This window comes from Lepidochelys kempii, chromosome 2 (assembly GCF_965140265.1).
Source record: "Lepidochelys kempii isolate rLepKem1 chromosome 2, rLepKem1.hap2, whole genome shotgun sequence".
NCBI classification, from domain to species: Eukaryota; Metazoa; Chordata; order Testudines; family Cheloniidae; genus Lepidochelys; species Lepidochelys kempii.
Window position 1 is genome coordinate 100,346,629 of NC_133257.1, and position 72,089 is coordinate 100,418,717.

Below are 72,089 nucleotides of genomic sequence, written 5' to 3' on the forward strand. Positions count from 1 at the left end.
GGGGGAGCGGGGGGGGGGGACTGTGTCTTATCTGCAGCTTGTGGTGGTGGCCACCTTTTGGGCCGTGCTTCTCTTCGTATTTGGTATTTATACGGATTATGTGGCCACCTGCAGTTATATTAGGGTACTTTTTTTTTTTAACTGTAATCCAACCACTAGCTGACAGGGGATTGGAAAAAAACATCTCTATTGGCAAGATATACCATAATTGTCTGGTATGGGGTTACTTGTACCTCTCTTTTTTAAGTATTTGATACCAAGAGAGACTGGTTACAGGACTAGCTGGGCCACTGGTCTGATCCAGTAGGGTAAGTTCTATATGCATTGTGACAGGGTCGGGCCAGATGGCTACAGGACAATAATCCTATTGGGATCCAGGAGCTACAGGAGAGTAATTTTTTTTTTTGGAAGCAGAAAAGAATTTTATTTTTGTAACACTTACAAAGAATCACCAAAAAGGATCAAGCAAAAACTATGCAACAAAACAAAAGCAAACGCAGGGTATAACCCAGCAGCCTTCAGGAGGGCGAAGTTTTCAGGTTAGCCTGGGCCCAGAGCAGGGGGGCTTCGTCGACACTCGTGGTCTTGCACCCCCTTGAGTTACCTAGTGCCACACCCAGTGTCACCGATTACTCCTCTCCTGAGAGTGCCCGACAACATGGGCATGGCTGCGGGGTGGGCGGTTTGGGAGTGGAGGGGACGTCCACCCACGTGTGATAGGACCCCTCCTAGGTGACAGTGATGATGGTATCCACAGCAGCAATGGCTGGGGCTGGGTCTCTCACTCTTCCCCTCAATCAAAGGGTCAGACAGAGGGAACCAGATGGGGTCACCGAGCAGAGAACCTCGGACAGCGCCCAGCGCTCCTCGAAGGCATCAAGGGAGTCGGTGGACGCCGCCCAGAGGAACTCCGCCCGGATATGTGAATGTACTGAGGATTGGAAAACGGCCCTACAGTCGCAGGACGCTTCATTAGCCAGCCTCCCCTTTCTGGTTTTATAGATGGCTGTTTTAGCTAGGACTAGGAGGAGGTTAACCAGGAGATCCCGCGACTTTGTGGGGCCACAGATGGGGAGTGTGTAGATAAAAATGTGAGGAGAAAAGTGTAGCCAAAAGCATAATAAAATATTCATGAGGAGCCGGAAAAGGGGCTGCAGCCTGGCACACTCTAAATATATGTGTGCCAGGGTTTCCCTCACGTTGCTAAAAGGGCAAGTATCCAGGATGGGGGTGAACCGCGTCAAAAACACGCCTGTGCTCACAGATCCGTGAAGGAGCCACCAACTAATGTCCCCGACGGGCCTCGGGACCAAGGTGGAATACAGGCTGGCCCACCGGGGCTGCTTACCCTCCAAAGATGGCAGGAGATCCTGCCACTTTGTATTGGGGCGGGACACCAGGGTGTGGGCGTGAAGGGTGTAAAGCATGAGTGTATATAGATGTTTCCTTGGCGCGGTTTGGAAGCTGACCAGCTGCAGTTCATGCAGCTGGCTCGCAGTGAAAGGGTGAGGGGTTTGTTGGGATCTACGGGGTAGGGGCCCAATTGAAAGGTCCGGCGGGCCTGGGGTAGAGGGTGGGCGGGGTGCGCCCTCGCACAGGGCTCGGTTGAGATAAGCCCGAGCAGCGGGCCTCAAGGCGGCCTTCACCTCCTGAAGTATGCACCGGGGGGTACGAGGTCTGGAGAGCCCCATGCGCCGAGCGAGGGTCAGGGGATCCAGCCAGTCTCCCCGGTCGTAGTCCAGGCGGTCTCCGACTCTCATGACTTCCACCAGGACCAAACTCTGGCATACTGAGCGGGACTCCGCCACCTGCACACGGAGCTGGGGGTTGTGTAGCAGGGGCTCCGCGAGGAGATCTGCTCCCATGGTGGCCGCCCTGCCCTCCTTCCTTCAGGGGTAGATGAAGAACCCCAACAGGGGCCCAGTGCATTCCTGACTAAAAGAACTCTAGAATCGATGTCCGGAGGTTGGTCAGGAAGCCCGGGGCCGGGACCAGGGTGTTGAGCCGGTACCAGAGCGTGGACAGGACTAGTTGGTTAAGCACCAGTGCTCTCCCTCAGAGGGAGAGACATCGGAGTAGCCTCGTCCATTTCCGGAGCCGCTCTATCACCCCGCCTTCTAAATTTTGCCAGTTCTCTGACGGAGAAGGGTGCGTGGCAGAAAGGTAAATGCCTAGGTAGAGCAGTGGACCCGCGTTCCACCGGATGGTCTGAAGCGCAGGTGGGAGGGAGCTCACCCGCTGCCAGTCCCCCACCGCCAAGCTAGAGCTCTTGACCCAGTTGACTCGGGCGGAGGAGGTTGCCGAATAGATGGTCTGGCAAGCCTCCACTCGCGCCAAGTCGCCCGGGTCCTGGACCACGAGGAGCACGTCATCGGCGTACGCCGACAGGACCAGCTGCAGCTCCGGCTCCCGTAGCACCAACCCTGTCAACCTCCTGTGGAGGAGACAGAGGAAGGGCTCGATCGCCAGAGCGTACAGCTGGCCCGAGAGGGGGCACCCCTGCCGTACTCCTTGCCCGAAGCTGACCGGTTCGGTCAGGGTCCAGTTGAGCCTAACCAGACACTCCACGGAAGCGTGCAGCACCCGGAGAAAACTCACAAACTGAGGTCCAAATCCAAACGCCTGCAGAGTGCCCAGGAGGTACCCATGGTCCACTCTATCGAATGCCTTCTCCTGATCAAGAGACAGGAGGGCGAACGACAGACCGTCTGTACGCCCGAGTTCCAAAAGGTCTCGGACTAGAAATAGGTTGTCAAAAATGCTGCGGCCCGGGACAGTGTAGGTCTGGTCTGGCTGGATCACGTCCGCCATCACGGACCCTAGCCGCAGCGAGATTGCTTTCGCTACGATTTTGTAGTCCGTGCTAAGGAGCGAGACGGGACACCAGATTCGTAAATCGCGGAGGTCCCCTTCTTCGGCAACAAGGCGAGCACCGCTCGCCTGCAGGAAAGAGGGAGGTCCCCGCCCTGCAAAGACTCGGCCCAGACAGTGGCTAGGTCTGGGCCAAGGATGTCCCAGAATGCGCGGTAGAACTCCATGGTCAGCCCATCCATGCCCGGAGATTTATTGGTGGGCATGTGACGGAGGGCTTCCGAGAACTCAGCCAGGGTGAGAGGCAGCTCTAGTCGGTCTCGGTCGCCCACGCTGACCGTGGGGAGTTCCTCCCAGAGCACCCTGCAAGTGCCAGGATCGGTCGGATCTGGGGAGAAAAGGCTTGTGTAGAAGTCACGGGCCCTCCCACACATCTCCACCAGATCCGTGAGGGGGTGCCGTCTTCTGCTAGAAGGCAGGTGACGTGTTTCTTGGCCCCCCTCATTTTCTCCAGGGCGTAGAAGAAATGGGAGCCGTGATCCACCTCCCGAAGGAGGCAGATGCGGGATCGAACGAAGGCACCTCGGGCCTGATGGTCCTCGAGGGCCCGGAGCGCCTCCCGCTTCTCCCGGCACGCTCTGCAGAGGAACAGGTCCTCGAGACTGGCGGCCAGACGCCTCTCCTTCTCTAAGACCTCCCATTCCAACTGCTCTATCGCTGCATTTCTCCATCGGCTGGTGCCCCGGGTGTAGTCACGGCAGAAGAGCTTGGTGCGCACCTTCCCTAGATCCCACCATTGCCGCGCCGAGGGAAAGGCACGCCGCTGCTCTCGCCAGGCCAGCTAGAATTCCTGGAAGGACGTCAGGAAGCCCTCATCCTCCCAACAGGCTGTTGTTAAAGTGCCAATAGGCTGGCCCCGGCCTCTCTGCACAGAGGGAGGCTGTTATGGTGGCTAGATGGTGGTCGGAGAAAGGGGCCGGCCGAATGTTGGAGGGTGGGCTCGTGAAAGATGGAAACGGGATAAATAAATACGGTCCAACCGAGAGTGGTGTGACCGATGGGCCTCCACCCGGACAAAGGTGAAAGTGGAAGTGTCATCTGGGTGGTGGTCACGCCAGACGTCCACTAGGGAGTGATGTTCGACTATTCCTCGGAGAATGTTCGCAGCAGCCGGGCTCAGCTCGGCCCCTGAGCGGTCCTGTTCCTCAAGGGTGGTGTTAAAGTCCCCTCCCAGAACTAAGCACTCATGAGAATCTAGGGTGCTGAGGAAGTCGGACACTTTGGGCTCGTTGTCGGGGCATAGATGTTAACGAGGTTGACCACGAGCTCCTCCATACAGACTGAGAGATGCAGCAGGTGGCCTGGCATGGCCTCAGTGACCCCTAGCACCTTGGGCCGTAGGTTGGGGGAGAACAGGGTCGCCACTCCAGCTTGTCGAATTGTGAAGTGGCTAAAGTAGACCCCGTCCCCCCACTCCAGCCACCAGCTGTCCTCCGTGGTCGGATCCGTATGGGTCTCCTGCAGGAAAACCACAGAGTACCGCCCTTCCCGAAGGTAAGAGAGCACCTGAGACCTGCGGAGAGCCATCCTACAGCCCCTAGTGTTCAAAGTTGCGATAATGAGAGGCGTCATGCGGAGGGCTGGGGGGAGGGTGGGGATTCCTTGTTGGCGGGGGTGTTGCGGCCCCCGGAGGGTTGCGCAACAATCCGTGACCCATCCCGTAAGTGAATAAATCATCATGGAAGCTGCAGGCCCACCCTTAGGCCGCAGCACCGTGCCTTCTTTTCCCTCTACCCTCCTTTATAAGGGCCCTTGTGGCCTGGAGGATTTGATCAAAGTCCCCCCATAGCTGGAGAGCTAGCCATACCCTGTTGCGGGAGCCACGGATGTCTTCTAAAAATTCCCACAACGCTTTTCGCAGCTCATTTGGGGGCGGGGGGGTTGCGATTTCCCGGTTATTCCCTGTTGGGGCTCTTGATGCAGCCTCGTGGTCCGCTGAGGCGGGCAGACAGGGTGCGGACCACCGACGGGGCGTCTGACAGGCTAAAGTTATTACATCCGTCTCAGGCCTTGGGGTAGAAGGGGATGGGGGAGGGAAAATTGCAGCTCCTAATGGGTCATGGCAAGAAAATGCAAAGGCTGCTCCTTAGGGGGGATCCGCAAAAAAGGAAAAGAAATAACCCCAGGGGCAGCAATAGCATTGCAGGAGGAGGTGGATTGGGCAGGGACAGGGGTGGGGCGGGGGCAGACGCGAGGCTCTGGGCTTCGGGAGGCAAGCAGCTGAAAGGTGGCGCCTCCCGAGCAGAGTTGAGGGTTAAGTGGGGGGGCTCCCAGTGATACTAGGCGCAGGCTCGGGTAGTGGATTTGGCAGCCACGGCATCACGGTGGTGGACCACCTTCTGTGGGGTGCCCGCCCGGGAAGGTGGTTAGGGGGAGGGAGCATGGGGAAAGGGAGACTGGGGTGAGGTTGCCCAGATCGAGGCCAGCTGGCAGTAGGTCATCCTCTCCCTGGGTGACTGGGATCAAACCTAGGGCCTCGATCTCCTCATACATGGAGGAGAGGTTGCCTTCCGCCACCCCGGGGGTCTCCCCTGTGGTGCCCGCTTCGACGGTCGCTTCGGGGTTCGCAGTGGGTTCGGGTGATATTCGGGCAGAAGGGGCTTCCTCAGGGGTCTCGGAGGGGAGGGTCTCCCGTGGAGGGGAGATCCTACCTTCCAATGCTAGGAGAGGCGGTTTCAGGTACCGGGCGGCCAGGGGCGTCGGCAATGACGGAGCCGATATCCTGCCGGGTCTCGGGTGCCCCTCCCCGCCAAGCCAAGGGGCAGTCTCTTCGGACATGCCCCGCTGATCGGCAGAGGTAGCACCGGGCCTCTCCTGTGGAATAGTAGACCCGATAGCGGGCTCCCTGGTAGGGGATCAGGAAGGACCCCTCAAGCGCCTCTCCATCACGCGCCACCGACGGCGGTAGAAGCTGCACTTGCCGGCGGAACGAAAGGACGTGATGGAGGGTGGGGTCCTTGCAGCCCAACGGGAGAGGACTGATGACAGAAATGGGTTTCCCCAGGGTGGAGAGAGCGGGTAACAGGGTGGCGTTGGGTAGAAAAGGAGGGACGGAGGTCAGGACTAGGCAGACGCCCAGGTCCTCTAGCGGTTCCAGGGGAACGAAAACCCACACCCACCGCCCCGCCAGGCCCTTCTCCACCGCCTCCTGGGCGGCAGTCTCTGATGCTAAGAAAAAGATGATTTTCCCATACATTTTGGAGGCCGCCACAATAGCCGTGGGTCCTACCACCCTCGCCAACGACTGCACGTATGTCTCCACGTGGGGCAAGGTGGGCACCAGGAGGCAACGGACGCCATGCTTCCTGGTCATGGTTGGAAAGGGGCCCCGGCCGCTATTGATGGTAGCGGAGGCGGTGGGTGGGCGAGATGACGAGGCGGTGGGGAACGGGGGCTGCTACCACCCGGGCATACATCCTGGGGGCCGGGGGAGGAATGCTTGCAGAGCTGGTGGAGGGAACAGCGGGGAGGGACGCCATGGTCGATGACGAGGCCACAGCGGTGGGGGCAGCCCCTGCCATGGAGGGCCTGGTGGTTGTAGCGGGGCCCTTTCCCTTCTTCGCACCCTGGCCTTTCTGGCCAACTGGGGGGGGCTCTCCTAGAATCTGGGGGGGCAGTGGGCGTAACAGCGGCAGTAGTCACCTCGATGCCTCCTGCTGCCGATGCCCCAGTGGGGGCGGTGGCAGGTGTTTTGGCAGCGGGGGTGGGGCTTGGCGGTTAGGTAGGTGGGGGAGGGGCAGCTGAGGTTGTTAGAGGGGCCTCACCCCTCTCATTCCCTGCCATTGTGAGCAGGGAGAGACGGGGAGGCACCAGAATGGGGAGGGGGAAGCAGATTAACCACTTCTCCCTACTGGGCTGCAGGCGGGGGTGCGGGGGGCAAATGGGTCGGACTGGACGGGGAGGAAACAGGAGTTGGGGTCAGGTAATAGGGGCAAACTGTGGGGTGAACAGTCCGGGGGTGGGCGGGGGGCAGGACGCATGTTTGTCCAAAGAGTCTCATTTGGTTGGCTGTTGTTTCTGGTCCGGACAGTGGAATTGGGGAAAGCAGCTGAATCCAGAGGCAGATGGCAAGTTGCCAGCAGGGACGGATGGTGGGGGGGCCGTGACCGTTGTAGTAGTGTGGGGGGGGGCACCGATGGATCCGGGGGCAGCTCCGTGCCACACCTCCTGTGCCCCTTACAAACACAGTTAAGACACAGTCGAACTCCCCCCACATGAGAGTACAGTTCAAAAGTTACTCAGTCTTATGGTTCCCTCCATGATGATTTGTAGCTTCCCTGGGTGATTTCTCTGTCGGCTGTCTTCTCTCCCGGGCTTTGTGGAGCATTCCAAAACTGCCAAGCAGATAAGAAGAAAAAAATAACCTGTCGGTTAATTACCAGTCCACAAACGAACAGCAAACGGCTGGGTCTGGGGGCTTCCACTTCCCTCCTCTGGGGAGCGAGTCGGCAATCCCTCCCCCCCTCCCCGGGGGTTTCAGCTGGAGCAGTAGCAGCATCCGAGGGCAGGCGTGGGGGGGCTGGCAGCTAGCTGGCAGCCGACCAGCACTTGAACGGCAGCAGAAAAACAGCAAAAAAAAACAAAACGAAGAAAAAGCGTCTGGCCCGGTCGGGGAGGGGAAGCTGAGACAGGGGCAAAAAGTAAGAAAAGCCCAGGCCAGGGGGCTTTAGGAGAGCATAGAAGGCAGATATGTTAGCCCCAGGTTCAGTAGGTCCCTTTTCCCTGGGTAACAGGGAAGGTTTTAGAACAATCAGGAACCTTCTGGAGACAATTCTGACAGACAGGCTGATTAGAACACCTGCAGCCAATCAAGAAGCTGTTAGAATCAATTAAGGCAGGCTAATCAGGGCACCTGGGTTTAAAAAGGAGCTCACTTCAGTTTGTGGTGCGCGTGTGAGGGGCTGGGAGCAAAAGGTGCTAGGAGTTGAGAGTGAGAATGCGGACTGTTTGGAGGACTGAGGAGTACAAGCATTATCAGACATCAGGAAGAAGGTCCTATGGTGAGAATAAAGAAGGTGTTGGGAGGAGGCCATGGGGAAGTAGCCCTGGGAGTTGTAGCTGTCACACAGCTGTTCCAGGAGGCACCCTAGACAGCTGCATTCCACAGGGCCCTGGGCTGGAACCTGGAGTAGAGGGCGGGCCCGGGTTGCCCCCAAACCTCCCACCTCCTGGACTGTGGGTTCAGAAAAACGACCAAGCTGAGGGCTGCTCTGAAGCTCCAAGGTGAGCAAATCCGCCAATAAGCGCAAGACCCACCAAGGTAGAGGAGGAACTTTGTAACAGCATATATACCGATTAAAATGTGCAACCAACCACAGATCATCTTCTAAGACTTAAAGTGCAGTTTCACACTGACCTCACTTTTCATAAAACTGAAAACTGAGTATCAGGGTGACTGTGACCAAACTTGGTTTTTAAAATCTTTTTTCTTCTATTTGAAAGTGTTTTGGCTCTTTCATCCACTGATGGGGAAGTAGGGAAAAGGAGAAGGGACCTGTGAATGCCTCCACCAGCTCGGGATCCCTCTTCTCATGATTTTTGAACACTTGGGTTGGCATTACTGTTTACTTATTCAGCTTGCATGTGACTCTGCTGAGGTCCACAATATCCTAATAATAGTCTCCTCTTTTTGATAATGAAGCAATATTTTTCTTTTATTAAAGACTAAGCTGCTGAGTTGGGACAGTTAACAAAATAAGATGAATGACACAAGACACCAGTCGCTGTTCTTCGTCAGTTTGCCTGCATTACAAAAGCTCTGTGCCATTAAGGTTACACTGAGTTCTAAATTGGCAGAAAATGAGGTTAGGAATACACAGATGAAGATTTGCAGGTAAAGGCAAATAACGGTTGGCATTCTCAGAAGTAATTTTTTAAAGTATTTCAGTAGTAGTAGTAGTAAACTGTAACAGGATCCGTAAAGTTCCTGACAGTTATGACATTCATACATATTACAGAATACATTTTTTCCCTGTAGCTGTTCTAGTAAGGTACATCATGATTATTTTTTTTTAAAGTCAACAATATCCTTTATAGCTTGTAAAGTGTTCAATTTTAAGTCACTTGTCATGCGTGAACCACTGAATTAGTAAGGGAATAATAAAAGATTCAAAGTTAGTCCATAGACCTATGCGAAGTCCTGGAACTCTTTGAATGCATCACCTAAGATATTATAGTGTTTTACAGAGGTTGAGGTGAGGAATAAAGTGATAGTACTCTCCCAAAAAGCACACTCACCTTCCCAACATACTCCAGTTACCATGCCTACTCTTGTTTTTGTTTCACATTTACCTTCCCACTTTCTGGGAGAGCGTGAGTGCCAATTCTGAATGTGGATTTTGTTTCTTCTCACTAAGGTCTCCAAACAATGATCAGATAACTGTTTGTGACTGACCAGTCTGGGTGGGATGTGACTCAGTAACTTGAGCTATCCAGCATTTTCTGCTGAACTACTGGAAAATATAGTTAAGTTTTAGGAAAATATAACTAAAATAAAGGTAACCTAATGCTGAGATGTCAAGCCCAATTTAGAGGAAATTCACTTCAGAATTAATTTTGAAAAGTTTTGTCTTTGTAGGCAATTGTTATTTCTTCATCAAGATATCCTTTCCTCACCTGTCCCTGGAACACTGAATCAAATTTCAGTTGTAATGGCGGTCAGTAATAAAATTTCTGATACTTACAGTATTTCTATCTGCATATTCCAAGTTGTGTTGTTAGCAGAACTACTATAAGTAAATTGATACAATTTAAATATGAATTGTTAATGCAAAATATGTAAATTAACACCAATAATGAATGTGGCATATTATTTCTTCCATGGAAGAAATGTCACTTTGAAAGGACAGTGGTAAGTAATGTGTATCATCACTTCATATAGAGAAGTACAGTGAAATGTGCCTTAAGTGTTGAGGAGGAGTGAAATCCTGGCCCTACTGAAGTCAATGGCAAAACTGTTGACTTCAGTGGGTCCAGGATTTTACCCAAAATATTTGGCAGTGCTTTGGGAGTGTCTTTTTCATAATAAGGTCAATCTCTTAATTTTCACTGTAAACTAAATTACGCAATTATTTAATGTTAAATACTACTATATTTTATAAAAAGAAAAGGAGTACTTGTGGCACCATAGAGACTAACCAATTTATTTGAGCATAAGCTTTCGTGAGCTAGAGCTCACTTCATCGGATGCATTCAATGGAAAATACAGTGAGGAGATTTATATACACACACAACATGAAAAAATGGGTGTTATCATACACACTGTAAGGAGAGTGATCACTTAAGATGAGCTGTTACCAGCAGGAGAGCGGGGTGGTTGGGGGGGAGGGGGAAGAAAACTTTTTGTAGTGATAATCAAGGTGGGCCATTTCCAGCAGTTAACAAGAACATCTGAGGAACAGTGGGGGTGGGGGAATAAACATGGGGAAATAGTTTTACTTTGTGTAATGACCCATCCACTCCCAGTCTCTATTCAAGCCTAAGTTAATTGTATCCAGTTTGCAAATTAATTCCAATTCAGCAGTCTCTCTTTGGAGCCTGTTTTTGAAGTCTTTTTGTTGTAATATTGCAACTTTTAGGTCTGTAATCAAGTGATCAGAGAGATTGAAGTGTTCTCCGACTGGTTTATGAATGTTATAATTCTTGACATCTGATTTGTGTCCATTTATTCTATATTATGTATTTTTAAAATATTGTGCCTGGTGTTTTTAAACTATCATTCACTTCACATATTAATGAGCTAGTTCTTATAAAACAAAGATGCTATTGGGCCAGGCCTGACATCTAACACTGGAAAAAATGACTTTATTTAATTTATGTATTCACTTTTTAATGTGTTAAAAAGATCTCTCTCATATCAAGATGAATATACAAAATCGAATAAAACATACACATGTTGCTCCTAAACAGCAAAAATTGGACATTGCTGAAAACTTTTCCATGTAATTTAAATTGTATTTTTTTCCTATATAAATACCGGACAGTTTGTTTGTCACTTAAAAAAAAATCTGTCCTCCTTCCCCAGTGCCATGAGCAGAGCCTCAGAAACTGTGGTGGGAAAATATAATGGGACCCTGCATGTCATGAGTTGCACAGAGCTGTACAAAAACCTAGAGCCAGCCCTGTGGGAAGACATTTTCATCCAACTGCATTAATTAAATATTTTATTTTGGTCATTGGTTAAGGACAAAGGAAAATAGCTCTTCCCTGCTGACCTTGAGAATGCAGTTATCAGCCAGGGAAGAGACCCACAGCAGCCATCCTGGGTCCATTATGGATCTTTTCAGTCACCAGCCCCACTTCAGGATAGCTGAGGTAGTTTCAACGCAATTTTATTATAAATTTCTGCCATAGTGGGTACTGGTTCATGAGTAGGACTTGTAGACTCTACAATAATACAAAACCCCCACCAATAATAACAAAAAAATTAAGAAAAAACGAGGAGTCCTTGTGGCACCTTAGAGACTAACAAATTTATTTGGGCATAAGCTTTTGTGGGCTAGAACCCACTTCATCAGATGCATGGAGTGAAAATACAGGAGCAGGTATAAATATATAAGAGGATGGGGGGTTCCTTTACCAAGCGTGAGGTCAGTCTAACGAGTGAAATCAATTAACAGCAGGATACCAAGGGAGAGAAAATCTCTTTTGAAGTGGTAAGAGAGTGGCCCATTACAGACAGTTGACAAGAAGGGTGTAACAGTAGGGCGAAATTAGTATTGGGGAAATTAAGTTTAGGTTTTGTAATCTCTAAGGTGCCACAAGGATACCTCGTTGTTTTTGCTGATGCAGACTAACATGGCTACTACTCTGAAAAAAATTAAGACCAATAGATATCAAGGACTGGGCTCTGGAAGAATGGTTAGTACAGAATGTGGTAAGGCTGCACCAGTAATTGTTGAATACTCCTTTTAAGTTCAAAAGGTTCAGATAATTCTTTTGTTTTTCTTTAGATATCTTTTTACAAAACAGGAAAATGTCAGGCTTTTGTACAGAAACATGGAGCTACAGTAAGTGATTCTTCACACTGTTACTTATTCATTGTTGCCAGTACTTGTGATCCCAGTCGTAAAAACTGATATTTTTCATAGTGCTTGCAATTCCCATTCCAACAGAAAATCTCCCCCCTACTTAAATTTTGCACAAAATGTGTATGCCGTGTATTATAGGATTGGCTTACAGTACCAAATAATGCAAAGTACAGAAAACTTTGTGAAGCCCTGTCAATGATCTGTTTTTGTTTTGTTTGCAGTGTATATTGTTACACTGTTGTGCTACATTGCCTGTGATATAACGTTTGCGTTTGTATGGCTGAGTGTGGACTTTCAGAAACTGCTAAGTAGGAAGACAGTAGTTATAATCAAAACCAAGTTGTAATCATGCATGTGCATCTTCACTGTGGCCTACTTTTCTTTGTTCTTAGATGTATGACCTTGCATTTGACTGTATAAAAACACCTTTTGTTCAGATGAACCCACCTTACCAAATGATCTATGTCAAATTGTATAACTAATCTGACGCCATCATTATTTACCAGTCTAGCATTTTTTTTGTCATCTGAAAAATTTATTAATTATTTTATATGGTCTTCCAGCTCACTGATAAAGGTATTGAATAGCATTGGACTGAGAACAGATAGGACCTCACTAGAAACATCCTGTTTGAGAGATCAGCGAACCAGTTTTTAATGCATTTAGTATAGGCTACATTGATTTTTGTCTAGTGCTATTTTTTTAACATTGTCATGTGGGACCAAGTCACATGTCTAGGTATATTTTGTTAACACAATTATCTTTATCAACCAAACTTGTGATCTCATCAAAAAACATCCTTGATCTCGGGCTAGACAGGCAACTGGGCTTGATATATGTGCATGTTGGGAATCACTGGTCAGAGTTTGGAATGAGATATAAACAATATCCACTGAAAAGTACTATATATAACTCATTCAGTCATTCCTTTCCCCCCAACCTTCTGACCCTCCAAAAACCCATAATGCATTAGAATGCACCTTAATGTTGTCCAGTAAAATGCAAAAGGCCAAATCCCAATCTGTTGCAGTTCCCAGTTATAATAAAGGGTACAGGTGCTCAGCATCTCTCAGGATCTAGCCCAAAATAACAGTATGATTATCTTTTATAAAACCTTGATTTAATTACTTTAAAATCTACTTATTATATAATTATTTAAAACTTTTTTCCTTTGGTTATTATTACTAGATTGAGGCTCCAGAGAGAATTGGCCCAGCCATCCTTCAACTATGTCTCTGTTACACACTTATAACCAGACTTGCCCCCAGCTGGAATAAGGCTGGTCATCTGTTGGTACAAGGTATCTTACTCAACTGGGTCAGAGTCTGACCCTTTGACTTTCAGTACTTTATTATTTTTTAAATTATATTTGCCATGCATATGCTGCCTACTCTTTGATTATTAGTCTTACGTTTTTGTTTTTGTATTTCTATGATTGTTTCTTTATCCCAGTTCAATTTTTTAATGAATAATATAAAAGGACAAGGAATTCAAATTTTCTGTCTCCCCTCTCCTTTGTGTAACTGATTTAATAAGCATTTAAATTGACCATAGTATATTCAGTTAATTTCAAAACCAAATTTTGCAATACAGCAGATTTATGAAAATACTGTAAATAGGTTTCAAAATCAGCTGTTGTGTTTCACAGAAATTGCACACTTCACTTACATAGGATGAAAGTGACATGCTTTACGACCATGCCTTTCCACCAAGTTTCATGAGGCTAGGTGTTGTTGTTCTTACCACCTAACAATGTTTCCCCTACTAACTGAACAAGGTGAGAAGAGTGGCAAATCAGCAAATGTAGAAAACTGGACACCGGTGGATGTGGTTCTAACACAATCACATGCTATTCATCCATTAAAGAAATTGTATGGATTTATTCTACAGTATAAATTGGGATAAAAATGTGTTTTTCTGTTTTAGTTCCAGTCTTACTGTTATCAGACTTTTTTACGTTATTTTGAATCAGTTTTTCTTCATTGACTATCTTCAAAACAGATTTACATCCCTTTAAAACCAGTGTATTCAAGAAAAAGAATTAATAACAGAGGGCCAGATCCTCAGATGGTGTGAAATTGGCTTACTTTTATTGAAGTAAACCTTTAGCACCTACAGTGTTCATTCTGGGGTGTGTAGCCTATAGGAGGAGGATGCTACAGTAGTTTTATATTTCGAGGTTACACTGTATCTTGTTATGTATAGGTATGCTAATGAAGAGTATTCAGGTCGGCTCTTTCCTCCTTCCACCAAGTGCGCTGCATGTGACCTAGGCAGAATGTTTCCACAAGCTTTCCATGGCCAAGGGGCATGGGCAGCTGGTTGGTATGAGGTAGAGTGGAGACAAAGTACGCACTAGCCCTTCTTCAACCAGTGTGGGAAGCACTATCCAGCACCTTTATTCCCAACTCTTCTGGATACTTTCTGAGACATTCTACCCATCTGTTGTCAGTGGCCCCTCTTCATTGGAATCAAGGCCACTATTTGGTTCTTAATTTCATTGTATCACTTAGGGTATGTCTACACTACAAAATTAGGTCGAATTTATAGAAGTTGATTTTTTTAGAAAGCGATTTTATATAGTCGATTGTGTGTGTCTCCTCACTAATGCACTAAGCACATTAAGTCGGTGAAAGTCATCCACAGTACCAAGGCTACCATCTACTTTCGGAGCATTATACTGTGGGTAGCTATCCCACTGTTCCTGCAGTCTCCGCCGCCCATTGGAATTCTGGGTTAAGCTTGCAATGCCTCATGGGGCAAAAACATTGTCACGGGTGGTTTTGGGTACATGTCGTCAGTCGCCCTTCCCTCTGTGAAAGCAACGGCAGACAATCGTTTCGCACCTTTTTTCCGTGCAGGCGCCATACTGCTTTCAGCAGACGGTCCAGTAGCCCTGCAAACAGTCGCCGTCATCCACAGCTTCCACTGCTACTTTGCTCTCCTGATGCTATGAATCCATCTCGCAGGTCCTCTATATGACCATTGTCATCCACCACTTCCGCTGGCACTCTGCTCTCCTGGTGGTCTTGCAAGGCTGCTTCCGCTGCAACTCTGCTCAGCTGCTCTTGTCTCGCCATCCCACGGCAAGCGTGCAGCCCACTCAGCTGTTATGTCCTGACAGCAGGCAGTGGAGTAGGTCTGCAAAACTGGTCATACAACCACCGCTTCCCCTGGAACTCTGCTCTCCTGCAGACACCATACCATAGCAAGCATGGAGCCCACTCAGATCACCGCAGCAGTTATGAGCATTGTAAACACCTCATGCATTATCATGCAGAACCTGAAAAAGCAGGCGAAGTGGTGGCGATGGCAGCGCAGGGATGAGGACATGGACACAGACTTCTCTCAAAGCACGGGCCCTGGCAATTTGGCCATCCTGGTGGCAATGGGGCAGGCTCATGCCATGGAACTCCGATTCTGGGCCTGGGAAACAAGCACAGACTGGTGGGACCACATAGTGTTACAGATCTGGGATGATTCCGAGTGGCTGTGAAACTTTCGCATATGTAAGGGCACTTGCATGGAACTTTGTGACTTGCTTTCCCCTGCCCTGAAGCACAAGAATACCAAGATGAGAGCAGCCCTCAGAGTTCACAAGCGAGTGGCAATAGCCCTCTGGAAGCTTGCAATGCCAGACAGCTACCGGTCAGTCTGGAATCAATTTGGAGTGGGCAAATCTACTGTGGGGGCTGCTGTGATCCAAGTAGCCAACGCAATTACTGAACTGCTGCTATCAAGAGTAATGACTATGGGAAATGTGCAGGTCATAGTGGATGTCTTTGCTGCAATAAGATTCCCTAACTGGTGGGGCAATAGACAGAACACATATTCCTATCTTGGGACCAGACCACCAAGGCAGCCAGTACATAAACCGAAAGGGGTACTTCTCACTGGTGCTGCAAGCACTGGTGGATCACAAGGGACATTTCACCAACATCAGCGTGGGATGGCCGGGAAAGGTGCATGACGCTTGCATCTTTAGGAACTCAGGGTGTTGGATCATATTAAAGAAGTTCTGTATTAAAATCACAAATGAGTTTGATACCCTGAAATTTAAACTCTGGGGAATTACTAATTAAGAGGTCTCTTGGGTTTTGGTACTGTTTCTCTCCCTCTGTGTGAAAATTGCAAGTTGTTAATTGTGTTAGTACATTCTAAGGGTATGTCTACAGTACAAAATTAGGTCGAATTTATAGAAGTTGGTTTTGCAGAAATCATTTTTAAATAGTCGATTGTGTGTGTCCCCACACAAAATGCTTTAAGTGCATTAACTTGGCGGAGTGCTTCCACAGTACCGAGGCTAGTGTCAACTTCTGGAGTGTTGCACTGGCGGTATCCTACAGTTCCCGCAGTCTCTGCTGCCCATTGGAATTCTGGGTTGAGATCCCAATGCCTGATGAGGCAAAAAACATTGTCACGGGTGGTTCTGGGTACATGTCATCAGGCCCTCCTTCCCTCCCTCTCTCTGTGAAAGCAACGACAGACAATCGTTTCGCACCTTTTTTCCTGAGTTACCTGTGCAGATGCCATACCACGGCAAGCATGGAGCCCACTCAGCTCACTGTCACCGTATGTCTCCTGGGTTCTGGCAGACACGGTACTGCATTGCTACGCAGCAGCAGCAACCCATTGCCTTGTGGCAGCAGACAATACAATAGGACTGATAGCCGTCATCATCATGTCCGAGGTGCTCCTGGCCGCGTCGGTCAGGAGCGACTGGGCAGACATGGGCGCAGGGACTACATTAGGAGTGACTCGACCAGGTCACTCTCTTTAGTCCTGCAGGCAGTCCTATTGTACCATCTTCTGCCGAGCAGCCAAGAGATGTGGATGGCTTGCAGTCCTTCTGCACCGTCTGCTGCCAGCCAAAGATGTAAAAGATGGATGGAGTGGATCAAAACAAGAAATAGACCAGATTTTGTTTTGTATTAATTTGCTCCCCCCACCCTCCATCCCTCCGTGAAGTCCTGCCTGAAATACGAGAGGGAGGGATAGCTTAGTGGGTTGAGCATTGGCCTGCTAAACCCAGGGTTTTGAGTTCAATCCTTGAGGGGGCCATTCTGTGTGACAGTTGTTTGTTTCTCCTTGATGTAAAGCCACCCCCTTTGTTGATTTTAATTCCCTGTAAGACAACCCTGTAAGCCATGTCATCAGTCGCCCCTCCCTCCGTCAGGGCAACGGCAGACAATCGTTCCGCGCCTTTTTTCTGTGCAGATGCCATACCATGGCAAGCATGGAGCCCACTCAGATCACTTTGGCAATTAGAAGCACATTAAACACCATGCGCATTATCCAGCAGTATATGCAGCACCAGAACCTGGCAAAGCGATACCGGACGAGTAGGTGACGTCAGCGCGGTAACGAGAGTGGTGAGGACATGGACGCAGACTTCTCTCAAAGCACGGGCCCTGGCAATGTGGGCATCACGGTGCTAATGGGGCAGGTTCATGCTGTGGAACGCCGATTCTGGGCCCTGGAAACAAGCACAGAGTGGTGGGATGGCATAGTGTTGCAGGTCTGGGACGATTCCCAGTGGCTGCGAAACTTTCGTATGCGTAAGGGCATTTTCATGGAACTTTGTGACTTGCTTTCCCCTGCCCTGAAGCGCATGAATACCAAGATGAGAGCAGCCCTCACAGTTGAAAAGCGAGTGGCAATAGCCCTATGGAAGCTTGCAACGCCAGACAGCTACCGGTCAGTTGGGAATCAGTTTGGAGTGGGCAAATCTACTGTGGGGGCTGCTGTGATGCAAGTAGCCAATGCAATCAAAGATCTGCTGATATCAAAGGTAATGACCCTGGGAAATGTGCAGGTCATAGTGTATGGCTTTGCTGCAATGGGATTCCCTAACTGTGGTGGGGCCATAGACGGAACCCATATCCCTATCTTGGCACCGGAGCACCAAGCCGGCGAGTACATAAACTGCTAGGGGTACTTTTCAATAGTGCTGGAAGCACTGGTGGATCACAAGGGACGTTTAACCAACATCAACGTGGGATGGCCAGGAAAGGTACATGACGCTCGCATCTTCAGGAACTCTGGTCTGTTTCAAAAGCTGCAGGAAGAGACTTTATTCCCAGACCAGAAAATAACTGTTGGGGATGTTGAAATGCCCATAGTTATCCTTGGGGACCCAGCCTACCCCTTAATGCCATGGCTCATGAAGCCGTACACAGGCAACCTGGACAGTAGTCAAGAGCTGTTCAACTACAGGCTGAGCAAGTGCAGAATGGAGGTAGAATGTGCATTTGGATGTTTAAAAGTGCGCTGGCGCAGTTTACTGACTCGCTTAGACCTCAGCAAAACCAATATTCCCACTGTCATTACTGCTTGCTGTGCGCTCCACAATATCTGTGAGAGTAAGGGGGAGACATTTATGGCGGGGTGGGAGGTTGAGGCAAATCGCCTGGCTGCTGGTTATGCGCAGCCCGGCACCAGGGCAGTTAGAAGAGCACAGGAGTGCGCGGTGCACATCAGAAAAGCTTTGAAGACCAGTTTCATGACTAGCCAGGCTACGGTGTGACCGTTCTGTTTGTTTCTCCTTGATAAAACCCCCGCCCCTTGGTTCACTCCTCCAGCCGCCTCAGCATTGAATCCTGTCTCCTCTCATCACGCTGTGGCCACCTTTCAGCTTCAGCCCTCTCTTCAGCCTGCCACCTCTCCTCCCGGTCATTTTGTGCTTTCCTGCACTCTGACATTGTTTGCCTCCACACATTTGTCTGTGCTCAGTGTGGGTGGACAGCATGAGCTCAGAGAACATTTCATCTCGAGTGCGTTTTTTCCGCCTTCTAATATTCACTAGCTTCTGGGAAGGAGAAGATCCTGTGATCCTTGAAACACATGCAGCTGGTGGAGGGGGAAAAAAGGGACAGTAGTATTTAAAAAGACACATTTTATAGAACAATGGGTACACTCTTTCACGGGAAACCTTGCTGTTAACATTACATACACAGCACATGTGCTTTCGTTCCAAGGTTGTATTTTGCCTCCCCCCACCACATGGCTAGCCCCTCACCCCTCCCCGTGGCTAACAGCGGGGAACATTTCTGTTCAGCCACAGGCAAACAGCCCAGCAGGAACAGGCACCTCTGAATGTCCCCTTAAGAAAAGCACCCTATTTCAACCAGGTGACCATGAATGATATCACTCTCCTGAGGATAACACAGAGAGATAAAGAACGGATGTTGTTTGAATGCCAGCAAACATACACTGCAATGCTTTGTTCTACAATGATTCCTGAGTATGTGCTACTGGCCTGGTGTGGTAAAGTGTCCTACCATGGTGGACGGAATAAGGCTGCCCTCCCCAGAAACCTTTTGCAAAGGCTTTGGGAGTACATCCAGGAGAGCCACAAATGCCAGGGCAAATTAATCATTAAACATGCTTGCTTTTAAACCATGTGTCAAATATAAAGGGAAGGGTAAATCCCTTTAAAATCCCTCCTGGCCAGAGGAAAAATCCTGTAAACGGTTAAGAAGCTAAAGGTAACCTCGGTGGCACCTGACCAAAATGATCAATGAGGAGACAAGATATTTTCAAAAGCTGGGAGGAGGGAGAAAAACAAAGGGTCTGTGTCTTAGAATGGAGTCTTGGAACTTAGTAAGTAATCTAGCTAGGTATGTGTTAGATTACGATTTCTTTAAATAACTGAGAAAATAGCTGTGCTGAATAGAATGAATATTCCTGTCTGTGTGTCTTTTGTGTAACTTAAGGTTTTGCCTAGAGGGATTCTCTGTGTTTTGAATCTAATTACCCTGTAAGGTATCTACCATCCTGATTTCACAGAGGTGATTCCTTTACTTCTATTGAAAGTCTTCTTGTAAGAAAACTGAATGCTTTTTCATTGTTCTAAGATCCAAGGGTTTGGGTCTGTGGTGACCTATGCAAATTGGTGAGGATTTTTACCAAACCTTCCCCAGGAAGTGGGGTGCAAGGGTTGGGAGGATTTTGGGGGGAAAGACGTGTCCAAACTAAGTTTCCCAGTAAACTCAGATAGAGTTTGGTGGTGGAAATCCAAGGGTAAAATCATTTTGTACCTTGGGGAAGTTTTAACCTAAGCTGGTAAAAGTAAGCTTAGGAGGTTTTCTTGCAGGTCCCCACATCTGTACCCTACAGTTCAGAGTGGGGAAGGAACCTTGACACCATGTATAGTATTTTAAAAGGTACACTCACCAGAGGTCCCTTCTCCGCCTGGCAGGTCCGGGAGGCAGCCTTGGGTGGGTTCGGGGGGTACTGGCTCCAGGTCCAGGGTGAGAAACAGTTCCTGGCTGTCAGGAAAACCGATTGCTCTGCTTGCTTGCTGTGAGCTATCTACAACTTCATCATCATCATCATCTTCCTCCTCCCCAAAACCTGCTTCTGTGTTGCCTCCATCTCCATTGAAGGAGTCAAACAACATGGCTGGGGTAGTGGTGACTGAACCCCCTAAAATGGCATGCAGCTCATCATAGAAGCGGCATGTTTGGGGCTCTGACCCCGAGCGGCCGTTCGCCTCTCTGGTTTTCTGGTAGGCTTGCTTCAGCTCCTTAAGTTTCACGCAGCATTGCTTTGGGTTCCTGTTATGGCCTCTGTTCTTCAAGCCCTGGGAGATTTTAACAAATGTTTTGGCATTTCAAAAACTGAAACGGAGTTCTGATAGCACGGATTCCTCTCCCCATACAGCGATCAGATCCCGTACCTCCAGTTCAGTCCATGCTGGAGCTCTTTTGTGATTCTGGGACTCCATCATGGTCATCTCTGCTGATGAGCTCTGCATGGTCACCTCTGCTGATGAGGTCTGGCCAGAGTGGCAAGCTGCAGGTGACCACGCAAACAGGAAATTGAAATTCAAAAGTTTGCAGGCCTTTTCCTGTCTACCTGGCCAGTGCATCTGAGTTGAGAGTGCTGTCCAGAGCAGTCACAATAGAGCACTCAGGGATAGCTCCCAGAGGTCAATACCATCTAATTGCATCCACAGTGCCCCAAATTCGACCCGGCAAGGCTGATTTAGGCGCTAATCCCCTTATCCCCTTGTTGGGGGTGGAGTAAGGAAATCGATTTTAAGAGCCCTTTAAGTCCAAAAAAAAAAAAAAGGGCATCATCGTGTGGATGGGTGCAGGGTTAAATCGATTTAACGCTGCTAAATTCGACCTCAACTCGTCGTGTAGACCAGGGCTAAGACAGAGTCTGTTCTCAAAGCAATTCTTTGTAACAACAACTACTCACACAGAGAGAGACTCAAAGCAATACTCTGTAACAACAGAATCAGCACCCAGAGACTCCCCGCCCTTTTGTTGTATTCATCTTGCTTTGTTAACAATTGTGATTAAAATAGAGATAGAGGATGTATGTGGATTGATGCTTGGTGTGGATAATAACTGAATGATCAGGGAGGTGCCAGCCTAAGAATCCAGTGTCCATCGGCTGAGTAAGCGTCAAGTGGAAAGAACTAGAGGACCCCCGGAGGGCAGACTGGAATCCACCCAACAGCCTCAAGGATGGGAGAACCAAAGAACAAGATAACATCTGGCAGCACGGAGCCATCAGGAATGTGATATCTGCTGATTGATTCAGCAACAGCATGATGAAGCAATTCCCATAGACTGGAATAGGAAGAAATTCCTATAAAAATGGACTCTAGAAAGTGAGAACTTTGGGGTCTGATTCTGCAAACCAACTTCCAGGAGCATCAGATGTGCATCTGACAAGGCCCTGCTCCCTCCTCATGTCCAGGCCACCTGGCCAGTGGCTTGGCATGAGCAACTCTAAGGCTGGTAACTATGATAACAACCTTGCAGAACCTGTGTGTTCGTGTGTGTGTGTGTGAGTGAATGTGTGAATAAATATGAAATTGAATAGAATGTTATAGCTATAACTAACTACTTACTATGATTCTTTCTGTATTCACAATAAATGTGGCATTTGGCCTTTTCCCCTTTAATAAGATCCTGCTGGCTTTTATTTTATTGGTATAACAAGGGCTGTTCGAATAATTGCAAGAAGGAACTTAATTTTCAGACCAGAAAATTACCACTGGGGATGTTGAAATGCCAATAGTTATCCTTGGGGACCCAGCCTACTCCTTGCTCCCATGGCTCATGAAGCCATACAGTGGAAGCCTGGACAGTAGTCGGGAGTTGTTCAACTATAGGCTGAGCAAGTGCAGAATGGTGGTAGACTGTGCATTTGGAGGTTTAAAAGCGCGCTGGCGCAGTTTACTGACTCGGTTAGACCTCAGCGAAACCAGTATTCCCATTGTTATTACTGCTTGCTGTGTGCGCCACAATATCTGTGAGAAGAAAAGGAGTACTTGTGGCACCTTAGAGACTAACAAATTTATCTGAGCATAAGCTTTCGTGAACTACATCCGATGAAGTGAGCTGTAGCTCATGAAAGCTTATGCTCAAATAAATTTGTTAGTTTCTAAGGTGCCACAAGTACTCCTTTCTTTTGAATTTCAATTTCCTGTTTGCATGGTCACCTGCGGCTTGCGGATATAGACTAACTAACACAGCTGCTACTCTGAAACCTGTCAGTATCTGTGAGAGTAAGGGGGAGACATTTATAGTGGAGTGGGAGGTTGAGGCAATTCACCTGGCCCCTGATTACACGCAGCCAGACACCAGGACAATTAGAAGAGTATAGCAGGGCACCTTGCGCATCAGAGAAGCTTTGAAAACCAGTTTCATGACTGGCCAGGCTACGGTGTGACAGTTCTGTTTGTTCCTCTTTGATGAAAACCTGCCCTCTTGGTTCACTCTACTTCCCTGTAAGCCAACCACCCTCTCCTCCCCGCTTTGATCATTGCTTGCAGAGGCAATAGTCATTGTTTCAAATTCATGCATTCTTTATTAATTCGTCTCATAAATAGGGGGATAACTGCCAAGGTAGCCTGGGAGGGGTGGGGAAGGAGGGAAGCACCAGGTGGGGTGAGGGAGGTGGAAAGGACAAGGCCACACTGCACTTGAAAACTTATTGAATGCCAGCCTTCTGTAGCTTGGGCAAGCCTCTGGGGTGGAGTGGTTGGGTGCCTGGAGCCCCACCTCCCCACGTTCTTGGGCATCTGGGTGAGGAGGCTATGGAACTTGGGGAGGAGGGCTATGGAACAGGGGCTGCAGGGGCTGTGCTCCTGCTGCCTTTCCTGCAGCTCAATCATACGCCAGAGCATCCTCCAGTAGCCTCAGCATTGCATCCTGCTTCCTCTCATCACACTCCCGCCACCTCTCCTCTTGCTCCTGTCACCTCTCCTCTCGCGTGTCCCTCCTGTCCTCCCGTTCATTTTGTGCTTTCCTAGACTGTGACATTGCTTGCCTTCATGCATTTTGCTGAGCTCTTTCAGTGCGGGAGGACTGCTTGAGCTCAGAACAATTCATCACGAGCGGTTTTTTTTTTTCACCTTCTTATCTACGGTAGCTGCTGGGACGGAGATGATAGGGGGAGCGTTGAAACATTTGCAGCTGCAGGAGGGGAAAAAAGGGAGAGTAGTATTTTAAAAAGATGCATTTTAGAGAACAATGGGTAGACTCTTTCACGGTGAACCAAGCTCTTAACATTACATAGTACATGTGCTTTCGGTACAAGGTCGCATTTTGCCTCTTATATCGAGGGCCTGCGAGTTTGGTGTGAGAGATCACACACGCAGGGCCAGGCAACAGAATTCGGCTTGCAGGCAGACATGGGGAGCCACAGTCTTTTGGCTTCTTTAACCTTCATAACATGTGGGAATGGTTTCAAACAGCAACGCCCTCATTTCCCATACCAAGCACCCGTTGGGTTGGCCATTTAAAAGGAGGGGCTGCGGTTTTTGGGTTCACGTGCAGCAGAAACCCAACTAAACTACCCCCACAAACCCAATTCTCTGGGATGATCGTTTCATCTCTTCCCCACACGTGGCTAACAGCGGGATGATTTCTTGTCAGCCACAAGCAAACAGCCCAGCAGGAACGGCCATCTCTGAATGTCCCCTTAATAAAATTCCCCTATTTCAACCCCACCTCCCGCATTCTTGGGGATCTGGGTGAGGAGGCTATGGAACTTGGGGAGGAGGGTGGTTGGTTACACAGGGGCTGCAGTGGTGCCTTTCCTGCACCTCAATCATATGCTGGAGCATATCCGTTTGATCCTCCAGTAGCCTCAGCATTGCATCCTGCCTCCTCTCATCATGCTGATGCCACTTTCCTCTTGATCCCGCCACCTGTCCTCTCACGCTTCCCTCCTGTCCTCGCATTCATTTTGTGCTTTTCTGGACTCTGCCATTGTCTGCTTCCACACATTCTGCAGGGCTCTTTCAGTTTGGGTAGACTGCATGAGCTCAGAGAACATTACAACATGAGAGTGGGGTTTTTTTTCACCTTCTTATCTGCGCTAGCCTCTGGGATGGAGATGCTAGTGGCAGCTTTGAAACATTTGCAGCTGTGGGAGGAAAAAAAAGGGAGAGTAAAACTGAAAAAGACACATTGGCCATTTAAAAGGAGGGGCTGATGTTTCCGGGTTCATGTGCAGCAGAAACCCAACTAAACCACCCCCACACACCCAATTCTCTGGGATGATTGCTCTACCCCTCCCCGCACTGCGTGGCTAATAGCAGGGATGATTTCTTTTCAGCCACAGGCAAACAGCCCAGCAGGAACACCCATCTCTGAATGTCCCCTTAATAAAATTCCCCTATTTCAACCAGGTGACCATGAATGATATCACTCTCCTGAGGATAACACAGAGAGATAAAGAACGGATGATGCTTGAATGCCAGCAAATGTCAGGACCACACGCTGCCATGCTTTGTTTTGCAATGACAACTGGCCTGCGTGGTAAAGTGTCCTACCATGGAGGACGCAATAATGCTGCCCTCCCCAGAAACCTTTTGCAAAGGCTTTCGGAGTACCTGCAGAACAGCTTCATTGAGATGTCCCTGGAGGATTTCCACTCCATCCCCAGGCACGTTAACAGACTTTTCCAGTAGCTGTACTGACCAAGAATGCATCCCAAATCTTCAGGGCAAATTAATCATTTAAACAAGCTTGCTTTTAACCTGTGTATTATATTTACAAAGGTACACTCATCAGAGGTTCCTTCTCCGCCTTCAAGGTCCGGGAACCCGTCTTGGGAGGGTTGGGAGGGTATTGGCTCCAGGGTGATAAACAGTTCCTGGCTGTCAGGGAGAACAGTTTCTCCGCTTGCCTGGTGTGCGCTATCTTCAACCTCCCCCTCTTCATCATCTTCCTTGTCCCCAAAATCCTCATCCCTGTTGTGTGAGACTCCCTTGCAGGAGTCCACGAACAGGTGTGGGGTAGTTGTAGGGGCACCTCCTAGAATTGCGTGCAGCTCATCATAGAAGCTGCATGTCTGGGGCTCTGACCCTGAGCGGGGGTTTGCCTCTTGGGTTTTTTGGTAGGCTTGCCTGAGCTCCTTAAGTTTCACACAGCACTGCTGCAGATCTCTGTGATAGCCTCAGTCATTCATGCCCTTGGAGATTTTTTTCAAATATTTTGGCGTTTCGTCTTTTGGAACGGAGTTCTGATAACACGGATTCGTCTCCCCAGACAGCAATCAGATCCAGTACCTGCCATTCGGTCCATGCTGGAGCTCTTTTGCGATTCTGGGACTCCATGGTCACCTCTGCTGATGAGATCTGCACAGTCACCTGTGCTGATCAGCTTGCCACGCTGGCCACACAGGAAATGAAATTCAAAAGTTTGTGGGGCTTTTCCTGTCTACCTGGCCAGTGCATCCAAGTTGAGAGTGCTGTCCAGAGCAGTCACAATGGAGCACTGTGGGATAGCTCCCGGAGGCCAATACCATCGGATTGCATCCACACAAATCCAAATTTAACCCAGCAATGTTGATTTCAGCGCTAATCCCCTCATCGGGGAGGAGTACGGAAATCAATTTTAAGTGCCCATTAAGTCGACAAAAATGGCTTCGTTGTGTGGCCAGGTGCAGGGTTAAATCAATCTAACGCTATTAAATTCGACCTAAACTCGTAGTGTAGACCAGGGCTAAGACTAAAACTTGTGAAACACACATGGTAGCTCTGGGGTTGCCTCTAAGCTATCAGCTGGTTTGGGTGGATGGAAGAACACAAAGCAATGTTTCTATCCAGCTCTCCTTTTGAGCCTGAGAAATTTGTCTCAGACATTTAAGAAGAACAAGAAGATGTGAGGAATGTGTCTTTTTAGGCTGCAACTTTAGTAACTTAATTCATCTGGGAATTATCAGCAATAACTCATTCAGTGCAGGTTATCATTCCTTTCTCACTCATTTCCACCTATTTGGGGAGGGCTGCCATCAGCCCCCACCCCTCCAACCTTGATTGCAGCCATTGCTGGGACCCCACCACCTTTTCCCTCATGTGAGAGTTAAGAGGCTGGGAAAAGGGAGTTGTCTCCTTACTGTAACAGACATTAGGAGCCCCAACCCTGTTCCCCAACTTCTTTAGGAGATGCCTTCCCCTAAGTCCACTTCCAACTTCAGTTAATCAGAGAACCAGACTCCCTATGGAATAATTACTTCTTGGCTGACCCAATCAGGTCCTGAAGGTGTGTGGAAGGTGAAAAATCCCACACTATTCCAGCAAATCTGATAAGGGAAAAATTCCTTCCCAGTCCTGAATAAAGCAACTAGAACAGTGTCCACAACAGACCACAAAAACCCACTTCTACACTTGTCCAATGGGTGGGGCCCACTGATCCATGAGAGAGGGTTCTGTCTGGCAGGACAGAGCATATATACCTTTTCCCTGCTCTGCAGGAGGCCTGTGGCTTACCTTACCCCCTCTGGCCAGCCCTAGCTTAGGTAAAATGCCTCCCTCCCCCTCGCCACCTCAGTTTGAAGGAGGGGAGCAACCGTAAAGGAGCCACACCCTTTTCTTCCCACTTGTCCAGACAAAGTGCCCTGTTACCTAATGAAAAACAATTCTGTATACGGATTCCTTACTGAGAGATAAACATCATGTATATAGTTGTTGTGTTTTCATGCATATGTCTGTGTTGATTTACATGCCACTTCTAATTCAATGAAAAATTCACTGATACAATTTTTTTCCTTTCTGTGTGAGGAGCAAACTACACAGGAACCCTGCCACACAAAATAAATTATGCACTTTGTCCATATCTGCTACATAAAATACTTCTGAGATAAAAGTCTTAAAGTATACTAGGCTTTTGCATATATTTTATAAAAATAATACGTACTTATTTTATTTATTAAGGAAGCAATTTTTTGTCTCATATGGGAAGGCAAAATGCTGTTGGTAAGTACAATATTGTGTTAATATTGTAAGTGTATTAGAAATTAGTAAGACTGTATTAAAGCTTCCATGGTCTTAGTATATCAACCCAATATCATTTCATTTTCTAATCTACAAATAAATTCAATCATATGATACCTGCTGGCAGATTCTTCTTTAAATTATATGGACGCTTTTCAAATTAATTGCACCTCTGTAAGAGAGAGAGGAGTATTTTTATACTATTAATCTTAACCTATGACCATAGATTGAAATAAATGGTTGAAAGAACCTGGTTATAAGAGTTAATTTTAGGCAGATGTAGTTCAGACTGCACACTTGGTATGGCAGTTTGATGAACATAGGTAAAGTAAAATGAGTAACTATGATTAACTGGCTTAAGTTTATAGTTCTCAAAACATCAGGCCACAGTGGGATTGTTCCTTAGTATGTTATGAATAAATATATAGAAAGATATTTTATTTCTATATCTCAAATATAAATTTTAAGAATTCAATTTTAAAACATTGGCACCTAAATTTGCACCTGGAAAATATTTTCAGGAGCAGGTAATTGCCAGTGCAAATTGGTATTTGTGCATTCAAGTGACTATTTAGACCAGGGGTGGGCAAACTTTTCGGCCCGAGGGCCACATTGGGGTTGCAAAATGGTATGGAGGGCCGGGTAGGGAAGGCTGTGCCTATGCAAACAGCCTGGCTCTCGCCTCCTCCCAATTCCCACCCCCTGACTGCCCCCCTCAGAACTCCCGACCCATCCAACCTCTCTGCTACTTGTTCCCTGACCGCCCCCTCCTGAGACCTCCCCCCACCCCGGGACCCAACTCCCTATCCAACCCTTCCTGCTCCCTGTACCCTGACTGCCCTGCCCCCTTTCCACATCCCCGCCCCCTGACAGGCCCCCTGGGACCCCTGACCCATCCAACCCCCCCTCCCACTCCTTGTCCCAACTGACCCCACCCCCTATGCAACTGCTCCCTGTCTCCTGACCACCACCACCCCCAAACCTCCGCCCCATCCAACTGCCCCCTTTCCCCTGACTGCCCCCCAGGACCTCCTGCCCCTTATCCAACCCTCTCTGCCCTCTTACCAGGCCGCTCAGAGCGGCAGGACAAGCTTATTGGAAAGCTTGGGAGGTGGATGAGCGCAAGCCACGCTGCCCACGCAGCGGTGTGGCTGCAGGGAAGGGGGGACAGTGGGGGAGGGGCCAGGGGCTAGCCTCCCCAGCCGGGAGCTCAGGGGCCGGGCAGGACGGTTCCACGGGCCATAGTGTGCCCACCTCTGATTTCGACATACAACCGTGAGCTTTGTGCAATTATGGATGTTCACATACATTTTACAAGTGAAATTTAGTCACTGATATTAAGAATTAGCCAGAAAATACTTATTTTGATTTTTAAAAATTGAAATATAATTCTTTATACATGAAGAGGAATTCTTCTTACCTTTTGGTACTGCTACACCAAGCATAATGGTTGGAGGGTTTTTTGTTTTTGCTTTTTTAAATAAGCCTCTTGGCTTTACCTTTTCACTTAAGAGACAATTTTATATAGTTATACAGAGTGGTTTTGGTTTTGATTTTATTTCAGTTATGGACCTCAATGTATCAGAGACCCAACTTTGCATCAGTGTAGAGGCTTGCACAATTCGTCTACCGCCACCCCAGGTACAGAACAGTTCTAATTTCTATGGCTAATTTTGTTCATCCTACTTGCACTTTTTTATTGGCTGTATTTTATCTGGGCTGCTTTATTTGAAAAGAACATGGGGAAGCAAGATGTTTACTCCCAATTGCCATTGGACATGCACTATGTTAGTTGCTTAGCCTCATCTTGTACTAAATATATATACCATATATTATTGGATAGGGTTGTACTCATGGGAGTCTGACAGTCATTCCAATCAGAATGTCAGAGCTGTGAGATTTCCCTATAGTTACTGTTTGAAGAGAATTCCAGAGAAAATAATAAGAGCATGGGAAAAGGGAAGCACATGCTGGTAGCACTATTTCCCCAAGAAGAAAAGGAGAACTTGTGGCACCTTAGAGACTAACCAATTTATTTGAGCATAAGCTTTCGTGAGCTACAGCTCACGTCATCGGATGCATACTGTGGAAAATACAGAAGATGTTTGTTTTTATACACACAAATCATGAAAAAATTTTCTTTATTTTAATTCTTTATTTTCATTAAACAATCTTCTGTATTTTCCACAGTATGCATCCGATGAAGTGAGCTGTAGCTCACGAAAGCTTATGCTCAAATAAATTGGTTAGTCTCTAAGGTGCCACAAGTACTCCTTTTCTTTATACTATAATATTCTCCAGCATTACCCAGGAGATAATCCTTCCTTCCCTTTCATCCTATAATAGCTTAGAGCAGGGGTGGGCAAACGTTCTTGTTAAACCCTGGATTTGTGCTGGAAATGGCCCACCTTGATTATCATACACAATGTAAGGAGAGTGGTCACTTTGGATAAGCTATTACCAGCAGGAGAGTGAGTTTTGGGGTGGGGGGGGGTGAGAAAACCTGGATTTGTGCTGGAAATGGCCCAACTTGATTATCATACACATTGTAAGGAGAGTGATCACTTTTGATAAGCTATTACCAGCAGGAGAGTGGAGTGGGAGGAGGTATTTTTTCATGCTTTGTGTGTATATAATAAGATCTTCTAAACTTTCCACAGCATGCATCCGATGAAGTGAGCTGTAGCTCACGAAAGCTTATGCTCAAATAAATTGGTTAGTCTCTAAGGTGCCACAAGTACTCCTTTTCTTTATACCATAATATTCTCCAGCATTACCCAGGAGATAATCCTTCCTTCCCTTTCATCCTATAATAGCTTAGAGCAGGGGTGGGCAAACTTTTTGGCCTGAGGGCGACATCTGGGTGGGGAAATTTCTTGCAGGGTTGGGGTGCGGAGGCAGAGTGCGCGGTGTGGGAGGGGGTGCGGTGTGCACGAAGGGGCTCAGGGCAAGGGTTTGGGGCAGAGGAGGGGTGTGGGATGTATGAGGGGGATCATTGAAGGAGTTTGGGGTGCAGGAGGGGTGTGGGATGCATCAGGGGGCTCAGGGCAGGGAGTTAGGGTGCAGGAGGGGTTCAGGCTCCGGCCCGGTACTGCTTACCTAGAGCGCTCCAGGGTGGCAGCGGCACACACCGGGGCCAGGGCAGGCTCCCTGCCTGCCTGCCCCGGCCCTGCACTGCACCACTCCGGGAAGCGGCTGGCACCACATCCCTGCATGGCCGCTGGGGGTGCGAGGGGGTGCGCAGTGGGCTCCATGTGTTTCCCTCGCCTGTGGGTACCTCCCCAAAGCTCCCATTGGCTGCGGTAACCTGTTCCTGGCCAATGGGAGCTTTAGGGGAGGTACCCACAGGCAAGAGCAGAGTGCAGAGCTCTCTGCAGCCCCACCCCCAGGGGCTGCAGGGACGTGGTGTGGCCACTTCCCGGTGCCACGCCACGGGGGTGGCAATCCCGCGGGTCGGATCCAAAGCCCTGGGGGATCGTAGTTTGCCCACCCCTGGTTTAGAATAACATCTTATGTTCAAAACCATCTATCAACTTTTAGCCATCAGAGCTATCAAAGAAGTCCTATCTGCACAGCGCTTCTCTGAAACCTGTTCCGTTTTCTTTGTGATACCCCCAAAAAGGTTGGGAGCAGTTTGGGTCATGCTGGATGTGAGCGTAGTTAGCAAATATATCAGGAAACCATACTTCAGTATTAAGAAATTAGCATCCGTTCTGATAGCCGCCATGTCACCTTAACTGGTCTGGTACAATGAGTACTAAATTTCTGATTACTTCTTTGCTTACAAAAGCAAGCATTTTCAATCCATTTCTATCCTTTAGAATATCTTTTGGCTCTCAGGAGAAAGAAATTCCACCGTTTCCGCTAGCTAGATAACATACTAATCAAAGACAACTTCAAGGTATCAGCCTTGAAAACGACATAGGCAGTGTCATAAAAATAAAGGGAAGGGTAAACCCCTTTGAAATCCCTCCTGGCCAGGGGAAAGCTCCTCTCACCTGTAAAGGGTTAAGAAGCTAAAGGTAACCTCGCTGGCACCTGACCAAAATGACCAATGAGGAGACAAGATACTTTCAAAAGCTGGGAGGAGGGAGAGAAACAAAGGGTCTGTGTCTGTCTGTAGTCGTCTTGGCCAGGGACAGAACAGGAATGGAGTCTTAGAACTTTTAGTAAGTAATCTAGCTAGGTATGTGTTAGATTATGATTTCTTTAAATGGCTGAGAAAAGAATTGTGCTGAATAGAATAACTATTTCTGTCTGTGTATCTTTTTTGTAACTTAAGGTTTTGCCTAGAGGGGTTCTCTATGTTTTTGAATCTAATTACCCTGTAAGATATCTACCATCCTGATTTTACAGGGGGGATTTCTTTATTTCTATTTACTTCTATTTTTTATTAAAAGTCTTCTTGTAAAACACTGAATGCTTTTTCATTGTTCTCAGATCCAAGGGTTTGGGTCTGTGGTCACCTATGCAAATTGGTGAGGCTTTTTATCCAACATTTCCCAGGAAAGGGGGGGTGCAAGTGTTGGGAGGATTGTTCATTGTTCTTAAGATCCAAGGGTCTGGGTCTGTAGTCACCTAGGCAAATTGGTGAGGCTTTTTACCAAACCTTGTCCAGGAGGTGGGGTGCAAGGTTTTGGGAAGTATTTTGGGGGGAAGGACGCGTCCAAACAACTCTTCCCCAGTAACCAGTATTAGTTTGGTGGTGGTAGCGGCCAGTCCAAGGATAACGGGGGTAATATTTTGTACCTTGGGGAAGTTTTGACCTAAGCTGGTAAAGATAAGCTTAGGAGGTTTTTCATGCAGGTCCCCACATCTGTACCCTAGAGTTCAGAGTGGGGGAGGAACCGTGACAGGCAGTTATGATGGAAATTAACGTGATGTTTCATTATCAGTAATCAATATTGTGGTCCATAATTTGCTAGAGTCTGAAGATAGACACAACAACTGAAAGGGCTTTTCTGTCACTGCGTGGATGCAAACCATGACAAACAACAGTCTCAGAAAAGAATGTTTCTCCAGGTCTAAGAGTGTCTATGACTTTAGCTCCAGCATGTCTTCTCTCAGAATATCTGGGCATCTCTCTTGATTTTTAGAAGAGGCAAAGGCATAGCTTCTTGGTAGTCTTGCTGAGATCTTTTGCTACCCTGGTTATTATGCTGCAATACTGTCACTAGGTTGTCCAACATTAGAATATGTTGGTTTCTGAGTAGAAAGTTAAAAGTTAAAAGAAACTTAAAAGTACTGCAGGGATAGTAAGGATGTTCTTAATCTGAGGACATTTATTTTGTGCTTCAAGTCCTTCTGGATCCAGTATCCTTACATGTTAAAGTACCTCCAATATGATCCATCAGCCTTTAAGTCTTTTACGTCTTTAGCCAGTTCCTGAAAGTATAGGTTTTTAACGTTTGAAACAGACTCTGCCATGTGACAATGTGAATAAAATTCTAAAATTAGCAGTTTGCAATGGCTGATAAATGAATATTCATGTATAAGTTTTGGTAGTACATTTGAATGCATGTTAGATGTTTTGCATGTTCCTTTTTCATTTTGTATAAATGAAGCAATATTTGAAAATAACAAAACACTTTTTTTTCTATTTAAAGCTGGAAGACTTTGACATTTCAGCAAACATCTTAGAAATATTTGACAACAATAAAAATACAGTCATTCAGAGACACTCCATTTTAAGTAATTGGTGCTATGTCTTGCCAAGGTAAAATTCTATTTAATTCCAACAAAAACAAACAGTTTACCAAATATCTGTGTTTCCAGCTATGCTGTGGGTTATATCTAGCATTCTCTTTGCTTTACCCCTGTACAGCATGAAAATGGGTCAGATCATAAGTATTAGCCATGTAATTCCATCAGAGTCTCCTTTTCATTCATACAAAGACTTTCAGATGCACTGGAAGAATCTGGTAGGAAAGAACATGATTACATATGATTTTTTTCCCTTTTGTCTCTTTTTTGAATTTTTTTGTGTTAATCACATTGTTTATAATAACATTCCATCTATATGTGTATTTTATTTTTAGTATGGGTATATCCTTCCAGAGGATCATGGAGAGACAAAAGTATATTGCAGTGTTTACTTCAAACTGATAGGGGAACGGCTCTTTACGTATCCTTTATACATATTTTATTTTGTGTTGGAACGTCTTCTCCTCTACTATGCTAGCCAAGATCCAAACTCTAATTCAAATTGAGCACCAAATTCACTGCAGTTGTAATTCCATTTAAGTGAATGAGGCTATGTCATCAGAAAATATGGTCCAAAATATTTAATTCAGTTCTTCTGTAGTATTAATGAATGATGTCAAATCTGGTCTTCTCTATTTTGCTGGAAATGTTTCTTAAAGGACCCTGAGATATGAATTGGGAACTCTTGTAGGGGCTGGGATGCCAAATCTTTGAGAGAATAATTTTTCTTCAGCCTGTTTGTTCAGTCATATGCGTTAAATAGGCTTTAACAACAAAAACAAAAAAAAGCCAACCAAATAAAAATTTAAGTTTTAGGAAATCTTAATCTGAATAAAATTACTTCACCACACAGGCCCTGATCCTGTTAACATTTACTCTCATGCTTAGAGTTCAGGACATTTTAAGTGTTTTCACAATTGAAACCTAAGTCTGGTTTCACTTCCATAATATCTGTGAAGTTACCTGTTCCTCACAATCATCAAGAGTCTTCCAGGAAAAACAGTCTAGGTGACCTATGACTTTATAATCTTAAAAACAAGCAGAAAAACCCCCTTTTTATAAAAATAAATCTTTTCAGGCCTCCTTGTTATGGAAACAAGAAATGGCACTAACAGAATGTTTTTCTTTGCAGGTCACCCTTTACTAGGGGCATTATCAATTAGTTTAGGCCTCATTTTTCCTTTGCTTTGCAATTTGTGCAATCCACTGAGGAATATGCTCCATATTCTAGCTTTATTTTTTTAAATCCACCCCTGCATCATTGAAATACTGAAAAAATAATAGCATTGCTAATACTTGTTTCAGACATTTTATGTTGCTGCTGAAATAACTGCCAATAGAGGGTGTTCATATTAATTAGGAAACTCTGATTTCAGAACCATGCTCACAAAGAAAGAATTCAGACTAAAAACCAAAATTCATATTGAGTTGTGCTTTGGAATGAGAAAATAATTAAAATATCCAGAGAAGGAAATGAAGAAAATCAGGAGGATGTTACAAATAAAGCACTAGTTTCTATCACTTTTACTTCTGTTGAATAATACCTTATTTTGCAGGATATTCCATTGATTTCAATGTGTCGGCTCAAGCAATAAAGTACTTCTCAATGGGAATGAAAATGGCTTAATTTAGCCTAATAAGAGTAAAACTTTCAAATCTCTAAAACCATTAAAACTACTAAAATGTTGGTCCCTTTAAAAATAGTAAAGCTGCTTTTTTTAAAATTCTTTTGAAGAAATGTTAGTGTGCATTTAAGCTTTTACTCAAGAAAAGGATAAACAGTTTCATTATACAAAATGCTAAAAGCCATCTTACATAGCCCTTAACACTTATTCAGGTACCCTTTAAGTTGCATAAGAAGCCAACCAGTCCAATATTTTACTAGAGTAGATTTAGAAGGCGTGTTAAACTCTTTTCTTTCTGACCTAAAGTCTAAACTTCCTCATCTATGTGGATTTCCAGTAAAAATGACAAGTAAAGCATTGTATGCCACAAAGGAACTAATGAAATATCCCATGCATGTAAGAAGTTTTATGTTTATATTAATATGTATATTATTGGGCACAGTGGTGTTCATGATAATACGTGCTCTTTCCCATGTGAATTTTCAGAACGCTGCAAGAGTATAAAAGTATTTCTCACCATGAATAACTGTTAATACTTGTGTTTTTCTAGTTAAATGGGTAGCCTCACATATTACTGTTCATATCATAACTGTATAAGAAGATATGGAAGTGATATGTTGCCAAATTACCAGTTCTGTTGGAATCTAAGGTTTCCTTTTCCTGAATTTTTTATCTTAACTCTGCCACCATAAATATCACAACAATATTTTTTTCCTTGTTTTGAAAAAGAAAATTAGAGAAAATAAGTAGTCTAGACTTATTATTGCAAGCATTTAAATGGTTTGAGTCAGGCTGAAGTTCACACTTCAGAGGTGAAGAGGATGGGAAGGAGCAAAATTTACAACTCTTTTAGAATAATGGGCTATATGAAATACTATTTTCAGCCTTTTCTGAGCAGTAGCACACGTGCTGATTATCTTGTCAGTGAAAGAAGGAAAAACTTAATTTTTTTAAAAACAAAGAGTAGAATTTGAAGAATGCAGTAGAAATTGCAGAGTTTCGAAAATGTTAAGAACTGGTGTCTGAGTGAGGCTCCTGTTTCTCTCTTTCCAGTAGCTGCAGCCCCTAATGGAGAAAGTTAGGATGACTCCTCCTTATTTCCCACAGTTTTCACAGGCATCCAGGCATTTCTTTGTTATGAAAAGTCTAGATGTCTGTGTAAGTAACTAGAGACAAGGAGGACAGTCAGCCAGCTAGCTCTGTGTGGGCCACTAGAAATTGCTTTGCATTCCACAGTTTTAGAAGTACTACTCTAAAATGACGACTAAGGATTAGGTCTTCCCTGTCTGAGAAATGTGGCAATCCAAAAAGTGCCTCATCAACCAATTGTAGCTCATAAGCAGAGAATGGGGAAACTGGATCCAGTGCGTTTTGTCCCTCATCCCTCAAAACTGCAGAAATCTCTAAATACAAAAACCACACAATCAGAGTTCTGTGAGGTTTCGGGTGGTTTTTCAGCCTGGTGTGAGACAGAGGACATAGCCGTAGTATTACCGTCTGTGATAACTGTGCAATTAAGGAGAATGTCCTAATGGAAAATAATTGTAATCAGAGCAAAACTAATTTTGAACAATAGCAGCTACTCCTCATTTAAAGAGGGGGTTGATTGAACATATCTGCTGATTAGGGAGTCAAAAGCATCTAGGTTTCCTGTGGCACAATAGGAGCTCTGAGGAGCAACATAGAGAAGTTTGCTCTGCATGCAGATGCCATAATATCCTGAAGGGTGGAATTGGATCTCTCCCTATGGGCTCTAGACCCTTTTCCTCAAAGAGGATATTGTAGCAGAAACTCAGTGTGGCAAATCACACAGAATTTTCAAAGTAGTTTTTCCCTTTCAGTGGATGTTTTCCATGAGAGGGAATAAAATGATCCGATATAACAGATATGAAAGGGGCACATTACTGAAATGGTTTCTCCACTTGTATTTGTAACAGAAAAATTCCCCTGGTGTCTTTTATTGTTGCTATGTGATGTTAAAAGGTTGCTGGGTTCCATTTCAGTGGTGGGTGAAGTAATCACTGTATATAGCTTGTGGCATGCTTTTTTATTCTTGCTTGAAAGGATATATATTGTGCAACATATTTGCCATTTTGACAATCAGATATTTGCATACATATTACTTTTCATTTATCAAGCTGAAAAAAATCTTTCCTTAAATGTCTTAATAGCAAGCATACAATGTTCTTAATTCTAGGTTGTTTTAAAAAAAATAGAATTATAAAATAACCAACACAAAAATGTGTACAGTGTATGTTGTATACAGGCTAAGTTATTGTAGCACTGTAAACTAACTCTCTTCATTCAGTTGAATCAGTTTGGCAACAGCTGTGTGTTTCAGGGAGTAAATGCCAAGCCTGCAAATCTGACCAGCAAACCGATATGGAAGGTATCTCTGACTCAGGCACCTCCAAGACGAGAGACTTTGCAGCAGAGGTCTTCACAATGCAGTTCAGGAATGAGCCACGAGATGGAGCTTTTGATCAATCAGCCGAAACAATGTACTCTCTCAAATCTCATTCCATGTCCAGAGAATGCTGTTGCTGAGGCCATGAAGAAAACAGTGCATAGTAGACAGCAGCAGCAGACTCCAGGAGCATCAGGGGTACCAGTTCACTCAACTGAATCCTTAAGAATGTCTGAGAATTCATTTGTGGATTCTCAAAAGAACAATGCCACTAGAATTATACCTATTTTCAAAGGAAAGTTGTTGCAAATGGATGTAAAGGCCACAAGAGCCAATGAAGGAAAGAAAAAAGTGAGTGTTTTACGGCATTCTCCAAAAGTAGTTAGAGATGTCACTGTGTCTAAATTGACTGTATGCAACCTCAGTGTAAATCAGGTATACAAACCTGTCCAAACTGTGTCATTCAAAAATCCTACTAATGGCACTGATGCTCAGAGAATGACTGGGAAAGCAAGTGTAAAAAATGCTGGACCTATATGTGACCAGAAAAAAGAAACTGGTAAGCAGCTGACAAATTCGGCTTTTTCTAATAGCCCATCTTCAGGTAGGAATTCAAGTAAAGGCAAACCTGAAAAGCTAAATTCTTCTTCATTATCTGCTAGTGACAAATCAGTGCTTCAGACATCAAATGCTAATCTAGGTTTGAAAAAACCTGCACTACTCAGTTCTACTACAAAAAAGGGGGGAAAGTTATCAAATCAAAACACCACAAAAATACTTGGGGAAAGTCACAGTTCAAAGAAGGTACAGATACAGATTTCTGAGTCAGACAAAGAAATTGCAAACACCAGCGTATCACAGCATCAAACAAAAAGCCCAACTGAAGGAGCCGGGTTAAATATTCTCAGATTGGTTTTAAACAGTACAGTGCACAGAGCCAAAAGAGAACATCAACAATCATTAATACCACCAAAGGAGTATATCACCAAGACAACCAATCACCATTCACAAGTCAACTGTGAGCAGGTACAGTAAATAATTGGTTTCACCTATACTAGTTCTCACCAATTCTGTGTGTGTGTGTGTGTGTGTGTGCGTGCATACGTGCACTCGCTGAGGTAATTAGACTATTCATTGCATTTGATGCTGTATCTTAGTTCTTCCAGATAGTATGTTTCTAATATTTGCGGTAATTTGTATTAAAGTCTTTAACCATTGCCTCCTGTTACAGTAAAAGACTGATTTGTTTTATCATCTGAGCTGTATGCCCTTGTAATTGTGACTTTCTGAAAGGAAGGGTAATTCCTTTAAATTTCGTTCCAGATTTTTATTTAATGGGACTAACAAAATTTATAAACAATAATATGCTTCCATTTTCTGTGTGTCAGTCTGTCTTCACACAAAGTTGTATACCACAACCAGCTATTGGATGATATATCAGACCAGCTCAAGTATGTGATCGTATCACCTAGTAGCTGTAGACTACAAAATATGTAAGCCCAATGCTTTTACACAAGCTTGAAACTTTAGCAGGTTCAGTTGTTACAACACATTCATTGAAAACCTTTGCATGTATAATAGCTATTTAGATTACAAGTTAGTAGAAATTAGGGCTGTCCATTAATCGCAGTTAACTCATGAGATTAACTCAAAAAAATTAATCACGATCAATTGCAGTGTTAATCACACTGTTATACAATACCAATTGAAATGTATTAAATATTTTTGGATGCCTTTCTACATTTTCTAAGATATTGATTTCAATTGCAACACAGAATACAAATTGTACAGTGCTCACTTTATATTATTATTTTGATTACAAATATTTGCACTGTAAAAATGATAAACAAAAGAAATAGTATTTTTCAATTCACCTCTTACAAGTACTGTAGTGCAATCTCTTTATCGTGAAAATGTAGTTTACACATGTAGATTTTTTTGATACATAACTGCATTCAAAAACAGAACAATGTAATACTTCAGAGCCTACAAGTCCATTCAGTCCTACTTCTTGTTCAGCCAATCGCTAAGACAAACAAGTTTGTTTACATTTACAGGAGATAATACTGCCCTCTTCTTATTTACAATGTCACCTGAAAGTGAAAACAGGCATTTGCATGGCACTTTTGCAGCTGGCATTGCAAGGTATTTACATGCCAGATATGCTAAACATTCGTATACCTCTTCATCCTTCTGCCACTATTCCAGAAGAAATGCTTCTTCGCTGACTACGCTGGTTTAAAAAAAAATGCATTAATTATATTTATGACACAATTCTCCTTAAAGGAGTTCGTTTCCTGCTGTTTTACCTGCATTCTGCCATATATTTCATGTTATAGCAGTCTCAGATGATGACCCAGCACATGTTGTCCATTTTAAGAACACTTTCTCTGCAGATTTGACAAAAAGCAAAGAAGGTACCAATGTGAAATTTCTTAAAGATAGCTATAGCACTCGACCCAAGGTTTAAGAATCTGAAGTGCCTTCCAAAATCTGAGTGCGACGAAGTGTGGAACATGCTTTCAGAAGTCTTAAAAGCGCAACACTCTGACCTGGAAACTACAGAACCCGAACCACCAAAAAGGAAAATCAACCTTCTGCTGGTGACATCTGACTCATGATAAAAATGAACATGCATCGGTCCACATGGCTTTGGATCATTATCTAGCGGAACCTGTCATCAGCGTGGACACATGTAGAATGGTGGTTTAAGCATGAAGGGACATATGAATCTTTAGCATATCTGGCATGTAAATATCTCGCGATGCCAGCCATAACAGTGCCATATGAACGCCTGTTCTCACTTTCAAATGACATTGTAAACAAGAAGTGGACAGCATTATCTCCTGCAAATGTAAACCAACTTGTTTGTCTGAGCTATTGGCTGTACAAGAAGTAAGACTGAGTGGACTTTCTAGGCTCTAAAGATCTACATTGTTTTATTTTTGAATGCAGTTATTTTTTTGTAGATTATACTACATTTGTAAGTTCAACTTTCATGATGAATACAATACTGTACTTGCATTAGGTGAATTTAAAAATACTCTTTTGTTTTTTACAGTGCAAATATTCATATGTATTTTAGATTACAAAGTGAGCAGTGTAAACTTTGTATTCTGTGTTGTAATTGAAATCAAAATATTTGAAAATGTAGAAAACATCCAAAATGTTTAAATAAATGTTTTTTATTATCGTTTAACAGTGCAATTAATCACGATTAATTTTTTTAATCGCTTGACAGCCCTAGTAAAAATGCAAGTTGTTAACAGCATTTGAACTTTGTGCTGAATGGCACACTAAAAATAATTTAAATAGAGTATAATACTTCCTCTTGAGTTTTAATAAAACAAGAAGTGGTAAACTGAGTTCAGTGCAATAACAGTGATGAATTTAGCACCAAGTTTTTTAAGACGTTCAAGAACGTAAGCTGTGCTTTGAATCTCCTAATTTTGCTTTTAATTTGTATCTACAAAGGCTTTTAACTTTAAGAAAATTATCCATACATTCTGTTACACTGTCTTTACAAGATATAGAACCTTTTATTGCTGCTATTTAAGAATGCTCTTCACCATAAGAGAATAAAAAGATGTTTTATCCTAAAAACTCCCTGGAGTAGGACACAGGGTGGTATTTTCCTTCCTATGATTTTCTTAATCTATAAATATGAATTTGGTAGACGGTAATTCTTTCTCAGCCTGACTTTATTATTGTTGGGGTTGGTTGGTTTGTTATGTGGGGACAGGGGGGATGATGAAGGGGGTTGGGCAGAGAAGGGCTCTTGCATATGTCCTGTGAGCACAGTCCTTAATTTATGTCTTCTGTCTTTTAAAAACAAAAGTCTCTAGGCCCTGGTCTACAATAGGACTTTAGGTCGAATTTAGCAGCATTAAATCAATGTAAACCTGCACCCGTCCACACGATGAAGCCCTTTATTTCGACTTAAAGGGCTCTTAAAATCGATTTCCTTACTCCACCCCTGACAAGTGGATTAGCGCTTAAATCGGTCTTGCCGGCTCGAATTTGGGGTACTGTGGACACAATTCAAGGGTATTGGCCTCCGGGAGCTATCCCAGAGTGCTCCATTGTGACCGCTCTGGACAGCACTCTCAACTCAGATGCACTGGCCAGGTAGACAGGAAAAGAACCACGAACTTTTGAATCTCATTTCCTGTTTGGCCAGCGTGGTAAGCTGCAGGTGACCATGCAGAGCTCATCAGCAGAGGTGACCATGATGGAGTCCCAGAATCGCAAAAGAGCTCCAGCATGGACCGAACGGGAGGTACGGGATCTGATCGCTGTTTGGGGAGAGGAATCCGTGCTATCAGAACTCCGTTCCAGTTTTCGAAATGCCAAAACCTTTGTCAAAATCTCCCAGGGCATGAAGGACAGAGGCCATAACAGGGACCCGAAGCAGTGCCGCGTGAAACTGAAGGAGCTGAGGCAAGCCTACCAGAAAACCAGAGAGGCGAACGGCCGCTCCGGTCAGAGCCCCAAACATGCCACTTCTATGATGAGCTGCATGCCATTTTAGGGGGTTCAGCCACCACTACCCCAGCCGTGTTGTTTGACTCCTTCAATGGAGATGGAGGCAATACGGAAGCAGGTTTTGGGGACGAAGAAGATGATGATGAGGTTGTAGATAGCTCACAGCAAGCAAGCGGAGAAACCGGTTTTCCCGACAGACAGGAACTGTTTCTCACCCTGGACCTGGAGCCAGTACCCCCCGAACCCACCCAAGGCTGCCTCCTGGACCCAGCAGGCGGAGAAGGGACCTCTGGTGAGTGTACCTTTTAAAATACTATACATGGTTTAAAAGCAAGCATGTGAAAGGATTACTTTGCCCTGGCATTCGCGGTTCTCCTAGATGTACTCCCAAAGCCTTTGCAAAAGGTTTCTGGGGAGGGCAGCCTTATTGCGTCCTTCATGGTAGGACACTTTACCACTCCAGGCCAGTAACACGTACTCGGGAATCATTGTAGAACAAAGCATTGCAATGTATGTTTGCTGGCATTCAAACAACATCCGTTCTTTATCTCTCTGTGTTATCTCAGGAGAGTGAGATATAATTCATGGTCATCTGGTTGAAATAGAGTGCTTTTCTTCAGGGGACACTCAGAGGAGCCCATTCCTGCTGGGCTGTTTGCCTGTGGCTAAACAGAAATGTTCCCCACTGTTAGCCACAGGGAGGGGGGAAGGTTGAGGGGGTAGCCACGCGGTGAGGGGAGGCAAAATGCGACCTTGTAACGAAAGCACATGTGCTATGTATGTAATGTTAACAGCAAGGTTTACCCTGAAAGAGTGTAGCCACTGTTTTATAAAATGTGTCTTTTTAAATACCGCTGTCCCTTTTTTTTTCTCCACCAGCTGCATGTGTTTCAATGATCACAGGATCTTCTCCTTCCCAGAGGCTAGTGAAGCTTAGAAAGGAAAAAAAAACGCACTCGCAATGAAATGTTCTCCGAGCTCATGCTGTCCTCCCACACTGACAGAGCACAGACGAATGCGTGGAGGCAAATAATGTCAGAGTGCAGGAAAGCACAAAATGACCGGGAGGAGAGGTGGCGGGCTGAAGAGAGTAAGTGGCGGGCTGAAGAGAGAGCTGAAGCTCAAATGTGGCGGCAGCGTGATGAGAGGAGGCAGGATTCAATGCTGAGGCTGCTGGAGGACCAAACCAGTATGCTCCAGTGTATGGCTGAGCTGCAGCAAAGGCAGCTGGAGCACAGCCCGCCACTACTGCCCCTGTGTAACCAACCGTCCTCCTCCCCAAGTTCCATAGCCTCCACACCCAGACGCCCAAGAACATGGTGGGGGGGCCTCTGGCCCACCAGCCACTCCACCACAGAGGATTGCCCAAAAAAAAGAAGGCTGTCATTCAATAAATTTTAAATTTGTAAATTTTAAAGTGCTGTGCTTAAAGTGCTGTGTGGCATTTTCCTTCCCTCCTCCACCACCCCTCCTGGGCTACCTTGGTAGTCATCCCCCTATTTGTGTGATGAATGAATAAAGAATGCATGAATGTGAAGCAACAATGACTTTATTGCCTCTGCAAGCGGTGATTGAAGGGAGGAGGGGCGGGTGATTAGCTTACAGGGAAGTAGAGTGAACCAAGGAGAAACAAACAGAACTTTCACACCGTAGCCTGGCCAGTCATGAAAGCAGCCAGCAGCCAGGCGATTTGCCTCAACCTCCCACCCCGCCATAAACGTCTCCCTCTTACTCTCACAGATATTGTGGAGCACACAGCAAGCAGTAATAACAGTGGGAATATTGGTTTCGCTGAGGTCTAAGCGAGTCAGTAAACTGTGCCAGCGCGCCTTTAAACGTCCAAATGCACATTCTACCACCATTCTGCACTTGCTCAGCCTGTAGTTGAACAGCTCCTGACTACTGTCCAGGCTGCCTGTGTACGGCTCCATGGCATTAAGGGGTAGGCTGGGTCCCCAAGGATACATATAGGCATTTCAACATCCCCAACAGTTATTTTCTGGCCTGGAAAGTAAATCCCTTCCTGCAGCCATTTAAACAGACCAGAGTTCCTGAAGATGTGAGCGTCATGTACCTTTACCGGCCATCCCACGTTGATGTTGGTGAAACGTCCCTTGTGATCCACCAGAGCTTGCAGCACTATCGAAAAGTACCCCTTGCGGTTTATGGACTCGGGGGCTTCGTGCTCCAGTGCCAAGATAGGGATATGGGTTCCGTCTATGGCCCCACCACAGTTAGGGAATCCCATTGCAGCAAAGCCATACACCTGCACATTTCCCAGGGTCACTACCCTTGATATCAGCAGATCTTTGATTGCGTGGGCTACTTGCATCACAGCAGCCCCCACAGTAGATTTGCCCACTCCAAATTGATTCCCAACTGACCGGTAGCTGTCTGGCCTTGCAAGCTTCCACAGGGCTATCGCCACTCGCTTCTCAACTGTGAGGGCTGCTCTCATCTTGGTATTCATGCGCCTCAGGGCAGGGGAAAGCAAGTCACAAAGTTCCATGAAAGTGCCCTTACGCATGCGAAAGTTTCGCAGCCACTGGGAATGGTCCCAGACCTGCAACACTGTGCGGTCCCACCAGTCTGTGCTTGTTTCCCGAGCCCAGAATCGGCGTTCCACAGCATGAACCTGCCCCATTAGCACCATGATGCATGCATTGGCAGGGCCCATGCTTTCAGAGAAATCTGTGTCCATGTCCTGATCACTCATGTGACCGTGCTGACGTCGCCTCCTCGCCCGGTATCGCTTTGCCAGGTTCCGGTGCTGCATATACTGCTGGATAATGCGTGTGGTGTTTAATGTGCTCGTAATTGCCAAAGTGAGTTGAGCGGCCTCCATGCTTGCCTTGGTATGGCGTCCGCACAGAAAAAAGGCGCGGAATGATTGTCTGCCGTTGCTCTGACGGAGGGAGGGGCGACTGACGACACGACTTACAGGGTTGGCTTCAGGGACCTAAAATCAAAAAAGGGGGTGTCTTTACATCAAGGACTATTTCAGGCAGGACTTCACGGAGGGTTCCAATAAGAAATGGTGCACCTAAGTTATTGTTCTTATTGGAACAAGGAGGTTAGCCTGGCCTCTGATTGATACATGGCTAGATTTACCTCGCTGCAGCTTCTCTGTGAGTGACTGCAGTGTGACCTAGAAGAATGAGTCCCCTAGACGGGGGAGGGGGGGAAGCAAACGAATACAGAACAAATCTGATCTATTTCTTGTTTTGATCCACTCCATCTATCTTTTACATCTTTGGCTGGCAGCAGACGGTGCAGAAGGACTGCATGCCATCCACATCTCATGGCTGCTCGGCAGAAGATGGTACAGTACGACTGCTAGCCATCCTCATCTCTTGCCTGCCCGGCAGAAGATGGTACAGTACGACTGCTAGCAATCCGTATTGCCTGCCTGCTCACCATAAGACGGTTCAATAGGACTGACTGCAGGACTAAAGAGAATGACCTGGTCAAGTCACTCCAAATTTAGTCCCTGCGCCCATGTCTGTCCAGGCGCTCCCAGCCGACGTGGCCAGGAGCACCTCGGACATGACGATGACGGCTACCAGTCGTACTGTACCGTCTGCTGCCACAAGACAAGGGGTTGCTGCTACTGTGTAGCAATGCCGTACTGCGTCTGCCAGCATCCAGGAAACATAGGGTGACGGTTACCTGAGCGGGCTCCATGCTTGCCGTGGTATGGCGTCTGCACAGGTAACTCAGGAAAAAAGGCGCGAAACGATTGTCTGCCCTTGCTTTCACAGAGGGAGGGAGGGAACGGGGGCCTGACGATATGTACCCAGAACCACCCGCAACAATGTTTTAGCCTCATCAGGCATTGGGATCTCAACCCAGAATTCCAATGGGCAGCGGAGACTGCGGGAACTGTTGGATAGCTATCCACAGTGCAATGCTCCGGAAGTCGACTCTAGCCTCGGTACTGTGGAAGCACTTCGCCGAGTTAATGCACTTAATGCACTTAGAGCATTTTCTGTGGGGGGACACACACTCGAATATATAAAACCGATTTCTAAAAAACCGACTTCTATAAATTCGACCTTATTCCGTAGTGTAGACATACCCTAGAAATATGAAGCACTGGGCTATTAATGCCTCACAGACACAGGTTAGCTGCTAGAGTGAGAATGTACATCAGTAAGAAAGGGTACATATTGATAGTGGTCTATTCTTTGGACAGTGAGTGATAATTTATCTGTATAATTCACATTGGTGAATTATATTAGTATTGTATAATTATATTATATTAGTATTGTTAGAAGTTACAGGTCAGGGTGGATTGTAATGGTGAGATTCAGTGGCCAAAAAAAAAGTCAATCAGAAGTCCTGTCATGATAACCATTACAATAGTACTGGAGTTTTAGATAATAAGGGTATATCAACTTTTATATTTTAAGATGTTGACAGTGAATGATCCCTTGCATTGTGAAGCAGTGGCCTCAAAACAGATTTACTCAAAGATGGAGACCCATTTGAAAACAACTTCAAAGAAAAGTTGTGGCAAAAGAAGGCAGGTAAAAAACTCACTAACATCCAGACACTAAGTGATGAAAAAGACAATATGTACTTTTTGATTTTAGAATATTGACCAGTTAAAGCAAAACCGGGAATACAAGAAATCCCTTATGGCCTGGAAAAAGTAAAACTTCTATTTCATTCCTGTCTTTTCAGAATTTTTTGGCCAACTTTTAAAATTTTGAAAACATACTCCTTCAGAAATTAAATATGTAGTAACACTAAGAAGGTTAATAATATTTAATGTAAATATTTTATTTTAGGGTATATGAAAATAACTTTTCCGATTCCACATTAAAAAATCTTGTTAGGAAAGACGCTCACAGTATCATACAACTTAATTCTGGGATTTATTAATCCACTTTATAATGGTCTTATAAATTAGATTCTTCTGACTGCATGAAAGCTTTTCCTATTTGCTGAAGTGTATGCCATCAATTTAGAACATACTTTTCTGCATATGTATTTTACTCTGCTTAATCATAATTTAAAAAAACTATTGCAGAAAATGTGGACTTTGTCTATTTTAAAAACCAGTACATGTAATTACAGTGGAGATTGATTTATTGATTAATTTTTTGGTTCCATACAGTCATTTCTGTTTGTGGATAATTCAGGTGTGTTACCGATTACCACCATCTCCTTGATCCAAAGTATTGAGACATTTAAATTGAGGTGCATAGGTATCAGCTTCATTGATCATGTTAGCACTGCATAAGTATCCACACAGCACTAACTAGGTATATAGTACATGCTTTATTACATTAGATCACTGGTATATTTTGTCCAATATTCCATCTTCAACGGTGACTAGTAGCTAATTTTCGAGTGGAAGGTGCAAGAATTCCTGAAATGGCCAATCGGGACAGTTTTTTCTTCCTGCCCCAAGCTGTTAGTAGGTGGCTTATGCCCTGCAATACAAAATTTGATCCTTTATTATTAGTATAATTTATTTTAATGTAACTACGGATGCTCTCATTAGTTACATAAATGTCTCATCATTTTAATCCTATTAAACTCTTGGATTCAGTAATATCCTGTGGCAATAAATTCTATAGGCTAGGTATGATTTGTGTAAAACATAAAGTATTTCCCTTTACTGGTTTTAATTTACTGTCTTTCAGTTTCAGTTTTAATCCACTTACTCTTGTAGTATCAGAAAGAATCAATAGGAGCACGCAAATAACTGCTAGATACCATTCATAATTTTATGTACCTTATATCCCCTTTTATTTGTCTCCTCTCTGAATAAAACAGTCCTAATCTTTTCTCTCTTCTAATGGAAGTCTTTCCATAACTTTTAACCATATTCCTGCCTATCTCTGAACCTCTATTTCTACTACATCTTTTTTTAATATCTGATAACCCAAAGGGAAAAAGTGTTAAATGTGAGGGAGTACTATCCATTTATATTGTGGTAAATATTTTCAGTAGTATTTTCCATTCCCTTCTTTTTATGTTTTAACTGGTAGTTTGCATTATGAGTACTTGCAGACTGGTGGGCAGTTTCACCAGCCAGGGAACAGAAATAAGGTCCAAACCTCAATCCTTTTAGGACTCTTTTATAATTAACACAAAAAATAAATGGACTTAAAAGCACTGGACAATAATTCCCCAAATGCTTTCCCCCACTTTAGATAGCCAGGAGAAAAGGTGCACCCTTCTTCTTAGCTCCCCTTTGACTCAGCTTTTCCCCCCAGCCACCTTTCATACTCCACTGGTTGCAGCCCCGTTAACCCTGTAGAGGTTGCAATGCCTTTACCTTTTCACACCACCATGGCACATAAATAATCGTGTCTTTTTCTTGAGCATTTATAGTTATTTCAGAACCTAGAAATGTGCATGAGTAGTTCAAATTATTCCTTTTAATTTACATTTGTCAACAGTAAATGTCATCTTCCATCTTGCTGCTCATTCACTTAGTTTTGTTGGGTCCCTGTGGAGTTCATCATAGTGTTCTCAGGTCTTGACTATTCTAAATAATTTTGCGACATCTGCACATATTACCCCCGTATAATTTTTCATTTTTTCCAGATAATTAGTAAGTATATTAACCACTGGTCCGACTGTGTGTTACCCAGGGTTTTCAGAACCCCCAACACTGGTAATGTAACTATTTCACTCCAGACAGCATCAGTAGAAACACAGTGATTCTGTCTGATCAAGGATTAAATGCAAGTAAGCGTGCTCTTATCTAAGCAGTTTATGAGATTTAAGCACTCACAGACATAAGCAATAAGTTTAGAACATCTCAGATATTTACCTATATTCTGAGATGTTATTGAATAATCAATGACAAGTCAGTGCTGGGCAAACGCCTCCCTGCTGGGAGTAAACATGTCAGGAAAAATGTCTCTCTCAGGATAGCTCCAGAGGACTGCTCCCAAGTACACTCTATTATCTAAACAAGTGGCTCTTAACCTGGGGTGCACGCACCCCCTGTGTGGTGCGAGATGCCCTTTCTGGGGGTGCAAGACATGCCAGATTTTTTTAGAAGGTAAATCATTGAAAACACAAATTAAGCACAGGCACGTAAGTACAACTACTTTGTTTAATCAAACCTATGTATTTATTACATTATACATTTTTAGCAACTACTGTAATATACAAACAAAAAATATATCTAGGTTTAAAGAACTGACCTACTTCAATGATTTTTGATAAGAGGTGCAAGAACATATTTTGAGAACCAAAGGGATGCAGGCTGCAGTAAAGGTTAAGAACCACTGATCTAAACTTTTTGTAACTAACTTCTACAAAACAGAGGTCATAATGACCCTTACTAGATCATCACTTTTCCTAACTTTCAATAAACTTTTAATAGCTGAGGCATCTAGACTCCAGGTTGTCCGTCCATATATCTTCTTTCATTCTTGGTTATTTACTTTTCCTTCCTCCCTCCCATTCTGAGTAGCAAAACTGCCAGCAGTTATGACCTTGCTTCTGAAAGCCTGTCTCCAAATTAACCCTTAACTATGTGGTGTTCTATTTCATTAATTCATAGTGGCTGAGTGCACTTAATATGCCCTCAATCCAGGCCAACATGTGTATCCCTGGGAAATCACTTTTAATCTAAGCACCCATCCTCTGAAAATTAGGCCTCTTTAAGGTATCTGAAATTGGGCACTCAAAAGTCACTAGTTGCTCTTGGAATGCTTGGCCATTACTTTTGATCCAACATTTAAAAGGATATTTTCAGCAGTTTGGGTTTTAATTTAATCTTCTGTTACATACTATACATTATCCCCACTTTTTGAACATTGCTTAATTGATCTATGAAATGTATGCTTATTTTCTATTTCCTGTACTGTTCAATCAAAATTTCTTATTTGCAGAAATGACATTTGTTAGTTTAGCTGTTGGCTTAGTGTTACTCAGCACTGAGTGCATTCATTTAACTTGCTTTATTACTTGTTAACAGGAAGAAGGAGGAGGTTATTCAAAGTCAAAGAAATCCAAAACATGTAACCCTGCTATCTAGAATGTGGATGTAGAGGAGCATGGAAAGAAAAATCAGGTATTTCTGTGTTACAAACTTGAAAGATTCTTCTCTTTAATAAAAATAATACTCTGTCATCTCCGATTCTTAAGGATCACAATTACTCTATAAACTGTCTGTACAGAGATTGCCTTACACCAGGGGTGGGCAGACTTTTTGGCCTGAGGGCCACATCGGGGAATAGAAATTGTATGGCGGCCCATGAATGCTCACAAAATTGGGGTTGGAGTGTGGGAGGGAGTGAGGGCTCTGGTTCGGGGTGTGGGCTCTGTGGGGTGGGGCTGCAGATGAGAGGCTTGGGGTGCAGGAGGGTGCTCCGTGCTGGGATTGAGGGGTTTAAAGAGCAGGAGGGGGATCAGGGTTGGGGCAGAGGGAGAGGCTCAGGGATGCAGGCTCCAAGCAGCGCTTACATCAAGCGGCTCCCGGAAGTAGTGGCATGTCCCTTCTCCGGCTCCTACGTGTTAAGTGGCCCCTGACCCTGCTAGCGCCAGTGCAGGGCCATGTGGCTGCTTCCGTGAGTTGCGTGGTGCTGACTCTGCGCCCTGGAACAGGGTCATGCTGCGGCTTCTGGGAGCCACGTGGTGTGGCCCCTGACCTGGTGCCCCCGGCTGAAGCGCCGGAGCGGGGCAAGCCCCAGACCCTGCTCCCCAGCAGGAGCTTGCGGCATGGCTTAAAATGGCTTGCGGGTCAGATCCAGCTCGCGGGCCGTAGTTTGCCCATTCCTGCCTTACACAATAAGAAGCTGGATGCTAGGATAAAATACTAACATACAACAAAGCCAGAGTTCTTGGTTTCTTTGAACACTTGCAGATAAGTAGTCTTTTCATTTTGCTTGTCTGGCCTTTCCTGGCAAACAAGCTCTATACTGAATTATAAAAGATTCCTACCCTTAGATGTGCTCAGACTTGGCTTAAACTCACATATGATTGGATAATTTTTCTTTTCTTTCTTTCTTTTTTTTTTCCTTCAAACCAAATGAAACCTAGTTTCTGTGCATTGCTGAGTGCAATTTTTAACCTAAGTTATTGTTAAAATCACAGGACCATATCCAGCTGAAGTATAGTGCATCATTTCCTGTAAGGGTGAGCATGGTGGCTGGGCACTTGGGCAGCAATAAGTCCTAATAAAAGGATAAACTGACCAGCCATGCAAAACATTAAAGATTATACAGTTCCACAATCAGAAGACTGAGATACCAGTGCTCAGAATGTGCGGGGTTTATGTTAGTATTAGTCCTTCAGGGAAGAATATTCTTCCTGTACATTAGGGATGCAGAGAGCATGTTAGAAAAAGGACAGTTTTACTCATGCAGCCAGTTAAAAGTTATCAACCAAAACTTACATGAGGGAACAGACTCTGTGGTTAACAATCTTAGAAGTAAATGAGGTTATAGGAGTCCAAAATAAAAATATCAAAGTAATAAAAAAAAAAGGAAAGGGATCACATAGGTCATGGCTGGACCAAAAGTACAGTGTATACATCATACAAACAAATGGGAATATCAGGGTCTTAATAAAAAGAAATATACATAAAGAATGTTTCCTTTTTAATTCAGTTTCTGGTTTCAGCATAAGTGATAACAGGTAGCCAGCCAATCAATCTCTGTCAAGCAGTGCATTTCATGCCTCTTTGTTCCCTGAGGTGGATGCATTCCTTGAAATGACATGAACACCCACTCTTTATTCTGCCTGGGAAAAGCTCATTCCCTAGATGAGTATACCCTGTATGTGTAGTGCCTTCATATGTCAGGTCCTCACCCAGCCCAGTATTTAGATGTGATATTTGATTAGTCGTTTTCCCCTGAAAAGGGACAGAGTAGTTCAGCTTCAAAATCAGGCAACTGAGGCATGACCCCACCAAAAAGGAAATCTGTCCTAGAAGATTCAACATCCTGGTCTGTAGTGCTGATGTCTGTGAGTGGCCCTGAGGCCTCACTCAGTACCAAAGATGTTTGCTCTGAGATGTGAGATTAGCTTTGTCAAAACTTTGTACTGAAGCTGATGTCAGCTTTTTATTATGTATGTACCAGTAGGGCCCAGCTTCTCCAAGGAGGATCAGGGCCACATTGTGATAAGTGCTCTATAAACTTTGTCCCAATTTGTTTAAAATATAATGATTTCTAAGTATCCTGTTAGTGTGGATTCTTTCTCAGTTCTGGGAGCTGACTAATCCTTGTCAATGTAGTCATGCTAGAGTCTGGGCCTAAAAAGTTTTGGTCTACAACCTCTTTTTATAGTATACTGTCCTGTTGTTGTGCCAGTGTTGCACCCATATTCAGCACTTACAAATGCTTGTTTGCATTTGACATTTGTTCTCTTGAGATTTACTCCTGAGCTTTTAAAGTTTACCATGGGGCAATATATTGAGATGAGATGTTTTTAAAATAAAATAATTGTTGTCTTGCAGGAGGAGATTGGCTTCACAACTTATCACTATATAAACATTTTTATTTACAATTTCCTTACAGAAAGGGGATAGTTTTTTCTGCTGAATAAGAGCCAAGATCCATAAACTCCAGTACCTGTCACAGAAAATCACAGATGTTTCTGATTTTCTTCTCACTTTTGTATTTGGAAATCATATCTCCCCTAAAGTCAATAGAGTTACATTGGTGTAAGACCAGTGTGAGAGGAGCATCAGACACAGTATTTAATAATCTTGTCCACTATATATAATATCACTTTCTCTTGAGAGCGGGACTCAGGCCTTTCTTTGGGACAATAGGAGAAGTTAAAGATTAAGAGTTAGTTAAATTTAACTTGGTTGACTTTTTATAGTTTACCTAAAACCTGTATGACCAAAAATTTTAACAGTGATTTATAGACCATTTCAGCTACTTTTAATTCATTTTCTAAGGTACAAATTAAATTGGGAGCTGTTCAATATTCCACTTAGTTTTTTATAGAAGGAAGTGAATTGCAATTGTTTTCTGAGTCATAAAACTGCTGCTGAAAAGGAAGTTGGGCTTGTAGGTAGGTCAGGAATCATAGAATCATAGAATAACAGGGTTGGAAGGGACCTCAGGAGGTCATCTAGTCCAATCCCCTGCTCAAAGCAGGACCGATCGCCAATTAAATCATCCCAGCCAGGGCTTTGTCAAGCCTGACCTTAAAAACTTCTAAGGAAGGAGATTCCACCACCTCCCTAGGTAACGCATTCCAGTGTTTCACCACCCTCCTAGTGAAAAACTTTTTCCTAATATCCAACCTAAATCTCCCCCACTGCAACTTGAGACCATTACTCCTTGTTCTGTCATCTGCTACCACTGAGAACAGTCTAGAGCCATCCTCTTTGGAACCCCCTTTCAGGTAGTTGAAAGCAGCTGTCAAATCCCCCCTCATTCTTCTCTTCCGTAGACTAAACATCCCCAGTTCTCTCAGCCTCTCCTCATAAGTCACGTGTTCCAGTCCCCTAATCATTTTTGTTGCCCTCCGCTGGACTCTTTTTAATTTTTCCACATCCTTCTTGTAGTGTGGGGCCCAAAACTGGACACAGTACTCCAGATGAGGCCTCACCAATGTCAAATAGAGGGGAACGATCACGTCCCTCGATCTGCTGGCAATGCCCCTACTTATGCATCCCAAAATGCCATTGGCCTTCTGGGCAACAAGGGCACACTGTTGACTCATATCCAGCTTCTCGTCCACTGTAACCCCAGGTCTTTTTCTGCAGAACTGCTGCCGAGCCATTCGGTCCCCAGTCTGTAGCAGTGCATTGGATTCTTCCGTCCTAAGTGCAGGACCCTGCACTTATCCTTATTGAACCTCATCAGATTTCTTCTGGCCCAATCCTCCAATTTGTTTAATCCCTCTGTATCCTATCCCTACCTTCCAGCGTATCTACCTCTCCTCCCAGTTTAGTGTCATCTGCAAACTTGCTGAGGATGCAATCCACACCATCCTCCAGATCATTTATGAAGATATTGAACAAAACCGGCCCCAGGACCGACCCTTGGGGCACTCCACTTGATACCGGCTGCCAACTAGACATGGAGCCATTGATCACTACCCGTTGAGCCCGAAAATCTAGACAATCTAGATGCAGAAGGTTCTTAAAAGAAGGAGGGGAAAGAGTTACAAGTATAAAAGGAGTTAGAGCAATAACTATATTAAAAATAGCAGAACTTATGTTCCTAAACTGCTCTGTGAATCACACTTGATTCTCAAAGCACTTTCTGTTCTTCTGCAGAAATCTGCCTTTTCACATGGAGCTGGTTTTCTTCCTTAGTTTTAGTTGCTGAATTTCATTTAAAGAAGCTTAAAATATATTAAATACTTTCAAAATATTGCTTTTCCATTGAAGCAATTGCTACAGCTACCACAGGGATATTATGTGATGACAAATGGGAGAGGAGGGGATTCACATGATCACAAGTGGAAAGGAAAGTAATCTCATCAGTAAGGCTACATTTTAGTCACGGGTATTTTTACTAAAAGTCACGGACAGGTCATGAGCAGTCCATGACTTTTACTGTATACCCCTGACTAAAACTTGGGGTGGGCAGCCAGGATGCTGGAGGTGGGGGGGCGGCCAGTGGTGCATGGCCCAGGACCCCCATTGGTGCTGGGTGCAGGGGTTGGCAGGGCCAGCAGGCTCCCTACCTGACTCCGCACCTCCCCTGCAGCAGCAGCAGCAGAGTTTGGGTGTGAGAGGGGGCAAGGGGTTGAGGCACAGGATAGGGTGAGGTGCAGCTGGGGGCACTTACCTGGAGGGCTGCCTGAAAGCTGCGACATCCCCCTCGCTCAGCTGCTAGGCGGAGGCGTGGCCAGGCAGCTCCGCGCACTGCCTCCACCCAGAGCGCTGGCTTCACAGCTCCCATTGGCCAATTACTTACTGCTAAATTCGATTATCCAGTCCATCTGCCCATCAATGCAGGATTTTTATGATTTAACATTAAATATGTAATTACTAAAATACATCAATTTTCCCCCTTGATGCCATTTTGCAGTCTCTTATTGATACTGTCACCCCTTTTGACCTAACTGGCTAGCCAAATTTGGGGTGTTGCAGGTTATTCCAGTCATAGTGACCAACATTTTCAAAGTAATTTAAGGGAGATTTGGGTTGGGAAGCCCTGGAGGAGTTGGAGAGTGAGCCTGCACCACACTCACCTTGCAGCAGCAGCTCCTTGTCTCACAGGGCTGATCCAGCTCCCCACTCCGTCCCCTTCGCTCTGGCTACAGTATGCACTGCTGAAAAACAGGCTGTTGTATGTCTTTCTATTAAGCATTTGCATTTTTAGAAACATTTATTGCCAATGGGATCTTTAATCTTACTGTGACTATTTCAATTTTGTATTCTGTAAAAATAATTGAACCTTGTATGCACAGATTCTTCCCTTCCACACTGAGCTAATTAGCAAATTAAATCTATATATGATTGTTTATTTCAATGCTCTTAATCCTTTAGTATTGCCCTAATTCTTCTTTTAGAAATGTATGCAGGGGGATAAAGCTGTCTATATTAAACTTTCATTGCAAAGCACACAATTTTTAGAGTGCAGATGGAGAAGATTAAAATAACTTGCTCTTTTCTGAGAGCATTATGGCCCCCAGACAATTTCTGGTTTGAAAGCTGGGGGAGGGAGAAGGAGGAGGAAGTCCCCCAAACCCTTTATAATAACTGACTAAATCTCAGTGTCACAGTTCTGACTCCAGTCCAGAAGACGTAGGCCCTCCAGATCTGAGTCAAACCTAGCTTCACTCTCCTTTCTGACCTTCTCCCCCCAGGCCCACCCGAAGCCCCTTCTCCCTCCTTGTCCAACACTGAGCCCGGTGCAGGGGAAAGCGTCTGACATCTCCACCCGCAGTATGCCCTGCTTTCCCCAGCTCCACTCCTCCTGGGCTGTCCGTGTCTCTCTCATACACCCACAATTCCTACCTTAGCCAATAGCAAGCCAGCATCATTCCAGTTTCACAGGGTATGTGCCAGTGGAGTTACTTACTGTTGAGCCATGACAAGGTTAACCAAACCCACAAGAAAACAGTAAAAAAAGTGCCATACAATTGACCATTATAAGGTGCTGAAGAGTGGTTTCTTCATCTCCCTTCTCCCACTTTTCTATACAGTCAAGTGTGCCACCACCCTACCTGGTCTCCTCTGGTCTAGTGAGCCTGAGTACAGTGCTGTTCCACAACCAGTGATCCTCCATACAGCAACACAACAATTGGTTGTAACCTTTATGTGGGACTGTTAATCATTTATTAAATATGCACTCAAAACAGATCTACAAAGTAAAATAAAAACAAACATAGATACCCATCCACCATAGTTGTACAAGAGCACAGAACTTCTTTATTCTCATTTTACATAATGAGAAATGGTAATTAGTACATTATAGATTTTGACTTCATAAATAGAATCCAAACTAATATTGGAGCAGAAATAGTGACATTTGCTTGTAAGTTGACTGTATAGTTCTGTTTTGTAAATTGAACTTTTGTTTTGTGTTTTTTTGAGTTTGAATCCTCAGAAGAGGATTTAAATTAAGTATTGAAGCTCTAATGGTATTGGTTCTGATTCTCTAATTCTGAGGTGCAATTCAGACCAGTGAGAGGGTGTGTCACTACTTGTCCTAACCCTGAGTGCCTTAAAATGCTCAGCTGTTGTAGCTCCATGTCTGGACGTTCCCAGCTAGCATACAAGCATACACTGAGTACCTGTGTGTTGAGCAGCCGTGGTTGAGCAATTCTGACTACAGCAGCCTGCTTGTTACACCACAGTCACCCTCTGGTCTCCCCCAGGCTTTGATACTATTAGTTAAGTGATCCCAACACACCCTACTCCCAATTTCCCTGCCAACTAGACATGGATCCATTGATCATTACCCTTTGAGCCCGACAATGTAGCCAACTTTCTACCCACCTTATAGTGCATCCATCCAGCCCATACTTCTTTAACTTGCTGACAAGAATACTGTGGGAGACCGTGTCAAAAGCTTTGCTAAAGTTGAGGAATAACATGTCCACTGCTTTCCCTTCATCCACAGAACCAGTTGTCTCATCATAGAAGGCAATTAGATTAGTCAGCCATGACTTTCCCTTGGTGAATCCATGCTGCCTGTTGCTGATCACTTTCCTCTCCTCTAAGTGCTTCAGAATTGATTCCTTGAGGACATGCTCCATGATTTTTCCGGGGACTGAGGTGAGGCTGACCAGCCTGTAGTTCCCGGGATCCTCCTTCTTCCCTTTTTTAAAGATTGGCACTACATTAGCCTTTTTCCAGTCTTCCGGGACTTCCCCCGATCGCCATGAGTTTTCAAAGATAATGGCCAATGGCTCTGCAATCACATCCGCCAATTCCTTTAGCACTCTCGGATGCAACGCATCCAGCCCCATGGACTTGTGCACGTCCAGTTTTTCTAAATAGTCCCGAACCACTTCTTCCTTCACAGAGGGCTGGCCACTTCCTCCCCAAGCTGTGCTGCCCAGTGCAGTAGTCTGGGAGCTGACCTTGTTCGTGAAGACAGAGGCAAAAAAAGCATTGAATACATTAGCTTTTTCCACATCCTCTGTCACTAGGTTGCCTCCCTCATTCAGTAAGGGCCCACACTTTCCTTGGCTTTCTTCTTGTTGCCAACATACCTGAAGAAACCCTTCTTGTTACTCTTAACATCCCTCGCTAGCTGCAACTCCAGGTGTGATTTAGCCTTCCTGATTTCATTCCTACATGCCCAAGCAATATTTATATACTAATCCCTGGTCATTTGTCCAATCTTCCACTTCTTGTAAGCCTCTTTTTTGTGTTTAAGATCAGCAAGGATTTCACTGTTAAGCCAAGCTGGTCGCCTGTCATATTTACTATTCTTTCTACACATCGGGATGGTTTGTCCCTGTAACCACAATAAGGATCCTTTAAAATACAGCCAGCTCTCCTGGACTCCTTTCCCCCTCATGTTATTGTCCCAGGGTATCCTGCCCATCAGTTCCCAGAGGGAGTCAAAGTCTGCTTTTCTGAAGTCCAGGATCCTGTATTCTGCTGCTTTCCTTTCTTCCTTGTGTCAGGATCCTGAACTCAACCATCTCATGGTCACTGCCTCCCAGGTTCCCATCCATTTTTGCTTCCCCTACTAATTCTTCCCAGTTTGTGAGCAGCAGGTCAAGAAGAGCTCTGCCCCTAGTTGGTTCCTCCAGCACTTGCACCAGGAAATTGTCCCCTACACTTTCCAAAAACTTCCTGGATTGTCTGTGCACCGCTGTATTGCTCTCCCAGCAGATATCAGGATGATTGAAGTTGCCCATGAGAACCAGGATGTGCATCTAGTAGCTTCCGCGAGTTGCCGGACGAAAGCCTCGTCCACCCCATCCCCCCAGTCTCGTGGTCTATAGCAGACTCCCACCACGACATCACCCTTGTTGCTCATGCTTCTAAACTTAATCCAGAGACTCTCAGGTTTTTCTGCTGTTTCATACTTGAGCTCTGAGCAGTCATACTGCTCCCTTACATACAGTGCAACTCCCCCACCTTTTCTGGCCTCCCTGTCCTTCCTGAACAGTTTATACCCATCCATGACAGTACTTCAGTCATGCGAGTTATCCCACCAAGTCTCTGTTATTCCAATCACATCATAATTCCCTGACTTTGCCAGGACCTCCAGTTCTCCCTGCTTGTTTCCCAGGCTTTGTGCATTTGTATATAGGCACTTGAGATAACCCGCTGATCGCCCCTCATTCTCAGTATGAGGCTTGGCTTCCTCCAAGCCAAGCCAGTCGGACTTGGAACTGAGTACCTCAGCATCAGTGCAGAGTGCTCCTTCCACCATTCAGGATTCCTGGTACTATTTGCAATGCCTGGTGCCAAGAAAGAAGTATAAGAAGCAGCTGGCTAAGAGGGGACATTCCTCAACTCCAAGGAAGGCTAGGCACGGGGAACAGAGTGGAGTGCGAACTAAGTCAGACCACTCCTCTGCCTCAGCATCACAGGCAGCACTGCTGACTATGGCACGTACACAGGCACCGTTGACTCCAGTCCTGGATGAGACATCAGCATCGAAAGGACAGCACAGCACCAGCACCAACATGGTGCCATCTGCTCCAGAGGTGTTTGCTGCAGCCAGAGACCTGCTGGTACTCTCAGTACTGCTGTCGCTGGCCGTACAAGACGCAGTAGCAGCACTGATAGACAGGAGGGAGCATCTAGCCCCCAGCTGCTGTCTGGTTCTGGATTCCGTGGTACTGTCTAGAGGGAAACCGTCCTTGCTGGCCCTGGTGCAAGCCTCCCCTCTCCAGCACTGGTAGGAACTGCATCTCCATGGTCCCTGGAGGAGGGCTCATCATTGGATTCGAAGATTGGGTCATACTCCTCTTATCCGAGGGGTCGCCCTCGTTATCCCTCCAGTCATCCCTACCCCGCTGTAGACCCTGGCACGGGAGTGCCATCAAGTGCTTGGCTGAGCGATCACTAGCCTATGCCAATGCAGTGGCCCCTTTGGAACCTGTGGGGATTGCCCCTGGTGCCAGGACCCCATTTGAGATGCTATTACTTGGTGGCCTCCAAGAACAGGTTGCCTCCTTCCTATTGGGGAGCACCTGACCTGGACCTTGGGGAGTGGAGGCGCAGCGCAGGCGGGGTCCTGGGGGAAGAGGCCGAGGGGGAGCTGGGCCGAGGGGTGGAGCCAGTGGCCCCCCCCATTTCTCAGGAGCTTCAGGCAGCTGTGCTCCAAAGGCAGCAGACCAGAGCACCTCCAAAGGGAGGTGTGCCACATCCGGCATTTCTTGCCTCATTTTGGAGGCTTAGCCTCCCCAAGCCTCTTATACCCACTGCCCATGCACAACCCCCTTCTTCCGTCTTTTGGCATTGGCTGGAAAAAAGGAACTGAGGGGACATGGGGTTGGCCGGACCCTTTATACCAGTGCTGTGAGTGTCCAGCACCAAACAAGGTGCTGGTTTCTCTTGTCGTCCTAAGTGAAAGATAACTTGGAGTTCTGTGCCCCTCTCTTTTATAGTCCAGCAAACTTTTGAAATGTATCCTTCTCAAAATTTAATGCCCCTGCTGTGAGGAAAGGTGCCATGGCATCTGATGGAGAAGGTTTCCTGCTGGTTTCTTCCCCACTGATGCTTTCTAGAATGCGCATTGATCTGTCCCTGCAGCCTCCGATATGCCAATGAATGGCCACTTGACTGTGATTGCCAGTTGTCTGTGGTTACACATGGAAGGAGGCTCTAGCCTTTTCTGTGTGTTGAAAAAACCTGTTTACCCACTTCCCAGACTTATCTGGATCAAACACATTTTAGTAACATCATATAGAGGGAATTCATAACTTCACACATACATGCATTTTACAATTATATTAATAACCAGTGTGTTATTAGCTTTCATATTTGTACAAACATTATTACAAAAGCATGTAAGGTGTGAATACAGAGGGGTCTAGGGTCACAAATGGGCTTTGTGATCTCTGCTCTGTTTTCTTTATTGTCCTGGTACAAGATAAAAAAATGAGCATTAAATACCTTTCTGTTGCAGTTCAAATACAAGACAGCACAAAGCTTTAAGCAAGCAAGCAGGCTGGTCTGCCAACAGGCTGGTCCTGTCAGCTTTCCACCTCTCCTTTATTCTTTCTCCCCTCCACGCATTACATTCTCCAACAGATAAAAGGAATACACTGGCTTTGTTTAACATTCTTATTTACCAATTTCTATCTACCGCATTCCTTGCTCTCAGGCCTTGAGCCCAGTCCTGGGCGGCTTCCCACGGTTCATGTCATCTGGGCGAGATTCCAAGGTTCATGCCCTTGAGAGGAGCCGTGTGTGCACTGCTCGTACACAACACTCCGGGTGTGCCCTGAATGTTGCCAAGTGCATGAACCTTGTATGAATGCTACATCCCCTCCTTTTTTGTTTCTTTGTGCTCGGCCATCTCATGGTAGCCATCAGTTTGCTTTTGCAAGCCAATTAACTCCCTGACAAACAAGGTCATAACTCGTGGAGCCTGCCAGGGCGGGTCTCGACAAAGCCTTAACAAAAAGGAAATACATTGCACACAGCAACAGCAAAAAATAAGCCCAAGAAGGTAAAGTGTAATTGGCCGGGCCCCAATTAGCCATGCTAGAGTACTGGGAAGAGAGGTTCGCATAAGCAGCAAGCATCATCTCATTCCCTATTTCCTCAGGGTGACAACATACTGGAATAAGGCACGTACCTAACAATTCTTCAGCTGCTACAAAATCAGATAAACGAAAGTGGGTAACATTTACTATTAAAGCCAATCTTTCCCATAGGTTATATGTCATTCGGGTCCGTAACGGAGGAGGCGCTCCCGAGTCAACCCCTACAGGAAATAGCAGGCACATAAGGCACACAATTAATACAGAATTAGCAGTGATTTGGGCGAGAATGGCCACAAACAGAGTCTCAGGAGTCTCTGGCTGTTGGTTTGCTGCCAGTCTTCATTGAGCCGCGGCGACCAATGCTTTCACTGCTCCCCATGTCATGGGCTGGCTTGTGACGCTACGTCTCCTCCGTCTCCTTCCCGCCATTGTTGACCCGGGAGGCACCGCGTTCTCCTCCAAGGTCAGCTGAAACTCCGGTATGGGGTTCGACAGCCCCAGGTGCCACGCCATGCTGTTTCAGTGCTGGTCGCACACACCGGGCCGGAACCCACAACGGTCCTGCAGGGAGAGACACAGCAGCATATCCCCGCCCCCAAGTAATTAAAGGTACTGGGCCCAACCATTGTGGATCGGGCAGCTGACGGTAATAGACACACGGTCTTTCCAGTAGCTCGGACTTATGAAAATGCCAATCCGCGGGGGTCTGCTGATCTGTATTCAGTATTAAATTATTTAAAGTAAACAAAAGGACATGCAATTGTTGCTAAATGTCTCCTAAGGTTCGGAGACGCAGCTCCCCTTGTTTTAATTGTTTGTCAAGCAAGGTTTTTAGCGTGCGATTTGCACGTTCAACAATAGCTTGGCCTGTGGAATTATAAGGGATCCCGTGTTTGAGACAGACGTCCCATTGGGCACAAAAGGTGGAGAGGGCTGTGGAGCAATAGGCTGGGGCATTATCCGTTTTTATCTGGCTCAGGCGACCCATAACAGCAAAACAGGCTAGCAAGTGGTGAATAACTTTGCGAGTGGCTTCCCCACACTGTGGTGTTGCCCAGAGGAATCCCGAATAGGTATCAATGGAAACATGTAAAAACGAATGGGGCGGAATTGTGGCATGTGAGTGACATCCATTTGCCACAGCTGATTCGCTGCGGTACCTCTGGGGTTAACGGCATAAGAAAAGGTAGGGGCAGCAGTGGCACAGTGGGGGCAGGAACGAACAATAGAACGTGCATGATCAGCAGGAATGTGAAATTGTCGGGCCAAAACAGAGGCAGACTGATGAAAAAAGGAATGGCTTTCAATGGGATCAGAAAAGAGGGAATTTACCTGACCACGTAATGCGCGATCGGCACGCGCATTGCCTTCAGTGAGTAGCCCAGGCAGAGGGGTATGACTGCGAATATGAGCAACAAAATAAGGGAAATTACGAGTGGTGATGAGATACTATAAGGACAAAAACAGGTGAAGAAGGTCCGCATCGACCTGAGGGGTAATGAGGGCAAGGGGTAAATGATCAATTACCTGATAAACATAATGGGTGTCCACAATTACATTAAAGGGACAATCAGCAAAAAGTTGAAAGGCCAAAATAACAACAGCCAGTTCTGAGTGCTGCGCGGAACGCTGAGGCAGCGTAAAACGAGAATGCCAACAAGGGGGGGTCACCTAATTGATAGGTGACAACACCGCGATGTGGAGACCCATCAGTAAAAAGAGAGATAGCTGAAACAATAGGTCGAGAGCGGCTAAAACGATGTACGATTAGTGGCACCTTTTGTGTGATCACCAACCGAGGATCTTTTGGGGGATTATAAGAAATCTCTCCCACATAATCACAAAGAGCAACCTGCCAGGCCAAGGAGGTGTGGTACAAGGAATCAAATTCACTACGTGATAAGGGGAAAACAATGGTGCCCAACTAAATCAGTGCCCATGAGTTGCACTGCACGGTGGCGGGCTTTATGAACAAGGTTGGAGAGGGCGTCTAAATAAGGATAAATATTCCGAGGAGGAGTGGAAGACAAATATATCCACTCTATGATAGAGACGGCTGTGTCTGTATGAGGTACAAACAGAGCCGCAGTAGGCGTATGAGGGGTGGCAAGGAGAACCAACCGCAGGGGACAAACCTCAGTGAGTCTATCCACAAACTGATGACTCAACACTGCATTGATCTGTCGAATGCAGGCAATGTGGTCCTCAGTGATGGCAATAACTGCGCCCGGGGTTAGGGGTTGGGGTTGGACCACTTCAGGCGAACAGGGGCAGCATAGGTTTGTAAAACCTTATGCCCGAGATATTGGTAGGGATAAGAGCGTTGAATTTTTTCTGGTGCCACTAACAGGCCATTTTGGCCAAGAATCTGAGACAAATATTCAAGCTGTTGTGCCATGACCTGGGGACCGCTAAGCAAAATATCATCCATATAATGGTAGACCTTTAGTGTGGGGTATCAGACACGAAAAGGGGCGAGGGGCACAAAAAATTGACACAAGGTTGGACTATTTTGCATTCCCTGGGGCAAGACTTTCCACTGATACCTTTGAGAGGGTTGCTGATTATTATATTCTGGCACCGTAAACGCGAATTTTTTGCGATCTTGTGTGCAAAGGGGGATTGTGCCCATGGGTTGGATGCATTTATTTATTTCCCTTAAATCGTGTAACAGCCTCCATGCACCAGATTTTTTTCTTAATAACGAACACCGGGGTGTTCCAAGGACTAGTGGAGCTCTCCAAGCGCTGTGCATGCAAATGTTGTTGTACAAGCGAATGAAGCGCTTTCAGCTTTTCTAGGGGGAGGGGGCCACTGGTCAATCCATACGGGCTCTAAGGATTGCCATACCAATGGTAATGCGGAGGGCAAGGTGGGTGGGGGAGGGTTTTGGGCCATTATATATTAATATCGAGGGTGGTGTCTAGCTTTACAAGTAAGTCACGGCCCCAAATATTGAGGTGAACAGGGAGCACAAAAGGGCGGATTGTAGCAAGGGCACGGCCTCCTGGTTTAGAGACCGTGACCCAAGACAAACTTTGGTGCCCGGGTTTGCTACCCCCAATCCCCGACAACTCTTTAGAAGGAACTGTTGGCCAACTGACCGGCCAGTCCTGATCACGAATCACCGTAACGTCAGCTCCAGTGTCCACCAGCCCTGTAAAAGGAAAATTATTTAAAAGAAGTGTTAACTGAGGTTTCGAGGGGCGGAGCGACATTGTTAGAGCAACAAGTGGAGAGGACGTGTCGTGAGGCAGTGACTGAGACAGCATCGATCCAAAGCTGCCTCCGCCCCGGGCTCAATCTTCTGCGGCTGGCACCTGATAGGGAACTAAAATCAATTGTGCAATTGACCGTCCACGTGGGAGCGACTGCGGAAGATGGGTCCACACCTGAACCTTAATAACGCCAGTGTAATCGGTGTCAATGACCCCTGGGATAACAAAAAAACCCTGTTTCCCAGCGTGTGAGCGAGGGAGAACCAGACCCACAAATCCGGCAGGGAGAGGTCCAGTCACCTATGTAGGTATGGCGCAAACTTCCCCCGGCAACTGAAAATCAGCGTCCTCCTGCATAATCAAATCAAGCCCTGCACTTCCGGCAGTCGCCGCCCTCATGGAGTCTATGGATTTTAAGGCAGAGGAACAGTTGTCTGAGTGGGGAACACTCCCGTTTGTACCTGGGTTCGGGGGGGACCCGTCGTGCGGTTTCCCGACCCGCTACGACACTGATTAGCTCAGTGATAGCCCTTCCGACACTTGGGGCACTTCTTTGAGGGGCGGGTGGGCGCCGTCGATGAGCGGCACTCCCGCTGAAAGTGACCCTCCTTACCACAGCGATAACAACGCTTCCCCTCCTTCCCGCTTTTCCGCAGGGCGGCAGCCAGAACTCCAGCTTTATGTGCTTGTGTGCCGATGTTTTGGCACGCCCGCAGCATGTCCGACAGCTCTAGAACGCCAGCGGCTTGTGCCACCTGGAGAGCATGGCGGCAATCCTCGTTCGCATTTTCAACCGCCATTTTTAACAGAATCTCCTGTGCTGCCACAGGGTTATCCACCTGTCGGAGGATAGCCTCCTGCAATCTGTTGGTAAAATCCATAAAGGACTCTGATGCACCCTGACGGATACTGGCAAAGCTTTTGGTAGGTCTGCCTGAATCTGGTACCTTCCGGAAAGCATGCTGGGCACAGGCAGAAATAATGGGGAAGACGGCCTGAGGGAGTTGAGACTGCATCTGAACAGTAGCAAACTGGCCCTCCCCTGCTAACTGCTCATAAGTGACACCTTGCGCTATATATACCTGGGCTTGGTGTTCCGCCATCTGCCGATACTCACTAAGCCAAATGACATACTGACTGGGCGTCAGCATCATCGCAACAGCGCCTTCCAATCTTCAGGGACCAGGGTGTACCCAGTACCTAGCCCTTCAATGAGACCACATACATACGTGCTAGTCAGGCCGAACTCGCGAATCGCTTTCTTTACGTCTCTGATCACCGAGTAAGGCAAACTGACCCAGTTTGCAAGCTGGTTGCCCTGGCCATCATCCTGCCAGGTCACCGGGCAAACTGAGACCAGATCAGCTAATTCCTCTGCTGTAAGATCTGGACGAGTCTTCGCTGCGTGAACCATTTGTTGCACCAGCGAAAGCCCCTGAGCAGACGCGGATGACCCCCCGGGGGGCCCCGGAGCATGGGGCCCCACGGGAGGACGGTGACCACTCACCGGCTCCAGAGGGGAAGACAAAGGAGGCAGCAGTAATTGAGGCACTGGGGGCGAAGCAGGGGGAGGGATGGCTGCAGGAGCGGACGGGGGTGGCGAGATCGGCAGCCCCCTATTGGTGCGGGAGAGGGTCTTTCCGAGGCAACATGCTGTGTTACATCGCCAGGAGGGGGGATGACTGCAGGAGCGGACGGGAGTGGCGAGATCACCAGCCTCTCTATTGGCGCGAGGGAGGGCCTTTCTGAGGCGACACGCTGTATCGCGTCGCGGCAGAGGTGCCAGGCATGTAAAGCCTGCACGGGTGCCCGAGGCTCTTTGTCCAATGTCTGGCCCAACCGCTCCCAGTCCGCTAGCTTAAGGGTTCCGGCTTCAGGGTACCACGGGCATTGGGCACTCACCTCCTGTAGCAGGAGAGTGAGTTCTCGAGTGGGGCAATCATGCTGAGCCTTACGCAGCAAATACTGTAGCTCATTGTGGTGTTGCACTTGCAAAGCAGAGAGGGAGCTTCCCATACTTACCACAACGAAAAATACTCACCGGGATCCGCGAAGCAGATGAGTGAAGCGTCTGAAACCCTTGCCGGGTGAGGTGCGTGCTGAGGGCCCCATGTTGGGCGCCAGTTGTTGCGGTTCAAATACAAGACAGCACAAAGCTTTAAGCAAGCAAGCAGGCTGGTCTGCCAACGGGCTGGTCCTGTCAGCTTTCCACCCTCTCCTTTATTCTTTCTCCCCCCCGCGCATTACATTCTCCAACAGATAAAAGGAATACACTGGCTTTGTTTAACATTCTTATTTACCAATTTCTATCTACCGCATTCCTTGTTCTCGGGCCTTGAGCCCAGTCCTGGGAGGCTTCCCACGGTTCATGTCATCTGGGCGAGATTCCAAGGTTCATGCCCTTGAGAGGAGCCGTGTGTGCACTGCTCCTACACAACACTCCGGGTGTGCCCTGAATGTTGCCAAGTGCATGAACCTTGTATGAATGCTACACCTTTCAATACTACTGAGTGACTGTTCAAATTTCCCCTCTTGACAGTTCAAGATAATAAGTCTCAAAAATGGATTTGGACGTTTAGTTAATTATATGGGGGGAAAATGCCATTATTTTTTATCTAAAACTTGTCACTTTCAAGATTAAGTATTAAAATACCTGCTTGCAAATTTAAGCTTTCCTCTAAACCATTTGTCAGTTTAAAGTCACAATCCTTGTGACAATTATTTTTTGCTCTTTGTCCAACCCTCCAGACCTCTTTCCTTCTTTACTAAAACTTACAAAATGTTAAATAAGTAATTCTCTTTGTCTAGATAATGGCTTGAAACGAAATCACCATTATCTTTCTTGGGGGACTAATCACATTTTATGTTTGATGCCAGAATCCTTAACTCTCATGGTTTCTAATGAGTTTTATTTCCTTGGAACGAATATCACTATGTAAAAGATTTATCTAAATCCAGTTGTTGATAGCCTTCTCCAGCAAATCACAAAAGAGATGGATATCTGCCAGAGACATTTGTGTAATTGTATCTGAATAAATGTAACTAAGATGAGACTCTGTATGGGTTTTTACTGTATAGATTATTACATTCTTTCTCCCCCAATATGCTTTTTAATAATACTTTGAACACTTATGTATGAAATAGAAGAAAATAAGAAACTAGTGTCACAATCCTAGGTCCTATAATTTTTTGAGGCATTGTAGCTCAACATTTACTTGAGGTGAACACACTCTTTCTCCTTGGGACTGATTCTGTTAGAGTCTAATGTGAGCATTTTGGTATAGCTTTGTCAAGGGGGTGTTTTTTCTTCAAAACATTTTGGATTTTCTGAAGATTCTATTTAATCAGCATTTTAATTTGTTTAGGCACAAGACAGAACAGATGTCATTGTTTGCATTTGTCTCATTGTGTGGAGAGGAACTTTTCTGCCAGAACCATAAGAAAGTTTGTTTGTTTCCTTATTTGTTTTCCACCTCAATTTTTTTCCTTTTTAATGATAAAGAGTCATCAACATAGTTTTAAATTATCTATGCCAGTTCCCAAAAGTAACTGGGCCCTTGAACAGAATCTGACCTATTCACAAATTTAAAAACTAGGACCTAAGTAAGTCCACAGAACTGGAAGCGAAATTACATTTGTGACTGCTGAACATTAGAATTCAAAAGCACTTTTCAGATACTGCAGAACAGTCATCCCCACACAGTTCTGACTACATTTGGTAGTGTAAGTTTCTGTAGTGAAACAATTAGACAAGATGGGCTGCAGAATGGTTACATTTCCTTTCTGCTAAATTATCCGTTATTGTTATATCTGACTTAGTTGCTGGGAGCTGTTACCCCAAAAATGTTCTTTGTTTCCATACGCTTACATTACAGTAGAATTGAATTAGAGGTTATTTTCAATTGTTTTTATATTTTAAAAAGTGCATGCTCTCATTTTGTGTTTTCTATTATGTTACTTTAAATCCAGACCAATAAAAGTTATTGTAGATCCAATTTGCTCAGTTTAAAATAACTTATAGAATAATTCACCACTGGTAAATTGTCACAAATATTTATCAGCCCCAGGGGGGAAGAACTATTAGCCCACCTGTATTAGTTAATATATGTTTGGGTGTGTGATGTTGAAGAGAAGAAAACTGTTGCTGCTTTGGTGGGGATGGGGACATGGGGGATGATGATGATGCTATTGAATGGGATGTAAAAGGCTAGGAGAAACAGTGCTACTGCTCCTGCTTTACCTGGGGTATGAAGGTGCTGAAATACATTGGGCGGTGCGTGAATTGCTGGTTCAGGGAGGCTAGCCCCCAGCACCGCCTCTTCCATGACCCCCTCTTGCTGGAGGCCAAAGCTCCCCACCGCAGCCGCTGGCCCCCGCCCCAGGGTAGTGCCCCCAGCCCAGAGCACTGGGCGGGCCTCATGGCCCCAGCCCCAGAACACCAGGAGGGTGAGTAGCGTGGCCCCAGCCCCGTCGGCCCCAGAGCACTGGGAGGGTAGGCAGCACGGTCCCAGCCCCTTCTCCCCCAACTCCGGAGCCCTGGGAGGGCAGAGCAGCCCCAGCACCAACCCCAGCCTGAGCACAGGGCACAGGGGAAGAGCTACCCGCAGAGTGGGAAGCAGAAAGGGGACTGAGGGTGGAGCATGGGCGGGGCCTCGCCTGACTGTTTGGGGAGGCTCAGCCTCCCCCAGCCTATGATACCCGCTGTCCAAGTGAGTCTCACTTCCTTCTCCCCACCCCCAATTATGGAGTGGGGCTGCAAGAGGCCACCTCAGTTTCTTCTTCTATATGCCCTTATCTGCCATGCCATCATCAGCTGGGCAGAGGATTCTCTGTACTTAATTGTAATCAAGACTGTTGGAATACAGAGCCACTAGACAAGTAGGGCCACTGCAGTTAGAGCCAAATAGCAGCTACGTGGGAATAGTGGCCATAGTCCCCAAATATGAAAGGGACAATTTCAGTTAGCCCATACAATGATTTATTCATCTTGGGTAAGCAGGCAAATGGAAACAGGTTGAAATAATCAAAAGGCATAAGAAATTAAGAATTGAAATAGCATTACATACCTCCCCAACTTGACAATTGCCAGTTTTTATTGCCTTCTCTTTACAGTTCTTTAGTCAGTTTTCAATTACTATGACCATGCTTATGTCTAATTTCATATTTAAAGTAATATTTCATGGGGACTATATCAAATGTTTTAATAAAGCTCAGATATATTACATATACTAAGTTTACTTTGTACACTAATATTGCAGATCAAAAACATGATTTAGTTTGTCTAGCATGATAACTTCATAGATCCATGATGCTTATTTTTCATGGTTCTGTTTTCCTCTTGATGTTCACAAATGTAAGCCAATGTGACTACTCACATGCTTAAAATTAAGAACATGCTCAAGTTCCTTGCTGGACTGGGGAATAAAGTTTTACAAATTATCCTCTAAGTACTTACAATCAATAGGTACTCTTTAAATAATTAGAATAATACAATTAATACATTACAGAAATTTGACAGCTTAATTATATGATAAAAAGCCCAGTTTTTCTCCCATGGAAGTCAATGAGATTTATGCCATTTATTTCAGTGGGAGGAGGCCCAGTCCAACTTTGATTGTGTACTTAATATTTGGTTTTTAAAAACAGTCAAATTACATACTGGGATAGCTGTTTCTGAGCCCTGGGAAACTACAGGGTAAATAATTTGTATTTAAATTGATAATAATTTTAACAGTTTGGTCACAGCCCTGAATAAGGAGCAGCACATAGGTCCAACCCCTCAGCAAGATTCCTGGGAGCAACTGTGACTGAGGCAGGACACTTTTTGACATCCTTTGTGTTACTAGGACCGGGGAGGAGGAAGCAGTTTACTGCAGCCCTGAAAAATGTAGTTTGTGGAGAATCCATTCCATGATCTGTGCTGGTCTTTTAGAGTACCGAGTATAGCAGCCAGGTCAGAACTCCAGTCCAGGTGTTGTTTTGGACTAGAGAGTTCAGTTAGCTACAAAGGGAGAAGCTGTATGCGTTGTTCTGTGAGCTCTACAATTAAACCAGTGGTCTGTGGAAATTGACTTTAAAATTATATACAGAAGCCGCCTCCTAAATCAATTAGGACACAACAAAAAGGGTGCAGCTTACTTCCCCCCCTGCATCCAGCCAGTTCCTGGGGAAAGGAGTTAGATGGCTTACCCTACTTCTTATCCCCTCTACCTCCTTGGTAGGGGGGATGTTATTGGAGAGAAGAAGAGAAACAGCTGCTATGCAGACCTTGTGCTCCATGCAGAACCACACCCAACATCTAGTCCTAATGCAGGCAAACCTTACTTCCCTTCACTATGGCAATAGGACTCAGGACAATCTAATCTTATGCAGTTTACCCAATTGATCAGAATGGTTCCAAAAGAGCTTTTGAGACTATTGTTGGAGACCCCAGGGCATGGCCACTAGTTAAGTCGAGGGGATGGAAGGCCATAAGGATCGAGGAAGTCTCCCTGCTGTACGCCTAAGAGCTTCTTTTCAACCCCCCTTAATAGAACTCAGGCCTGGCAGGTCTGAGTAAGCTCTTTTGCTCTTAAAATAATGTTGCAGTTGTAGATAATGCCTTATAGTGTAAGGTTTGCTGACGCCAAGTTAAAGGTAACAGGAGAGACAGCTACAAGGCCAGACAGAATGTGCTGGTTGTTTAAGTTGCTAGGAATGCTTGTTAGAGGTTGCAGGAAATAAACATTGTTGTAACCCATATAAGGAAGGCAGAGCATTTGTGCAAAGCTTTGATTGGCTGATGTGTAGTGCAGTAGCATTAAGGAATATAAAAGTGTGTGTAATGACCTGCTCTGATGTGCAGGATTTGAGATTTCTCTCCCTGTACCTTTCTTTGGAATTCCAAATAAACTTTTCTGCTTCTCCACCCCGTTGTATTTATTGGGTGACGCACACTGGGCAACGAACCCCTGCTGTTTTTTGCCTCTGGGCACTGGGTGCCGACAACACTAAATACAGCTTCTTGAGAGCTCTGATTTTTTTTTTCTTGGAGATTTTTCACTTTTGTAAAAATATTAATAAAGAAAACAAGTGCATATGAAAAACAACATATAAGATCAGTTAAGTTTGTTCACATGTAGAAATTTTCAAGATGTTTAGACCTTAATGTGTCTTCTTTTGTTGCAGTAGGAAATCCTAGCTCCTGGAATCAAGCTGTTAACTTCAAGAACAATTTTAATTTTATTACAGCTAGACAGCAGTCCAAATATATATCTGTACATACATGCACAGCATATTTTATTACAGATGTTAAAAAATGTGCAGAGTATGTAGAGTAAGTAAAATCCTGTTTTAGTACAGACAGTTCACACTAGCCAGCAGCTTTTGGTCACTCCTGGTTGCCAAATTACGTAACTGCTGATATATGAGGGATAATTTCCATTTTGTAGCCTAGATTCCCATGTCAGAATCCATGGGACATAATCCCATTTTCATTTAAGGGGACAGGCTGCCAAAGCTTAATTGGCTTTAATTGTGTTGCCGTAATTAATGACAGCATAGTCTACTATTTAAATAAATGAACTATTTTAAAAATACTTTAGAAGTCCTGTCTTGCACATTTACTAAGCAACTAAAGTATTAAATCAGAAGGAGTTATGCCAGTGTGCTAATTTAACTAAAACATATGTTAGCTCCTTTCACTGAAAGATCTGATCCTCTAAGCACTTGTGCATGTAAGTATGTTTAGGCCCCTTGAGTTCACTGAGACTATGCATGAGTCAAATCAGTCATTTGATTAAGTGTTTGCAGGATTGGGCTCTAACACAATAACTTGCTGTTCAAATGCACTAGTCCAGAAAATCTATTTTCCCTAATTATTGTACATTTATATCATAGCATGAGTATTAGCAAGCATAGACCCTGATCCAGAAAAATACTTACAATACGTGTGTAACTTTAAATAGTGAGTAGTTCCATTTCAGTCAACTGGCACTGCCCACATGCTAAAAGTTACAGATATGCTTAAGTGTTTTGTTGAATCAGAATCATAAAGAATGGGTTAGCCAGCTGTGAAGCTGCTATCTAAAAAGCCTTCTGTGATTGCACAGTCCAAAAGGATGCAGATATCTGTTTAAATTCTTATACAACACCAATTGCCATAGTATCGGAGCAGTAATTTTTTACTGCATCAGGACCTACATATTTATAGAATATTTTAAAGCTCCTGTATTTACAATTTAAAGAAGTGAGGCAAGTTTTCACTCATGGAAAAAGAACTACTTTAATGTGCCATAGGTGTATAGAGGGAAATCAGAAATAAAGAATAGTGCTGCCTTCCTGCAGTGCAGTTTGTAGGTTCCTGTCTATCCTTGTAAGTTTGCAACCAGTAGTGTAAAGTCATGTATGATCTGTACAAATTCAAACACTTATCAGTTGATGGCTCTC

General features: G+C 45.3%; 1 protein-coding gene across 1 annotated transcript; it reads left to right on the forward strand.

Annotated features, from left to right (window-relative positions):
* Positions 1-8,326: 8,326 nt before the first annotated feature.
* On the forward strand, positions 8,327-46,025 carry C2H18orf63 (chromosome 2 C18orf63 homolog). Its single transcript, XM_073329629.1, has 13 exons — positions 8,327-8,704; positions 9,449-9,527; positions 11,823-11,879; positions 13,089-13,200; positions 27,088-27,129; positions 28,712-28,788; positions 32,754-32,863; positions 32,945-33,068; positions 33,186-33,271; positions 34,688-34,871; positions 36,784-37,908; positions 45,780-45,896; positions 45,963-46,025. Exons 1-13 carry the CDS (start codon positions 8,571-8,573, stop codon positions 46,023-46,025), a joined length of 2,310 nt encoding a protein of 769 aa, XP_073185730.1. The 5' UTR covers positions 8,327-8,570.
* The last annotated feature ends 26,064 nt before the right edge of the window (positions 46,026-72,089 follow it).

Excerpts from the sequence above, each read along its gene's own strand:
- C2H18orf63 (XM_073329629.1), top strand. The coding sequence starts at position 8,571 with ATGAATGACACAAGACACCAGTCGCTGTTCTTCGTCAGTTTGCCTGCA. Across the intron at positions 32,864-32,944 it reads TGGTGCTATGTCTTGCCAAG|CATTCTCTTTGCTTTACCCC; the intron begins GTAAAATTCTAT and ends GGTTATATCTAG. Across the intron at positions 37,909-45,779 it reads CACAAGTCAACTGTGAGCAG|ATGTTGACAGTGAATGATCC; the intron begins GTACAGTAAATA and ends TTATATTTTAAG.